General features: G+C 45.5%; 1 protein-coding gene and 1 long non-coding RNA gene across 5 annotated transcripts; one reads left to right on the plus strand and one right to left on the minus strand.

Annotated features, from left to right (window-relative positions):
* Window positions 1-2,009: 2,009 nt before the first annotated feature.
* On the minus strand, window positions 2,010-6,003 carry LOC116371761 (uncharacterized). 2 transcript variants are annotated; one of them, XR_004209006.1, is made up of 4 exons: window positions 5,533-6,003; window positions 4,774-4,914; window positions 4,123-4,176; window positions 2,010-2,979 (listed from the first exon to the last, which is right to left on the minus strand). It is a non-coding gene; the product is annotated as an uncharacterized LOC116371761 (long non-coding RNA). The 2 variants fall into 2 exon arrangements; XR_004209005.1 differs by having other exon boundaries at window positions 5,541-5,998.
* Window positions 6,004-6,764: 761 nt separating this feature from the next.
* On the plus strand, window positions 6,765-48,940 carry glrx3 (glutaredoxin 3). 3 transcript variants are annotated; one of them, XM_031820747.1, is made up of 11 exons: window positions 6,769-6,941; window positions 8,006-8,114; window positions 18,563-18,637; window positions 27,062-27,266; window positions 35,502-35,674; window positions 40,325-40,386; window positions 40,685-40,742; window positions 45,918-45,970; window positions 47,104-47,143; window positions 47,261-47,353; window positions 48,739-48,940. In XM_031820747.1, exons 1-11 carry the CDS (start codon window positions 6,877-6,879, stop codon window positions 48,787-48,789), a joined length of 984 nt encoding a protein of 327 aa, XP_031676607.1. In that variant the 5' UTR covers window positions 6,769-6,876; the 3' UTR covers window positions 48,790-48,940. The 3 variants fall into 3 exon arrangements, with proteins under 3 accessions (XP_031676609.1, XP_031676607.1, XP_031676608.1); XM_031820749.1 differs by lacking the exons at window positions 47,104-47,143; window positions 47,261-47,353; window positions 48,739-48,940 and adding an exon at window positions 46,057-46,307 and having other exon boundaries at window positions 6,765-6,941; window positions 45,918-46,020; XM_031820748.1 differs by lacking the exons at window positions 6,769-6,941; window positions 8,006-8,114; window positions 18,563-18,637 and adding an exon at window positions 19,343-19,394.
* The last annotated feature ends 22,587 nt before the right edge of the window (window positions 48,941-71,527 follow it).

Consider the following 71,527-nt stretch of genomic DNA (forward strand, 5'->3'; position numbering starts at 1 on the left):
TTGATGACTGACTGACAATGACTTCGTATCATATGGAGGTGGACTGGAAACTATCAGAAAGTTCTAGAAGGATAGGATACAGAGAGAGCATTCTAACATTCTAGCAGGATAGGATACAGAGAGAGCATGCTAACATTCTAGAAGGATAGGATACAGAGAGAGCATGCTAAGGTTCTAGAAGGATAGGATACAGAGAGAGCATGCTAACATTCTAGAAGGATAGGATACAGAGAGAGCATGCTAACATTCTAGCAGGATAGGATACAGAGAGAGCATGCTAACATTCTAGCAGGATAGGATACAGAGAGAGCATGCTAACGTTCTAGCAGGATAGGATACAGAGTGAGGCAGCTAACATTCTAGAAGGATAGGATACAGAGAGAGCATGCTAACATTCTAGAAGGATAGGATACAGAGAGAGCATGCTAACGTTCTAGAAGGATAGGATACAGAGAGAGCATGCTAACGTTCTAGCAGGATAGGATACAGAGAGAGCATGCTAACATTCTAGAAGGATAGGATACAGAGAGAGCATGCTAACATTCTAGAAGGATAGGATACAGAGAGAGCATGCTAACGTTCTAGCAGGATAGGATACAGAGAGAGCATGCTAACATTCTAGAAGGATAGGATACAGAGAGAGCATACTAACGTTCTAGAAGGATAGGATACAGAGAGAGCATGCTAACGTTCTAGCAGGATAGGATACAGAGAGAGCATGCTAACGTTCTAGAAGGATAGGATACAGAGAGAGCATACTAACGTTCTAGCAGGATAGGATACAGAGAGAGCATGCTAACATTCTAGAAGGATAGGATACAGAGAGAGCATGCTAACGTTCTAGAAGGATAGGATACAGAGAGAGCATGCTAACATTCTAGAAGGATAGGATACAGAGAGAGCATGCTAACGTTCTAGCAGGATAGGATACAGAGAGAGCATGCTAACATTCTAGAAGGATAGGATACAGAGAGAGCATGCTAAGGTTCTAGAAGGATAGGATACAGAGAGAGCATGCTAACATTCTAGAAGGATAGGATACAGAGAGAGCATGCTAACATTCTAGAAGGATAGGATACAGAGAGAGCATGCTAACATTCTAGAAGGATAGGATACAGAGAGAGCATGCTAACGTTCTAGCAGGATAGGATACAGAGAGAGCATGCTAACATTCTAGAAGGATAGGATACAGAGAAAGCATGCTAACATTCTAGAAGGATAGGATACAGAGAGAGGCAGCTAACATTCTAGAAGGATAGGATACAGAGAGAGCATGCTAATGTTCTAGAAGGATAGGATACAGAGAGAGCATACTAACGTTCTAGCAGGATAGGATACAGAGAGAGCATGCTAACGTTCTAGCAGGATAGGATACAGAGAGCATGCTAACATTCTAGAAGGATAGGGTACGGACTATGCTAACATACTAGAAGGATAGGATACAGAGAGAGCATGCCAACATTCTAGCAGGATAGGATACAGAGAGAGCATGCTAACATTCTAGAAGGATAGGATACAGAGAGAGCATGCTAACATTCTAGAAGGATAGGATACAGAGAGAGCATGCTAACGTTCTAGAAGGATAGGATACAGAGAGAGCATGCTAACATTCTAGAAGGATAGGGTACGGACTATGCTAACATTCTAGGAGGCAGGGGAGTTTGAAAAATACTAGAATAGAGAAGTGGCCTGAAAATGTGTGATGTAGTTGAACTCCATGGATAAGAATGGGGATGTTAGCTACAGTAGAAGCTGCCTCCTGACATTAGACACGTGAACCAAACCCAGCTAGCAGTAATATGGAATAAAACTCAAACAAGAGAGACTCAAATTAAAACAGAATAAATGCTGTTCACATATGATTCACTAGTAAACATACCAGACTGCCGAAGGGTAAAGATGCACAATGTACAGCAGGCAGCAGGAGCCCGTGAATAGATGCCATCTGGAAATAAGCTTCATATAAAACACTTTTTATGAATAACAAAAACACATCCTAATTGTCCACACATTGTTCATCAAATCATACTTTATTGAAAGTTGTTTTTCCTTGTACTAAAAATAAACTATTACATTGAGTCATAACCTGAAATTTAACAGCATCAACTATAAAACTCACTGCTTGGCAAGGTGGAAACTGGCTTCAAATCATTCTAAGACGACAAAAAAAACAAATCTAGTGGGAAACAGACAAATCATTGTCAAAACGGCTCTACATTTCAAGTGTAGATCAAACTATTGAAAATTGGCTGAAAACGTTCATGAGATTACAACACAATTCAGGATACTATCCAAAATTAAATGATTAGCACAAATATTGGTTACAAACTTCTTATTTTATATTCAGCCAATTACATTTTTAGAAAAATATATAAAATATTTATTTCACAAAAATATATTTGCAGATAGGATTATCCATTTCAAAAAAGGTTAACAATTATATAACTTTAAAAAGTTAACTTATCAATATTACTATTTACATGTATATTTTCTGGCAGCTTTAGAAAGCAGTCTTGATACTGGGACAATAAGTATTTTATTTAATTTAATACATCCATTGACTTTAAATGAGTATCCACATTACAGTGTAAAGTTGCAGTATTAATTGTGGCTTGATGGCTCCTTCCTTATGGTTGTGTGTTGACTACACTGTAGTGGTTATCTTTCCATTCAAACAGAATGTTAGTAAGACGGTATGAAATCATCATGTCTACTGTCTGGTTAGTAGCCATTTTCCCCATACCCAGTGTTAGGTAGTGTAAACATGCGAGGTTATACATGAAGCAGTACAGTGCTTGTGGTTAACAACAGCTAGAAAAGGCACACTGATATAACGGTTCACAGACACATACACAATGGCTTGATCAAGCACTCAATCAATCGATCATTCTCTTCATCCTCAAGGATCCTTCAGTTCTTCAAACGATCTCTGATCATGACGATAACCGATCAATACCCCATGATGTGGTTAATGTGGCCCTGAGAAGAGACTCATTATGTGACACAGGTAATCTTTACAGAATAAACAGTTTACATGATGGTAGCATTCCAAATGGCACCCTCTCCACTATATAGTGCACTATGTGGGGAATAGGGTAGTGCACTATATAGGGAATAGGGTAGTGCACTATATAGGGAACAGGGTAGTGCACTATATAGGGAACAGGGTAGTGCACTATATAGGGAACAGGGTAGTGCACTATATAGGGAACAGGGTAGTGCACTATATAGGGAATAGGGTAGTGCACTATATAGGGAACAGGGTAGTGCACTAAATAGGGAACAGGGTAGTGCACTATATAGGGAATAGGGTGCCATTTGGGACTGAACCCATGTCATGTTCATATATCAGTCCCTCCAGCATTCTGATGGGATTTTTGCAGAGTAAACGGCTTGACTTTGCTGCGGCAATCCTGACATTTTGCATGGCAATATGCTATGATTTAGTCCAATTTGTCAGGAAACTGAGCCGACGAGGGGGGGGGGGGGGGGGGGGGGGGGTAAGATTTGTTGATGTGTGGCTTCATTTAAACATATTATGCAGTAAATGTACTCTGATTGGTTGAAATTGCAAGCCCTATTTTTGTACTGCGGGCGATGGGCCTGGTTTATGTGACAACATTGCGATGATTTGACTGTTGCACGTGGAAAGAGTGCAGTGATTGGTCAAAAATGTACAAGCCCCCGCATAATACGCAGGGAATTATTGATTTAGCAATAAATAAATAAATAAAAATAATTGCAGAAACCTGGAGGGACTGATTAACCCGTTTAACATGAGAAAGTCCAGAACATCGACTCGGCCCAAGGTGAGCATGAAGAGTAAAGGGCTCCATGGTCAATATGGTAGGTTCTATAGCCCGAGGGACAGCCCTTCTAAAATAGGCATCTTTTATTATGTTGATTTTATAGGTGCAACAAATGTCCCCAAAGTAAGAGACATAATATCCCATAATAGTTATAAGGAATGTTTGACTATATGTGCTATAGCTGTTAAATCCCGATTTCCACTCGAGACATTTAGTTTTGGTGTACAAAATGCTGGGTTTAGGCCTAGACACTGACATATGATATCAGTCACTACTGGGATATGTTCAGGCAAAACATCAGGACACTACTTACGGGCTCCCCTGCCAGGCACCGATTACAACATTGGCTGCCTTGGACTGCATAGACCTGTACAAGAGACAACACGAGCCTGGAGGGTTACTACGGCAATAATTACACTCGATTATTTAATGGTTTGTCATATTGTAGTTCTGCAATAAAACATTTTTGAGGATAACCACTGCATATAAGACAAGACTATTCAAATTATACAAATTATGACAGAAGGACAAATCCACAGTGGAGTGAAAAGATATACAAAAATAAATGCCAACAGTGTGGCACTAAGCCACATTCCTTGGGTAAGGATGAGATGCAATTTCCCAAACAGTTATTGCTTCCTTGACATCACCAGCATTGAGGAAAAAAAACTATCCTAAAGATAGCCAAGGCTACACCTTATAGAGATACAGATATTGAGGAAGCATGTTGTCATGGATACGCCTAGTGTCCCTTACTGCTTGACCTATGAACCTTTATTACGACTCCAGCGTCATCATCATTCAAGAAGGAAAACATGGACCGTAAAAACACTCCTGCAATGCATGTGGGAGGCCAAATCCTTTCAAATATAGGCCTAGACTGGAGCAACAAAAGTATCCAAAATAGTTGAATATGCCCCCAAAAAATATATATATTCCAAAATAATTGAATAGGCATATCTACCATGTTAGAAGCTGGGTGGTTGATGCCGACACCGCTGTTTGGGACACCCTGCTGTTGCATGCTGGCATCCATGGCACCGTCAGTCACCATCCCGCCATGTTCAACCTGGACGCAGACTCCCACTCCGTTGCACAGTCGTTTCTGAGGATTCAAACAATGCAGCATAGTTGTGTAACGTGACAGGTAATGATCGATCCAGTTAGCTAAGTGGTTATAGGCATGCGTGCACTTAGCTAATGTACTAAGAGAACGTTTCTTCATGAGAGACTGTGTAGCACGTATTCATAGTGACACGTGCTTCTACATTTTGTAAACACGTTAGTTCCCTATGAGTTAGCTTAGCTTAGCTAGCTCCCATACAACCAAATATCCATTAGCTTGTTTACACTAGTAGCAATCACAAATGCATGCACACGTGATAACCAATAAATCACTATTAACTGATTTAGCCTAAAAATAGCAACAAGCCAACTGGACAGCTATTTCAATAGCTAGAATGGTGTTAGCTAAACTATAGAAATACACCAATAGCAATAATGTTTCCACTAAAGCAAAAGGTTACTGTTTAACATTGGAAACCCGACGTTGAATTGCATTGAATTCTTCGCCGGACAGAAATTAGCTCTTGAATCAGGGAAGTTTCCTCTCACCGCCTCTCTACAATCCACAATGTTGTTGAATAGAATTGTATTTCATCGTTCAATGCAATTCAACGTCGGGTTTCAAGGCTATAAACTAGTTTTTAATAAGGACGGTTACCGTCATACCGCTTGGCAATCTTTCCGGGTTTGAAGGTCTCCTTCGTGGCGTCTCTTCTTCTGGAGGGGTGTCATATATTCCATGGTTGTGGAAGATTATTACACCTAGTTTTAGTATCTATCGACTGACTTTAATAACACAATGTCAAAAGGTAACAGTAACGTTAGATATCTGGCAAGCAAACATATACAACACGTCCAGTGTCGCTAACTAGTTCAATACTAACGAGGTCTTTTCAGAAACGTCCGGCTGCGATATCACAAATCAATGAAATTGTAACTAGAGAAGTGGCTACAAAACGGTTCAATCTCTGGCTTCCTTGTTAGCTGGTTCACTATTTCACTTTCAGTTCGCTTTTCTACCGCCAAGGACACGACAACCGTCCTCTTGATTTCTCTGCTTCTGACTCTTCAAAGTGTCGTCCCCGTTTCCAAGTAGCGGGGGGCCTTTCTGGACAGCACTTTTTCACAGTGGCTGATGTAAAAAGCGCTTTATTAAATACGATTGATTTGATTTATTTGTGGAATATGAGGACAAATTACCCCCCCCCCCCCCCCCCCCCCGCTACCAAATGCATGCTCAACACATTTTATCCATTATAATTATAACAAATATTGTGCAATTAAACAATAACATTTTTGTATTTTACATGTTGGGTTATTCATTTTAGTTCATAGATCAGTCATAAACCGACTCTGTGTAGGTAGTTATGTCTCGTTCCATCCATATAGTTGCTAGAATATACTGACTACCATTAGCTTGTTTACACTGAGCTGCACTGGGGTCGGAACAAAGTCATCGTTACATTCACTTTGGAGCCAGGTGAGATATGGTTCGGGAAAATGTACCTCCATGCATGGGATGTGATATGCCACTGTAGTCCTCATGTTGGAGTACAGGGACATATCCCACCCCCTGCATGGAGGTACGTTTTCAGACTCATATCTAGCGCAGGGTTTCACTGTGTTTTTCATATTAACCGTGATATTGCGTTCCGACCCCCCCCCCCCCCCCCCCGTTCAGCTCAGCGTTAACAAGCATAAACAGTAAGGTTTGTATCAGCTGGAAATCCACATAGAACACAATTACTCGGTGAGCGATTACACACGTCTGAAAGAACAGTAAGGTTTGTATCAGCTGGAAATCCACATAGAACACAATCACTCGGTGAGCGATTACACAGGTCTGAAAGAACAGTAAGGTTTGTGTCTTCTTGGAAATCCACATAGAACACAATCACTCGGTGAGCGATTACACACGTCTGAAAGAACAGTAAGGTTTGTATCAGCTGGAAATCCACATAGAACACAATCACTCGGTGAGCGATTACACACGTCTGAAAACATGGCGACTTTAGTGGAGGCAACATCCTCGCAGCAGTTTGAGGACTTGCTATCAAAGGCTGGCAAGTATGTGTATCATTTCATAACATGACATTGAAGCCATTAGCCATTGAATGATTTTCATTCAAATAGGCCCCGTGTGATATTTAGCTTACTGTGATAGCTACTTTTCTGTTATATCGAAAGCTAGCGTTAGCTAGCGTGATGTAGCATCCCCATGTTAGAGGGAATGATAACTAGCTAATGTTGTCTATCTGCTCCAAATGAAAATGCAACTATCTAGCTAGCTATTTTAGCGGATATTTGCTTTGGCATGCTAGCTAATAACATACATGTTTATTGTACATGGTGTAAATGTAATTGATCATTGTAATACATGCTGATGTGTGTCACCTGATATAAACAGTCAGGCTCTTGTGTCTTGAACTCATGTGGGTTTCTTGTCACGATATGGCAGGGCTAGCTTTTCTATTAGGCAGACATTATATTCTATGCCTGATAATGTAACGTTAGGTTTAGCCCTTATATGAAAGGGAGAGATTAACCCCCCTTTATCAGACATGACTACTGTTATCCTACATCACATCAGGTGCCTGCCCATTTCAGAATTAGGTTGCTAACTAGGTCCATTCAGTTATTGTGCTTTTGAAATCCATCATTTACAAGTAGGCTATAAAAATAATGTTTAATTCCAGAAGACCTGTTGTGATCCAGTGTCCTAGTCATGGGATGTTCAGTTGGTCAGTGATCTCGGGCATGATCATCCTTGTATGGGAAGTAAGAATTAAAGGATGTCATTTAGCTCGGCCTATTGATGGTAGACAGTAGCTGGCACGTGTGCATGAATGCCCTACATCTTTAGCATGTGAATCTGTGGGTCACTATAAAGTTGTGCTATTTTAGACCTATTGCTATGCTGAGATCTGACCCCTGTCTCTTCCTTGAGCCTCACCGGTGCACTAAAGGTGTAGGACATGCATGTACACGTGCCATCTACTGTCTACCATCAATAGGCCGAGCTAACTGACATCCGTTCTTTCTTACTTGCCATACAACGATGATCATGCCCGAGATCACTGACCAACTCAACATCACCGTTCCAATCTAATGGGACTTCTCTGTTCCACCAGGTTCTTGACGGTGGTCCACTTCCAGGCAGCATGGGCCCCTCAGTGCAGTCAGATGAACGATGTGATGGGAGAGCTGGCAAAGGAGAACAAACACACCATGTTTGTCAAGGTACATACTATACCTTGTGATGGAGGTTACATGATGCCTGATACACATACTATACCTTGTGTTGGAGGTTACATGATGCCTGATACACATACTATACCTTGTGATGGAGGTTACACGATGCCTGATACACATACTATACCTTGTGATGGATGTTACATGTAGTGATGTTAAATTGGATACCGGAGCTTCGAGGCATGAGTCGAAATCGCTAAGCAGCTAACTTTGAAGCACAGTGTGTCGAGGTGTGTATCACTTTTTTTCAGAAGTGCATCATCAATATCTGAAGCATCGTTTGATCACTTTTTTATTTTATTGAACCTTTATTTAACCTTTATTTAACCTTTATTTAACCTTTATTTAACCAGGCAAGTCAGTTAAGAACAAATTCTTATTTTCAATGACGGCCTAGGAACAGTGGGTTAACTGCCTGTTCAGGGGCAGAACGACAGATTTGTACCTTGTCAGCTCGGGGATTTGAACTTGCAACCTTCCGGTTACTAGTCCAACGCTCTAACCACTAGGCTACCCTGCCGCCTCTACACTCTAACCACTAGGCTACCCTGCCGCCTCTACACTCTAACCACTAGGCTACCCTGCCGCCTCTACGCTCTAACCACTAGGCTACCCTGCCGCCTCTACACTCTAACCACTAGGCTACCCTGCCTCCTCTACACTCTAACCACTAGGCTACCCTGCCGCCTCTACGCTCTAACCACTAGGCTACCCTGCCGCCTCTACGCTCTAACCACTAGGCTACCCTGCCGCCTCTACGCTCTAACCACTAGGCTACCCTGAGCCTCTACACTCTAACCACTAGGCTACCCTGCCGCCCACTTGCTTTTTCAAACCGTGTGTTTTCTTCTATTCAAAGCTGCTTTCAAACACACTGACCTCTATTGGACACCGTACTTACAAATATAGTTTCAGCTGACCCGGTAATGTAGCAGGTAGAGTAGGGAACTATGGGGACAGTCAGGTAATTGAATGTTGTGAGATCGAATCCCGTTAGAAAGCACACTTTTTTTAAAAAGATTTTTAAAATGTGAAACCACACTTTCTGTTTCACTGTTAAATTGTTTAATTCAGTATAGTATAAGCTTCTGTCTTAAGCATCCTAAATAATGCCATAGACAAACATGAACAACATCACTCCTGCCCAGAACCACCTGTTCTCTACTCTCCGCCATTTTGTTCCTCTCCATCGCCCACGCCCTTTCAATGTGTAGATAATGAAGCATATGATTTTTCCATTGTCTTAACAATGGAGTATTGCTTGATTTCCAGGTTTGAAATATACGTTTTTCCAAAATAGTTAATGAGAAGAGTATAGTACAACCCATCGGGCATCTCACTGCCCCCTAATCTGACATGTCTTGAAATATGCAGACAGACGAATTAAAAGTACATTTACATTGTAATAGTTCTGACAGCCAACTTCCTGTCTCCGCCCATCACTTTATGACATCATAACATTCCCAGAAGGATTATTGAGTCATTCATTAGTGTTACACTTAAAGACATGACTCTGCAGTTGTGCTGTAGAATTTATGAATTTTTGTCTCTGGTATAATGAATTCTGTACATTTTTAGTTTGTACTGAATTTAAGCATACAAGTTATTTTGTGAGTTATGTTCCAAAATTCCCTCCAACATCAGTTATTTTTAAGTCTTGGTTCTGGCTGTGGCAGTCATGACACATTCAACACGTTGAGCATCTCCAGGCCTCCATCATACAAGCCACTGATGCGCCATTGGAACATCACATTTAAAAAAGAGTCTAATAAATAAGTGTGATATTACATCGTCACAATAAATCCAGGATTTATTTTTGATTCAGGTCTAAAGAAACATGATGATATGAAGGAAAACGTATTTCAGAAGAACAGAATATGAGTTGGTCTACTGTGGCTGTGATCTGATTCTGCTCCGTGCCAAAGTTAGCCAGTTCATTTATCAGACAATATATATTTATAAGTCCTGTGCTATTATTTTATATTATATGATTTAATAGTAAGAAGAATATAATTGACGTTATCTGAATACATTAAGACGGATGTGTTTCCCGTTATGGAGCGAGTGGACATAGGAAGTGGCTATAACTAGTAGAAAGAGGAGGAAGTGGCTATAACTAGTAGATAGAGGAGGAAGTGGCTATAACTAGTAGAAAGAGGAGGAAGTGGCTATAACTAGTAGAAAGAGGAGGACGTGGCTATAACTAGTAGAAAGAGGAGGACGTGGCTATAACTAGTAGAAAGAGGAGGAAGTGGCTATAACTAGTAGAAAGAGGAGGAAGTGGCTATAACTAGTAGAAAGAGGAGGAAGTGGCTATAACTAGTAGAAAGAGGAGGAAGTGGCTATAACTAGTAGAAAGAGGAGGAAGTGGCTATAACTAGTAGATAGAGGAGGAAGTGGCTATAACTAGTAGAAAGAGGAGGAAGTGGCTATAACTAGTAGAAAGAGGAGGAAGTGGCTATAACTAGTAAGAAGAGGAGGAAGTGGCTATAACTAGTAGAAAGTGGAGGAAGTGGCTATAACTAGTAGAAAGAGGAGGAAGTGGCTATAACTAGTAGAAAGAGGAGGAAGTTGCTATAACTAGTAGAAAAGAGGAGGAAGTGGCTATAACTAGTAGAAAGAGGAGGAAGTGGCTTAGACTAGTAGAGAGAGGAGAAGTGGCTATAACTAGTAGAAAGAGGAGGAAGTGGCTATAACTAGTAGAAAGAGGAGGAAGTGGCTATAACTAGTAGAAAGAGGAGGAAGTGGCTATAACTAGTAGAAAGAGGAGGAAGTGGCTATAAACTAGTAGAAAGAGGAGGAAGTGGCTAAGAACTAGTAGAAAGAGGAGGAAGTGGCTATAACTAGTAGATAGAGGAGGAAGTGGCTATAACTAGTAGAAGAAGGAGGAAGTGGCTATAACTAGTAGAAAGAGGAGGAAGTGGCTATAACTAGTAGAAAGAGGAGGAAGTGGCTATAACTAGTAGAAAGAGGAGGAAGTGGCCTATAACTAGTAGAAAGAGAGGAAGTGGCTATAACTAGTAGAAAGAGGAGGAAGTGGCTATAACTAGTAAGAAAGAGGAGGAAGTGGCTATAACTAGTAGAAAGAGAGGAAGTGGCTATAACTAGTAGAAAGAAGAGGAAGTGGCTATAACTAGTAGAAGAAGAGGAAGTGGCTATAACTAGTAGAAAGAGGAGGAAGTGGCTATAACTAGTAGAAAGAAGAGGAAGTGGCTATAACTAGTAGAAAGAGGAGGAAGTGGCTATAACTAGTAGAAAGAGGAGGAAGTGGCTATAACTAGTAGAAAGAGGAGGAGGAAGTGGCTATAACTAGTAGAAAGAGGAGGAAGTGGCTATAACTAGTAGAAAGAGGAGGAAGTGGCTATAACTAGTAGAAAGAGGAGGAAGTGGCTATAACTAGTAGAAAGAGGAGGAAGTGGCTATAACTAGTAGAAAGAGGAGGAAGTGGCTATAACTAGTAGAAAGAGAGGAAGTGGCTATAACTAGTAGAAAGAGGAGGAAGTGGCTATAACTAGTAGAAAGAGGAGGAAGTGGCTATAACTAGTAGAAAGAGGAGGAAGTGGCTATAACTAGTAGAAAGAGGAGGAAGTGGCTATAACTAGTAGAAAGAGGAGGAAGTGGCTATAACTAGTAGAAAGAGGAGGAAGTGGCTATAACTAGTAGAAAGAGGAGGAAGGGAAGCGCTACTAAGGTACACAATAGTACATTATGGTAGATAGAAGGTGCTCTTTGGTAAAAGGGGTAAATTACTCATCAAAAACAAAGGAGGACCAAGGCGCTCTTCATATGATTCATTAAAATGCCTTTATTTGTATGGCATGTTCAATAGGAACAACTTCTTTTTATTTTATTTTTTACTTTGGAAGTGGCTATTTAAAAAAATAAATAGGAAGTGGCTTTGTTGAGTGTAGAAGTGACCATTTGGAACAGGCCCTAAACACTAGATTTAGAGTCATTCAGCAGTTGTAGTTGTGAATGATACACACTTTAGATCGTCTTAGAAATCAAAACATACATAGGCTGCATGATGGGACAGTAGACTATTGATGAGTTGAGAACGTTGAGGGAAAAAGCTTGTGTTCTTGTTCCTCGCCTCAGGCTGCACAGCTGTTCTCTTATCAAGTGGTCATATTTTCACCCACCAGACTGTTCTCAATTTAATCTGGTCTTTACTAATATGGCAAATGACTTTCGATTTAGAATGGCCCATTATCAAGGGGCAGGGAGCAGGAGCAGGGGACAGGGGGCAGGGGACAGGGGGCAGGGGACAGGGGGCAGGAACAGGGGGCAGGGGGCAGGAACAGGGGGCAGGAACAGGGGGCAGGAACAGGAGCAGGGGACAGGAACAGGGGGCAGGAACAGGGGACAGGAACAGGGGGCAGGGGGCAGGATCAGGGGGCAGGAACAGGAGCAGGGGACAGGAACAGGGGGCAGGAACAGGGGGCAGGAACAGGGGGCAGGGGGCAGGAACAGGGGGCAGGAACAGGAGCAGGGGACAGGAACAGGGGGCAGGAACAGGAGCAGGGGACAGGAACAGGGGGCAGGAACAGGGGGCAGGGGGCAGGAACAGGGGGCAGGAACAGGGGACAGGAACAGGGGGCAGGAACAGGGGGCAGGGACAGGGGGCAGGGACAGGGGGTAGGAACAGGGGGTAGGAACAGGGGGCAGGAACAGGGGGCAGGGGGCAGGAACAGGGGGCAGGGGGTAGGAGCAGGGGGCAGGAACAGGGGGCAGGAACAGGGGGCAGGAACAGGGGGCAGGAACAGGGGACAGGAACAGGGGGCAGGAACAGGGGGCAGGAACAGGGGGCAGGATCAGGGGGCAGGAACAGGGGACAGGAGCAGGGGGCAGGAACAGGGGGCAGGAACAGGGGACAGGAACAGGGACGTGAACAGGGGGCAGGAACAGGAACAGGGGGCAGGAACAGGGAACAGGGGGCAGGAACAGGGAACAGGAACAGGGAACAGGAACAGGCAACAGGGGGCAGGAACAGGGAACAGGAACAGGGAACAGGAACAGGGAACAGGGAGAAATACATGTTATCTGTATGTACTCTAATAGTGAATGGAAACCGCCAGCTTTCCCACCAGTCCGTTTTGTCTGATACTTGGGTTTTAAAGCGGAGCATAATATGAGCAGCTGAGAAATACATATAACAACACTTATTTCACTCCACTGTTTGCATGTTGTCGCTGCCCAACAAGTGATATTCCACCCAAACTCTATAAGCAACGGGCTCTCCAACCTTGTTCCTGCAGCTACCCAGTGATATTCTACCCAAACTCTATAAGCCACGGGCTCTCCAACCTTGTTCCTGCAGCTACCCAGTGATATTCTACCCAAACTCTATATGCCACGGGCTCTCCAACCTTGTTCCTGCAGCTACCCAGTGATATTCTACCCAAACTCTATAAGCCACGGGCTCTCCAACCTTGTTCCTGCAGCTACCCAGTGATATTCTACCCAAACTCTGTAAGCCACGGGCTCTCCAACCTTGTTCCTGCAGCTACCCAGTGATATTCTACCCAAACTCTATAAGCCACGGGCTCTCCAACCTTGTTCCTGCATCTACCCAGTGATATTCTACCCAAACTCTGTAAGCCACGGGCTCTCCAACCTTGTTCCTGCAGCTACCCAGTGATATTCCACCCACTCTGTAAGCCACGGGCTCTCCAACCTTGTTCCTGCAGCTACCCAGTGATATTCTACCCAAACTCTATAAGCCACGGGCTCTCCAACCTTGTTCCTGCAGCTACCCAGTGATTCAATTCTGGAAACAAGTAAAAATCTGTTCGCAAGGAAACACTTTTCACCAACCTGTTGACAGCCCGTCTGTGCGCTCTGGGAAGGATTAAAGGCGAGAGAGGAGGACATGGAAACGCACGGTGGTGAGATATTGATATTCTGTAGAGCTAAAGGTAATATGTCACCCAATTAATTATGGAAGAATAAATCAAACGTTCCCTATTACTAAACTATTCAAATACAAATTCACTAATTGTAGGCTAACTGTAAGCCGTCCTGCACGATCAATGAACCAACAGCATCGCTGAGGGTGAGGGTTTGGGTGAGGGTTAGGGTTAGTGTATGGGTTAGGGCTAGGGTTAGGGTGAGGGTGAGGGTTAGGGTTAGTGTATGGGTTAGGGCTAGGGTTAGGGTGAGGGTGAGGGTTTGGGTGAGGGTTAGGGTTAGGGTTAGTGTATGGGTTAGGGTTAGGGTGAGGGTGAGGGTTTGGGTGAGGGTTAGGGTTAGTGTATGGGTTAGGGTTAGGGTGAGTGTTTGGGTGAGGGTTAGGGTTTGTGTATGGGTTAGGGTGAGGGCTAGGGTTAGGGTGAGGGTATGTGTATGGGTTAGGGTGAGGGTGAGGGTTTGGGTGAGGGTTAGGGTTTGTGTATGGGTTAGGGTTAGGGTGAGGGTGAGGGTGAGGGTTTGGGTGAGGGTTAGGGTTAGTGTATGGGTTAGGGTTAGGGTGAGGGTGAGGGTTTGGGTGAGGGTTAGGGTTAGTGTATGGTTAGGGCTAGGGTGAGGGTGAGGGTTAGGGTTAGTGTATGGGTTAGGGCTAGGGTGAGGGTGAGTGTTTGGGTGAGGGTTAGGGTTTGTGTATGGGTTAGGGTGAGGGCTAGGGTTAGGGTGAGGGTTTGTGTATGGGTTAGGGTGAGGGTGAGGGTTTGGGTGAGGGTTAGGGTTTGTGTATGGGTTAGGGCTAGGGTTAGGGTGAGGGTGAGGGTTTGGGTGAGGGTTAGGGTTAGTGTATGGGTTAGGGCTAGGGTTAGGGTGAGGGTTAGGGTTTGTGTATGGGTTAGGGTGAGGGCTAGGGTGAGGGTGAGGGTTAGTGTATGGGCTAGGGTTAGGGTGAGGGTGAGGGTTTGGGTGAGGGTTAGGGTTAGTGTATGGGTTAGGGCTAGGGTGAGGGTGAGGGTGAGGGTTAGTGTATGGGTTAGGGCTAGGGTTTGTTTTACACTGTTTCAACCTGCTCAAATTGATCATCACAGTGAGGTGAGTTTTAAAAGTAAGATAGGCCTTCTGTTTTAATAAAAAGTGTTGGATGTGATTTTAGATTGCATTTGCATTGATATCTGAGTGATTAGAGGGACAGTAGGGCCATTAGGACCTGATGGAGGGACAATAGAGCCCTGAGTACCAGGCCATTAGGACCTGATGGAGGGACAATAGAGCCCTGAGTACCAGGCCATTAGGACCTGATGGAGGGACAATAGAGCCCTGAGTACCAGGCCATTAGGACCTGATGCGACAATAGAGCCCTGAGTACCAGGCCATTAGGACCTGATGGGGGAACAATAGAGCCCTGAGTACCAGGCCATTAGGACCTGATGGAGGGACAATAGAGCCCTGAGTACCAGGCCATTAGGACCTGATGGAGGGACAATAGAGCCCTGAGTACCAGGCCATTAGGACCTGATGCGACAATAGAGCCCTGAGTACCAGGCCATTAGGACCTGATGGGGGAACAATAGAGCCCTGAGTACCAGGCCATTAGGACCTGATGGAGGGACAATAGAGCCCTGAGTACCAGGCCATTAAGACCTGATGGAGGAACAATAGAGCCCTGAGTACCAGGCCATTAGGACCTGATGGATGAACAATAGAGCCCTGAGTACCAGGCCATTAGGACCTGATGGATGAACAATAGAGCCCTGAGTACCAGGCCATTAGGACCTGATGGAGGGACAGTAGAGCCCTGAGTACCAGGCCATTAGGACCTGATGGAGGGACAATAGAGCCCTGAGTACCAGGCCATTAGGACCTGATGCGACAATAGAGCCCTGAGTACCAGGCCATTAGGACCTGATGGAGGGACAATAGAGCCCTGAGTACCAGGCCATTAGGACCTGATGGAGGGACAGTAGAGCCCTGAGTACCAGGCCATTAGGACCTGATGGAGGGACAATAGAGCCCTGAGTACCAGGCCATTAGGACCTGATGCGAAAATAGAGCCCTGAGTACCAGGCCATTAGGACCTGATGGAGGGACAATAGAGCCCTGAGTACCAGGCCATTAGGACCTGATGGAGGGACAGTAGAGCCCTGAGTACCAGGCCATTAGGACCTGATGGTAGTTGGCAAGTTGGGTACAACCAAAGCATGTGCAGAGTTATTTTATATCCTGAGATTTTAGAGTATTCTGAAGAGATGTAGAATTACATTCATAGTCCACTGCTTTTGACCAGAGCCCACAGGTGCAATGTTGTACACTAACTATATAAGGGAATATGGTGTCATTTTAAATCCCATGCTATTTGTCACATGTTTATTTGTCACATACACGTTTAGCAGATGTTATTGCGGGTGTAGCGAAATGCTTGTGTTTCTAGCTCCCAACAGTGCAGGAATATCTAACAAGTAATATCTAACAATTTCACAACATTACACAGAAGTAAAGGAATGGAATTAAGAATATATAAATGTTTAGACGAGCAGTAGATTGATATTTGATCCTACATATTGTACACTGTAAAACAGCTATTTTCTTAATTTGTGTTTCAAGTTATTTTTTCTCTTCCAAATTATGAACAATATTCCTACATATTCCAATAGGAGTCTGCAGTTCCCGTACCAGCCTAGCTTGTCTCTAACCAGTCAATAGCACTGTTCTTACCCGTGTCACATGGAAACAAGCATTTTACTATAAATGTTTAGTGTCTATGTGTTTCCATTCTCATAGCAGTATTTCACTGCGTTGATGTAGGTTGTGTTCATATGGCCTATAAGTGTCTGTCAGCCATAATGCCTCATGGGATCAGGAACACCAACAGCAGAGTTCTGCTGCTCCAGGCAGGAAATAAGGGACGTCTGTAATCGCCTGTCTGTAATGGCTGGCTGCGACAACCTGGGTCAGTGATTTATGGATTACAATATGTGCTCGCTAAATATGATTGAACAATCTCTCTGGGTCAATTTGTGCATCAATGTTTGAATTCACAAACTTCAAAAGCCCTGTTTGTGTGGTGCTCCAGTGTAGCTTCAAAAGCCCTGTTTGTGTGGTGCTCCGGTGTAACTTCAAAAAGCCCTGTTTGTGTGGTGCTCCAGTGTAACTTCAAAAAGCCCTGTTTGTGTGATGCTCCAGTGTAACTTCAAAAAGCCCTGTTTGTGTGGTGCTCCGGTGTAACTTCAAAAAGCCCTGTTTGTGTGATGCTCCAGTGTAGCTTCAAAAAGCCCTGTTTGTGTGGTGCTCCGGTGTAGGACGGTAAGCTTGACCTTTTTTAAAAGTTAAACCCTGTTGATATCAGAAACATCAGTGTGTTTCCTCACATGTAGCCTATTGTTTTTGAATTGACTTGAACATGTGAGAAATATTTATATATATTTAATGATTTTAAAGTAAATGAAAACTTGGAACTATTTTTATTCCTCTGTTAGTTTTTATTCCTCTGTTAGTTTGAGGTGTGTGTGGTCACACCAGTTCCTGTAATTTGATCCTGGTGGATTACCACTGTCAAGAACAAAGGAACCATCCATCACCAATCATAGATCACAGCACCCCGAGCAGAGCAGGAGATGGTGCTGTTCTGCTCTCTCATTTGTCTTGCTTGTTAGACATATCAAAGTGGTGAATGTGTCCTTTATTTTCTCCCTGAAGGGTGATGCCTGCTGGCTAAATAAACCTAGTGTTGAGGGGAAACTCAGTAGGGTGCAGTGGGGTTCTTCATGTGTGGATGCAGACATTGTTTGATGGCTTGGAAAGGGAACAAAGAGGGGTATCAACATTTATGTGGATGATCCCTCATTCACTCCATCTCTTTCTCCCTTCCTCTTCCCTTACTTTGTCCTCTCTCTCCCTCCATCACTTCCTCTCTCCTTCCCTCCTCTCTCTCCCTCCATCCCTTCCTCTCTCCTTCCCTCCTCTCTCCCTCCATCCCTTCCTCCCTCCTTCCCTCCTCTCTCCCTCCATCCCTTCCTCTCTCCTTCCCTCCTCTCTCCCTCATCCCTTCCTCTCTCTCCCTCCATCCCTTCCTCTCTCCTTCCCTCCTCTCTCTCCCTCCATCCCTTCCTCTCTCCTTCCCTCCTCTCTCCCTCCATCCCTTCCTCTCTCCTTCACTTCTCTCTCTACCTTCCTCCCTCTTTCCCTCCATCCCTTCCTCCCTCCTTCCCTCCTCTCTCCCTCCATCCCTTCCTCTCTCCTTCACTTCTCTCTATCTTCCTCCCTCCTTCCCTCCTCTTTCCCTCCATCCCTTCCTCCCTCCTTCCCTCCTCTCTCCCCCCATCCCTTCCTCCCTCCTCTCTCTCACCCTTCCTCCCTCCTACCCTCCTCTCTCTCCCTCCATCCCTTCCTCCCTCCTCTCTCTCACCCTTCCTCCCTCCTCTCTCTCCCTCCATCCCTTCCTCTCTCTCTCCCTCCACCCCTTCCTCCCTCCTCTCTCTCCCTCCTCTCTCTCTCCCTCCACCCCTTCCTCCCTCCTACCCTCCTCTGTCTTACAGCTGGAGGCAGAAGCAGTGCCAGAGGTATCAGAGAAATATGAGATTACCTCAGTCCCGACCTTCCTCTTCTTTAAGGTGAGTCTTATTACCTCAGTCCCGACCTTCCTCTTCTTTAAGGTGAGTCTTATTACCTCAGTCCCGATCCTTCCTCTTCTTTAAGGCGAGTCTTTTTACCTCAGTCCCGACCTTCCTCTTCTTTAAGGTGAGTCTTATTACCTCAGTCCCGACCTTCCTCTTCTTTAAGGTGAGTCTTATTACCTCAGTCCCGACCTTCCTCTTCTTTAAGGCGAGTCTTATTACCTCAGTCCCGACCTTCCTCTTCTTTAAGGCGAGTCTTATTACCTCAGTCCCAACCTTCCACTTCTTTAAGGCGAGTCTTATTACCTCAGTCCCGACCTTCCTCTTCTTTAAGGCGAGTCTTATTACCTCAGTCCCGACCTTCCTCTTCTTTAAGGCGAGTCTTATTACCTCAGTCCCGACCTTCCACTTCTTTAAGGTGAGTCTTATTACCTCAGTCCCGACCTTCCTCTTCTTTAAGGTGAGTCTTATTACCTCAGTCCCGACCTTCCTCTTCTTTAAGGCGAGTCTTATTACCTCAGTCCAGACCTTCCACTTCTTTAAGGCGAGTCTTATTACCTCAGTCCCGACCTTCCTCTTCTTTAAGGCGAGTCTTATTACCTCAGTCCCGACCTTCCTCTTCTTTAAGGTGAGTCTTATTACCTCAGTCCCGACCTTCCTCTTCTTTAAGGCGAGTCTTATTACCTCAGTCCCGACCTTCCTCTTCTTTAAGGTGAGTCTTATTACCTCAGTCCCGACCTTCCTCTTCTTTAAGGTGAGTCAAGTAGTGTAAAAAACTAAGTTCCACTACTAGGCCAAAAGTATTCTTTGATTCGGCTATTTCAGCCACACCCGTTGCTGACAGGTGTATAAAATCAAGCACACAGCCATGCAATCTCCATAGACAAACATTGGCAGTAGAATGGCCATACTGAAGAGCTCAGTGACTTTCAATGTGGCACCGTCATAGGATGTCACCTTTCCAACAAGTCAGTTGGTCACATTTCTGCCCTGCTAGAGCCGCCCCGGTCAACTGTAAGTGCTGTTATTGAGATATAGAAACGTCTAGGAGCAACAACGGCTCAGCCGTGAAGTGGTAGGCCACACAAGCTCACAGAACGGGACCGTCGAGTGCTGTAACGCGTAAAAATGGTCTGTCCTCAGTTGAAACACTCACTACAGAGTTTAATACTGCTTCTGGAGGCAATGTCAGCACAATATCTGTTCGTCGGGAGCTTCATGAAATGGGTTTCCGTGGTTGAGCAGCCGCACACAAGCCTAAGATCACCATGCGCAACGCCAAGCGTCGGCTGGAGTGATGTAAAGCTCGCCGCCATTGGACTCTGGAGCAGTGGAAACGTGTTCTCTGGAGGGATGAATCACGCTTCACCATCTGGCAGTCTGACAGACAAATCTGGGTTTGGCGGATGCCCGGAGAACGCTACCTGCCCCAATGCATAGTGCCAACTGTAAAGTCTGGTGGAGGAGGAATTAATGGTCTGTTTTTCATAGTTTGGGCCAGTCCAAGTGAAGGGAAATCTTAACCATACAGCATACAATAACATTCTAGATGATTCTGTGCTTCAACTTTATGGCAACAGTTTGGGGAAGGCCCCTTTCCTGGTTCAGCATGATAACAATGCCCCCGTGCACAAAGCGAGGTCCATACAGAAATGGTTTGTCGAGATCGGTGTGGAAGAACTTGACTGGCCTGCACAGAGCCCTGACCTCAACCCCATCAAACACCTTTGGGATGAATTGGAACACCGACTGCAAGCCAGGCCTAATCACCCAACATCAGTGCCCGACCTCACTGATACTCTTGTGGCTGAATGGAAGCACGTCCCCGCAGTAATGTTCCAACATCTAGTGGAAAGCCTTCCCAGAAGAGTGGAGGCTGTTATAGCAGCAATGTTCCAACATCTAGTGGAAAGCCTTCCCAGAAGAGTGGAGGGGGTTCCAGCAGCAAAGAGGGGGGGACCAACTCCATATTATGGCCATGAACATACCTTTGGTCATGTATTTTGTGTGTATAACCTCAGCAAAAAAAGAAACGTCCCTTTTTCAGGATCCTGTCTTTCAAAGATAATTAGTCAAAATCCAAATAACTTCACAGATCTTCATTGTAAAGGGTTTGAACACTTTCCCATGCTTGTTCAATGAACCATAAACAATTAATGAACATGCACCTGTGGGATGGTCGTTTAGACACGAACAGCTTACAGACGGTAGGCAATTAAGGTCACAGTTATGAAAACTTAGGACACTAAAGAGGCCTTTCTACTGACTCTGAAAGATGCCCAAGGTCCCTGCGTGAATGTGCCTTAGGCATGCTGCAAGGAGGCATGAGGACTGCAGATGTGGCCAGGGCAATAAATTGCAATGTCCGTACTGTGAGAAGCTTAAGACAGCGCTACAGAGAGACAGGACGGACAGCTGATCGTCCTCGCAGTGGCAGACCACGTGTAACAACACCTGCACAGAATCGGTACATCCGAACATCACACCTGCGGGACAGGTACAGAATGGCAACAACAACTGCCCGAGTTACACCAGGAACACACCATCCCTCCATCAGTGCTCAGACTGTCCTCAATAGGCTGACAGAGGATGGACTGAGGGCTTGTAGGCCTGTTGTAAGGCAGGTCCTCACCAAACCCACCCTCGTTGGACCAGACGTGACTGGCAAAAAGCGCTCTTCACTGACGAGTCGCGGTTTTGTCTCACCAGGGGTGATGGTTGGATTCGCGTTTATCGTCGAAGGAATGAGCATTACACCGAGGCCTGTACTCTGGAGCGAGATCGATTTGGAGGTGGAGGGTCCGTCATGGTCTGGGGCGGTGTGTCACAGCATCATCGGACTGAGCTTGTTGTCATTGCAGGCAATCTCAACGCTATGCGTTACAGGGAAGACATCCTCCTCCCTCATGTGGTACCCTTCCTGCGGGCTCATCCTGACATGACCCTCCAGCATGACAATGCCACCAGCCATACTGCTCGTTCTGTGTGTGATTTCCTGCAAGACAGGAATGTCAGTGTTCTGCCATGGCCAGCGAAGAGCCCAGATCTGAATCCCATTGAGTACGTCTGGGACCTGTTGGATCGGAGGGTGAGGGCTAGGGCCATTCCCCCCCAGAAATGTACGGGAACTTGCAGGTGCCTTGGTGGAAGAGTGGGGTAACATCTCACTGCAAGAACTGGCAAATCTGGTGCAGTCCATGAGGAGGAGATTCACTGGAGTACTTAATGCAGCTGGTGGCCACCAGATACTGACTGTTACTTTTGATTTTGACCCCCCTATGTTCAGGGACACAGTATTCAATTTCTGTTAGTCACATGTCTGTGGAACTTGTTCAGTTTATGTCTGTTGCTGAATCTTGTTATGTTCATACAAATATTTACACTTTAAGTTTGCTGAAAATAATATGGAGTCATGTAGTAACCAAAAAAATGGTAAACAAATCTACAAATATTTGAGATTATTCAAAGTAGCCTCCCTTTGCCTTGATGACAGCTTTGCGCACTCTTGGCATTCTCTCAACCAGCTTCACGTGGAAGGCTTTTCCAACAGTCTTGAAGGAGTTCCCACATATTCTGATCACTTGTTTTACTGAAGTTGCGAGACATTGCAAGCCAAGAAATTGTGAGCAACATTATTCCGTTGCGAGCTACAACTTTTGATTGCTGATAGAGAACCGTGCACTAGGCCTGTCTGCCCTCTCGCTCTGCCCTCTCGCTCCGTCCCTCACTAGCTCGCTATGAAAGATGCCAGTGTTTTTTGTGTTCTTTTGTGTTCTCCATTCCAAAAATGCTGGATCTTAGGAGTCGATTCCTGGCGGAATTGAATCTTGACACCCCCTGAAATAGGAGTCGACATGCAAGGAGTCAAGGAATCAACTTATTTTGGGGTCGACTCTTCACCGCCACGTTGTTAACAGTTGGACTAATAGCAGAGAAAGACCAGCAGGTCTGTATGACAATACATTGAGAAGGTGAATTATTTTGTACCTTTATTTAACTAGGCGGGTGAAAATAAGAACAAATTCTTATTTTCAATGACGGCCTAGGAACAGTGGGTTAACTGCCTGTTCAGGGGCAGAACGACAGATTTGTACCTTGTCAGCTCGGGGATTTGAATTTCAACCTTCCGGTTACTAGTCCAACGCTCTAACCACTAGGCTACCCTGCCGCCCCAGGGTAGAAGGAAATGAGAAGGAAATGCAGACTTTGTGAGGTGGAATTGAGGTTCAGTAATAGTAGAGCAGGTAGAATGTTTCACCGTCTGAACGGGACTCACCGTGAGACCCAGGTCTGAAAGGGACTCACCGTGAGACCCAAACCGCTGCTGGCAGCACAGCTGCATTTTTTTGTACAGTATGGTAAGTAACATGCTGCCCTTGGGATGCCTCTATCAGCCTCCAAGGCTGCTGGTAAGTGCCTGTCTGTTAGGAGAGGTAACACACACTGGGTATCAGTATCATTAGGAGAATAAAAGTTTATAGCTTCTCCACAGTTAGTACCATAACCTAGTTTATATAGCTTCTCCACAGTTAGTACCATAACCTAGTTTATAGCTTCTCCACAGTTAGTACCATAATAACCTAGTTTATAGCTTCTCCACAGTTAGTACCATAATAACCTAGTTTATATAGCTTCTCCACAGTTAGTACTATAATAACCTAGTTTATAGCTTCTCCACAGTTAGTACCATAATAACCTAGTTTATATAGCTTCTCCACAGTTAGTACTATAATAACCTAGTTTATAGCTTCTCCACAGTTAGTACCATCAGGCCTTCTGTAAGGCCTTCACTGATGATTTAACATGCCAAACATTCAACTGGGAGAGGACTCCTGTCCTTGAATCTCTTTCTCTCTCTCTCGCTCTCTTTTTCTCGACCTCTCTCCCTTTCTTGGATCTCTCTCTCCCTTTCTTGGATCTCTCTCTCTCTTTCTTGGATCTCTCTCTCCCTTTCTTGGATCCCTCTCTCTCTTTCTCTTTTTGTCGGCCTCTCTCCCTGTCTTGGATCTCTCTCTCTCTTTCTCTTTTTGTCGGCCTCTCTCCCTGTCTTGGATCTCTCTCTCTCTTTCTCTCTCTTTTTGTCGGCCTCTCTCCCTGTCTTGGATCTCTCTCTCTCTTTCTCTTTTGTCGGCCTCTCTCCCTGTCTTGGATCTCTCTCTCCCTGTCTTGGATCTCTCTCTCCCTGTCTTGGATCTCTCTCTCCCTTTCTTGGATCTCTCTCTCTCTTTCTCTTTTTGTCGGCCTCTCTCCCTTTCTTGGATCTCTCTCTCCCTGTCTTGGATCTCTCTCTCCCTGTCTTGGATCTCTCTCCCTGTCTTGGATCTCTCTCTCAACCTGTCTTGGATCTCTCTCCCTGTCTTGGATCTCTCTCTCAACCTGTCTTGGATCTCTCTCTCAACCTGTCTTGGATCTCTCTCTCAACCTGTCTTGGATCTCTCTCTCTCCCTGTCTTGGATCTCTCTCTCAACCTGTCTTGGATCTCTCTCTCCCTGTCTTGGATCTCTCTCTCCCTGTCTTGGATCTCTCTCTCCCTGTCTTGGATCTCTCTCTTCCTGTCTTGGATCTCTCTCTCTCTTTCTCTTTTGTCGGCCTCTCTCCCTTTCTTGGATCTCTCTCTCCCTGTCTTGGATCTCTCTCTCCCTGTCTTGGATCTCTCTCTTTTTGTCGGCCTCTCTCCCTTTCTTGGATCTCTCTCTCCCTGTCTTGGATCTCTCTCTCCCTTTCTTGGATCTCTCTCTCCCTTTCTTGGATCTCTCTTTCTCTTTTTGTCGGCCTCTCTCCCTTTCTTGGATCTCTCTCTCCCTGTCTTGGATCTCTCTCTCCCTGTCTTGGATCTCTCTCTCCCTGTCTTGGATCTCTCTCTCCCTGTCTTGGATCTCTCTCTCCCTGTCTTGGATCTCTCTCTCCCTTTCTTGGATCTCTCTCTCTCTTTCTCTTTTTGTCGGCCTCTCTCCCTTTCTTGGATCTCTCTCTCCCTGTCTTGGATCTCTCTCTCCCTGTCTTGGATCTCTCTCTCCCTGTCTTGGATCTCTCTCTCCCTGTCTTGGATCTCTCTCTCCCTTTCTTGGATCTCTCTCTCTCTTTCTCTTTTTGTCGGCCTCTCTCCCTTTCTTGGATCTCTCTCTCCCTTTCTTGGATCTCTCTCTCCCTGTCTTGGATCTCTCTCTCTCCCTGTCTTGGATCTCTCTCTCTCCCTGTCTTGGATCTCTCTCTCTCCCTGTCTTGGATCTCTCTCTCCCTGTCTTGGATCTCTTTCTCCCTGTCTTGGATCTCTTTCTCCCTGTCTTGGATCTCTCTCTCTCCCTGTCTTGGATCTCTCTCTCTCCCTGTCTTGGATCTCTCTCTCTCCCTGTCTTGGATCTCTCTCTCTCTCCCTGTCTTGGATCTCTCTCTCTCTCCCTGTCTTGGATCTCTCTCTCTCTCCCTGTCTTGGATCTCTCTCTCTCTCCCTGTCTTGGATCTCTCTCTCTCTCCCTGTCTTGGATCTCTCTCTCTCTCCCTGTCTTGGATCTCTCTCTCTCTCCCTGTCTTGGATCTCTCTCTCTCTCCCTGTCTTGGATCTCTCTCTCTCTCCCTGTCTTGGATCTCTCTCTCTCTCCCTGTCTTGGATCTCTCTCTCTCTCCCTGTCTTGGATCTCTCTCTCTCTCCTGTCTTGGATCTCTCTCTCTCTCCCTGTCTTGGATCTCTCTCTCTCTCTCTCTCTCCCTGTCTTGGATCTCTCTTTCTCTCTCTCTCTCTCTCTCCCTGTCTTGGATCTCTCTCTCTCTCCCTGTCTTGGATCTCTCGCTCTCTCCCTGTCTTGGATCTCTCGCTCTCTCCCTGTCTTGGATCTCTCTCAACCCTCCCTGTCTTGGATCTCTCTCAACCCTCCCTGTCTTGGATCTCTCTCAACCCTCCCTGTCTTGGATCTCTCAACCCTCCCTGTCTTGGATCTCTCTCAACCCTCCCTGTCTTGGATCTCTCTCAACCCTCCCTGTCTTGGATCTCTCTCAACCCTCCCTGTCTTGGATCTCTCTCTCTCCCTGTCTTGGATCTCTCTCTCTCCCTGTCTTGGATCTCTCTCTCCCTGTCTTGGATCTCTCTCTCTCTCCCTGTCTTGGATCTCTCGCTCTCTCCCTGTCTTGGATCTCTCGCTCTCTCCCTGTCTTGCATCTCTCTCTCTCCCTGTCTTGCATCTCTCTCTCTCCCTGTCTTGGATCTCTCTCTCTCTCCCTGTCTTGGATCTCTCTCTCTCTCCCTGTCTTGGATCTCTCTCTCTCTCCCTGTCTTGGATCTCTCGCTCTCTCCCTGTCTTGGATCTCTCGCTCTCTCCCTGTCTTGGATCTCTCGCTCTCTCCCTGTCTTGCATCTCTCTCTCTCCCTGTCTTGCATCTCTCTCTCTCCCTGTCTTGCATCTCTCTCTCTCCCTGTCTTGGATCTCTCTCTCTCTCCCTGTCTTGGATCTCTCTCTCTCTCCCTGTCTTGGATCTCTCTCTCTCTCCCTGTCTTGGATCTCTCTCTCTCTCCCTGTCTTGGATCTCTCTCTCTCTCTCCCTGTCTTGGATCTCTCTCTCTCTCCCTGTCTTGGATCTCTCTCTCAACCCCCTGTCTTGGATCTCTCTCTCTCAACCCTCCCTGTCTTGGATCTCTCTCTCTCTCCCTGTCTTGGATCTCTCTCAACCCTCCCTGTCTTGGATCTCTCAACCCTCCCTGTCTGGATCTCTCTCTCTCTCCCTGTCTTGGATCTCTCTCTCTCTCCCTGTCTTGGATCTCTCTCAACCCTCCCTGTCTTGGATCTCTCTCAACCCTCCCTGTCTTGGATCTCTCTCAACCCTCCCTGTCTTGGATCTCTCTCAACCCTCCCTGTCTTGGATCTCTCTCAACCCTCCCTGTCTTGGATCTCTCTCTCTCTCCCTGTCTTGGATCTCTCTCTCTCTCCCTGTCTTGGATCTCTCTCTCTCTCCCTGTCTTGGATCTCTCTCTCTCTCCCTGTCTTGGATCTCTCTCTCTCTCCCTGTCTTGGATCTCTCTCTCTCTCCCTGTCTTGGATCTCTCTCTCTCTCCCTGTCTTGGATCTCTCTCTCTCTCCCTGTCTTGGATCTCTCTCAACCCTCCCTGTCTTGGATCTCTCTCTCTCTCTCTCCCTGTCTTGGATCTCTCTCTCTCTCCCTGTCTTGGATCTCTCTCTCTCCCCCTGTCTTGGATCTCTCTCTCTCCCCCTGTCTTGGATCTCTCTCTCTCCCCCTGTCTTGGATCTCTCTCTCTCCCCCTGTCTTGGATCTCTCTCTCCCTCCCTGTCTTGGATCTCTCTCTCTCTCCCTGTCTTGGATCTCTCTCAACCCTCCTGTAGAATAATACAAACATGCAAAGAAAAAGAAAAAGCATCAGGTTAAAATATGAATGTTATTTTCCTTTCTCCCCCATCCTCTGGTGGGTCTCAGGGTGGCCAGAAGATTGACAGGCTGGACGGAGCTCATGCCCCAGAGCTGACCAATAAGGTCCAGAGGCTGTCTGTCAGCTCGGGGGGGCTGGGCGGGCCAGGGGCGGAGCCCCCTAAAGAGGACCTTAATGAGCGTCTGAAGAGACTGATCAACGCAGCACCCTGCATGCTCTTCATGAAGGGCTCCCCCCAGGAACCCCGCTGCGGTAAAGAGAGAGAGAATGTGGGGGTGTGGTCTTCATGAACAGGCTCCCGCTGTGGAAAACACAGGGGCCAGGCCTGGTAATTAGAGAGAGACAGGGGATTGGTGGTGGTGGTGGTGGAGGAGAGGCAGGCCTGGTGGTGGAGGAGGCAGGCCTGGTGGTGGTGGTGGAGGAGGAGAGGCAGGCCTGGTGGTGGTGGAGGAGGAGGAGAGGCAGGCCTGGTGGTGGTGGTGGAGGAGGAGAGGCAGGCCTGGTGGTGGTGGTGGAGGAGGAGAGGCAGGCCTGGTGGTGGTGGTGGAGGAGGAGAGGCAGGCCTGGTGGTGGTGGTGGAGGAGGAGAGGCAGGCCTGGTGGTGGTGGTGGTGGTGGAGGAGGAGAGGCAGGCCTGGTGGTGGTGGAGGAGGAGGAGAGGCAGGCCTGGTGGTGGAGGAGGAGGACAGGCAGGCCTGGTGGTGGTGGTGGAGGAGGAGGAGAGGCAGGCCTGGTGGTGGAGGAGGAGGAGAGGCAGGCCTGGTGGTGGTGGAGGAGGAGAGGCAGGCCTGGTGGTGGTGGTGGTGGAGGAGGAGAGGCAGGCCTGGTGGAGGAGGAGGAGAGGCAGGCCGGTGGTGGTGGTGGAGGAGGAGGAGAGGTAGGCCTGGTGCTGGTGGTGGTGGAGGAGGAGAGGCAGGCCTGGTGGTGGTGGAGGAGAGGCAGGCCTGGTGGTGGTGGTCGTGGAGGAGGAGAGGCAGGCCTGGTGGTGGTGGAGGAGAGGCAGGCCTGGTGGTGGTGGAGGAGAGGCAGGCCTGGTGGTGGTGGAGGAGAGGCAGGCCTGGTGGTGGAGGAGGACATTAAACTGTAAGGGGTTGAGGTTCCCAACCACACCACTGATTATCAGTATCAGTATTAGTATCAGTATTAGTATCAGTATTAGTATCAGTATCAGTATTAGTATCAGTATCAGTATCAGTATTAGTATCAGTATTAGTATCAGTATTAGTATCAGTATCAGTATTAGTATCAGTATTAGTATCAGTATTAGGTTCAAGGCAGTTTTAGTTTAAAATCTAAACCCATAAGAGTTATTTTTCATCTCATCCTGAAATGTATCTCTAAATATTGTTCATCTTTATAAAGAAGCCCGGTTGTAGTGTTTGTGACCTGTAGTTTAATCTAATCCCCACCAAGCCACGTGAGGCTGTGACTACGACCTCGCTGGTTCTTTAAAGAAGCCCTCTAAACCTGAATGTAAAGGTTACACACTCATACACCATGTAAAACACATGCTCCTAACACATTACATGCTCTTTGTGTGTGTGTGTGTGTGTGTGTGTCTGTGTGTGTGTCTGTCTGAGTGTGTGTGTGTGTCTGTCTGAGTGTGTCTGTCTGAGTGTGTGTCTGTGTGTGTGTGTGTGTGTGTCTGTCTGAGTGTGTGTGTGTCTGTCTGAGTGTGTGTGTGTCTGTCTGAGTGTGTGTGTGTCTGTGTGTGTGTGTGTCTGTGTGTGTGTGTGTGTGTGTGTGTGTGTGTGTGTGTGTGTGTGTGTGTGTCTGTCTTGAGTGTGTGTGTGTCTGTCTGAGTGTGTGTGTGTGTGTCTGTCTGAGTGAGTGAGTGAGTGTGTGTGTGTGTGTCTCTGAGTGTGTGTGTGTGTGCATAATAACTTTCCTTGAAATAAGAAATCAGCTTTTTTATGTTCCTTTTTCCTGGAGCTGTATGGTCTGTCTGCGGTGCGCGACCCCCCCCTGACCCTTTAGGAGAAGGAGAGAGGGGCAGCAACCCCTCGCCAATCAATCGTGCGTGTCTGGGTCTAGGATAGAGAGCCTCTAGCCAGAGAAAGCAGCTGGGTCTGGTGTAGTAGAAACAAGTTAATATAGTGGCATGTAGCTGAATAACCATTAGTTAGGGGCCTCTAGCTGTTTTATAATGAATTCCCCCATGAATGAATGAAGTATCAGAATGAGAGTTTCACTGCAGGCTCTACATGCAGGCAACATATCACCCCTCCCCTCCTCTACTCCTGTTCCCTCTTTCTGTTCCCTTCTCTTTTTCTCTGCCTTTCTCGCTTTCTTTCTTGATCGCTCGCTCGCTCACTCTCCTCTCCCTCTCGTTCTCCTCTCTCTCCCTCTCGTTCTCCTCTCCCTCTCTTTCTTCTCTCCCTCTCGTTCTCCTCTCTCTCCCTCTCGTTCTCCTCTCCCTCTCTTTCTTCTCTCCCTCTCGTTCTCCTCTCTCTCCCTCTCTTTCTCCTCTCTCCCTCTTTCTCCTCTCTCCCTCTCTTTCTCCTCTCTCCCTCTCTCCCTCTCTTTCTCCTCTCTCCCTCTTTCTCCCTCTCTTTCTCCTCTCTCCCTCTTTCTCCTCTCCCTCTTTCTCCTCTCTTTCTCCTCTTTCTCTCTCTTTCTCCTCTTTCTCCTCTCTCCCTCTTTCGCCTCTCCTCTTTCTCCTCTCTTTCTCCTCTTTCTCTCTCTTTCTCCTCTTTCTCCTCTCTCCCTCTTTCTCCTCTCTCTCTCTTTCTCCTCTCTCTCTCTTTCTCCTCTCTCTCTCTTTCTCCTCTCTCTCTCTTTCTCCTCTCTCTCTCCTCTCTTTCTCCTCTTTCTCCTCTCTTTCTCCTCTCTCTCCCTCTTTCTCCTCTCTCCCTCTCTCTCCCTCTTTCTCCTCTCTTTCTCCTTTCTCCTCTCTTTCTCCCCTCTCCCTCTTTCTCCTCTCTCCCTCTTTCTCCTCTCTCTCCCTCTTTCTCCTCTCTTTCTCCTCTCATTCTCCTCTTTCTCCTCTCTTTCTCCTCTCTCTCCCTCTTTCTCCTCTCTCCCTCTCTCTCCCTCTTTCTCCTCTCTTTCTCCTTTCTCCTCTCTTTCTCCTCTCTCCCTCCTTCTCCTCTCTCCCTCTTTCTCCTCTCTCCCTCTTTCTCCTCTCTTTCTCCTCTCTTTCTCCTCTTTCTCCTCTCTTTCTCCTCTCTCTCTCTTTCTCTTCTCTTTCTCCTCTCTCCCTCTTTCTCCTCTCTCTCCTCTCTTTCTCCTCTCTTTCTCCTCTCTCTCTCTTTCTCTCTCTTTCTCCTCTCTCCCTCTTTCTCCTCTCTCTCTCTTTCTCCTCTCTCCCTCTTTCTCCTCTCTCTCCTCTCTTTCTCCTCTCTCTCCGTCTTTCTCCTCTCTTTCTCCTCTCTCCCTCTTTCTCCTCTCTTTCTCCTCTTTCTCCTCTCTTTCTCCTCTTTCTCCTCTCTTTCTCCTCTCTCTCCTCTTTCTCCTCTCTCTCCCTCTTTCTCCTCTCTCTCCCTCTTTCTCCTCTCTCCCTCTCTCTCCCTCTTTCTCCTTTCTCCTCTCTTTCTCCTCTCTCCCTCTTTCTCCTCTCTCCCTCTTTCTCCTCTCTCTCCCTCTTTCTCCTCTCTTTCTCCTCTTTCTCCTCTCTTTCTCCTCTCTCTCTCTTTCTCCTCTCTTTCTCCTCTCTCCCTCTTTCTCCCCTCTCTCCTCTCTTTCTCCTCTCTTTCTCCTCTCTCTCTTTCTCCTCTCTTTCTCCTCTCTCTCTCTTTCTCCTCTCTCTCTCTTTCTCCTCTCTCCCTCTTTCTCCTCTCTCTCTCTTTCTCCTCTCTCTCTCTTTCTCCTCTCTCTTCCCTCTTTCTCCTCTCTCTCCCTCTTTCTCCTCTCTCTCCCTCTTTCTCTTTCTCCTCTCTTTCTCCTCTGTCTCCTCTCTCCCTCTTTCTCCTCTCTCCCTCTTTCTCCCTCTTTCTCCTCTCTCATTCTTTCTCCTCTTTCTCCCTCTTTCTCCTCTCATTCTTTCTCCTCTATCCCTCTTTCTCCTCTCTCTCCTCTCTCTCCCTCTTTCTCCTCTTTCTCCCTCTTTCTCCTCTCTCCCTCTTTCTCCCTCTTTCTCCTCTCTCCTCTCTTTCTCCTCTCTTTCTCCTCTCTTTCTCCTCTCTTTCTCCTCTCTCCCTCTTTCTCCTCTCTCTCCTCTCTTTCTCCTCTCTCTCCTCTTTTCTCCTCTCTCTCCCTCTTTCTCCTCTCTCCCTCTTTCTCCTCTCTTTCTCCTCTCTCCTCTTTCTCCTCTCTCCCTCTTTCTCCTATCTCTCCCTCTTTCTCCTCTCTCCCTCTTTCTCCTCTCTCCCTCTTTCTCCTCTCTCCCTCTTTCTCCCTCTTTCTCCTCTCTCATTCTTTCTCCTCTTTCTCCCTCTTTCTCCTCTCATTCTTTTTCTCCTCTCATTCTTTCTCCTCTCTCCCTCTTTCTCCTCTATCCCTCTTTCTCCCTCTTTCTCCTCTCTCTCCCTCTTTCTCCTCTCTCTCCCTCTTTCTCCTCTTTCTCCCTCTTTCTCCTCTCTCATTCTTTCTCCTCTTTCTCCCTCTTTCTCCTCTCATTCTTTCTCCCTCTTTCTCCTCTCTCCCTCTTTCTCCTCTATCCCTCTTTCTCCCTCTTTCTCCTCTCTCACTCTCTTTCTCTTTCTCCCTCTTTCTCCTCTCTCATTCTTTCTCTCTCTCATTCTCTCCCTCCATCCTCGTTTCCATCTGTCTATTCCCTTCTGTCACAGTCTCTTCTCAAACACTGACTCACACTCATGTATCAAGGACAACACACATACCTGCCTCATATTTAAACAGTGGTCCTGTCCATGCCAATGTGGACCCATGTCAGTAGTAAGATACAGGGCCTTTGGAAAGTATTTAGACCCCTTGACTTTTCCCACATGTTGTTATGTTACATTACAGCCTTATTCTAAAATTGACAATTTTTTTGTCTCATTTCCTCATTAATCTACACACAATACCCCACAATGACATCACAATACCCCACAATGACATCACAATACCCCACAATGACAAAGCAAAAACAGGTTTAGAAATGTTTGCAAATGTATTAAAACATAGAAAAACGGATCATATTTACAGAGAGGAGAGGAAGGGGGAGGAGAGGAGAGGAGAGGAGAGGAGAGGAAGGGGGAGGAGAGGAGAGGAGAGGAGAGGAAGGGGGAGGAGAGGAGAGGAGAGGAGAGGAGAGGAGAGGAGAGGAGAGGAGAGGAGAGGAAGGGGGAGGAGAGGAGAGGAGAGGAGAGGAGAGGAAGGGGGAGGAGAGGAGAGGAGAGGAGAGGAGAGGAGAGGAAGGGGGAGGAAAGTGGAGGAGAGGAGAGGAGAGGAAGGGGGAGGAAAGTGTAGGAGAGGAGAGGAGAGGAGAGGAAGGGGGAGGAGAGGAGAGGAGAGGAGAGGAAGGGGGAGGAAAGTGGAGGAGAGGAGAGGAGAGGAGAGGAAGGGGGAGGAAAGTGTAGGAGAGGAGAGGAGAGGAAGGGGGAGGAAAGTGGAGGAGAGGAAGGGGGAGGAAAGTGGAGGAGAGGAGAGGAGAGGAAGGGGAGGAAAGTGGAGGAGAGGAGAGGAGAGGAAGGAGAGGAGAGGAAGGGGGAGGAAAGTGGAGGAGAGGAGAGGAAGGGGGAGGAAAGTGGAGGAGAGGAGAGGAAGGGAGAGGAGAGGAGAGGAGAGGAAGGGGGAGGGGGAGGAAAGTGGAGGAGAGGAGAGGAAGGGAGAGGAAAGTGGAGGAGAGGGGAGGAAAGTGGAGGAGAGGAAGGGGGAGGAAAGTGGAGGAGAGGAGAGGAGAGGAGAGGAAGGGGGAGGAAAGTGTAGGAGAGGAGAGGAGAGGAAGGGGGAGGAGAGGAGAGGAGAGGAGAGGAAGGGAGAGGAAAGTGGAGGAGAGGAGAGGAGAGGAAGGGGGAGGAGAGGAGAGGAGAGGAAGGGGGAGGAAAGTGGAGGAGAGGAGAGGAGAGGAAGGAGAGGAGAGGAAGGGGGAGGAAAGTAGAGGAGAGGAGAGGAAGGGGGAGGAAAGTGGAGGAGAGGAGAGGAAGGGGGAGGAAAGTGGAGGAGAGGAGAGGAGAGGAAGGGGGAGGGGGAGGAAAGTGGAGGAGAGGAGAGGAAGGGAGAGGAAAGTGGAGGAGAGGAGAGGAAAGTGGAGGAGAGGAAGGGGGAGGAAAGTGGAGGAGAGGGGAGGAAAGTGTAGGAGAGGAGGGGAGAGGAAGGGGGAGGAAAGTGTAGGAGAGGAGAGGAGAGGAGAGGAAGGGGGAGGAAAGTGGAGGAGAGGAGAGGAGAGGAAGGGGGAGGAAAGTGGAGGAGAGGAGAGGAGAGGAAGGGGAGGAAAGTGGAGGAGAGGAAGGGGGAGGAAAGTGGAGGAGAGGAGAGGAAGGGGGAGTCACTAAGTATTCAGACCCTTTACTCAGTACTTTGTTGAAGCACTTTTGGCAGCAATTACAGCATCAAGTCTTCTTGGGTATGACGCAACAAGCTTGGCACGCCTGTATTTGGGGAGTTTCTCACATTCTTCTCTGCAGATCCTCTCAAGCTCTGTCAGGTTGGATGGGGAGCATCGCTGCACAGCTAATCTCAGGTCTTTCCAGAGATGTTCAATCGGGTTCAAGTCCAGGCTCTGGCTGGGCCACTCAAGGACAATCAGAGACTTGTCCCGAAGCCACTCCTGCGTTGTCTTGGCTGTGTGCTTAGGGTCATTGTTCTGTTGGAAGGTGAACCTTCACCCCAGTCTGAGGTCCTGAGTGCTCTGGAGCAGGTTTTTATGAAGGATCTCTCTGTACTTTGCTCCGTTCATCTTTCCCTTGATCCTGACTAGTCTCCCAGTTCCTGCCGCTGAAAAACATCCCCACAGCATTATGTTGCCACCACCATGCTTCACCGTAGGGATGGTGGCAGGTTTCCTCCAGATGTGATGCTTGGCTTTCAGGCCAAATAGTTCAATCTTGGTTTCTTCACACCAGAGATTCTTGTTTCTCATGGTCTGAGAGTCTTTAGGTGCCTTTTGGCAAACTAAATTTATTTATATTGCCCTTCGTACATCAGCTGATATCTCAATGTGCTGTACAGAAACCCAGCCTAAAACCCCAAACAGCAAGCAATGCAGGTGTAGAAGCACGGTGGCTAGGAAAAACTCCCATGAAAGGCCAAAACCTAGGAAGAAACCTAGAGAGGAACCAGGCTATGTGGGGTGGCCAGTCCTCTTCTGGCTGTGCCGGGTAGAGATTATAACAGAACATGGCCAAGATGTTCAAAAGTTCATAAATGACCAGCATGGTCGAATAATAATAAGGCAGAACAGTTGAAACTGGAGCAGCAGCACGGCCAGGTGGACTGGGGACAGCAAGGAGTCATCATGTCAGGTAGTCCTGAGGCAAGGTCCTAGGGCACAGATCCTCCGAGAGAAAGAAAGAGAGAGAGAATTAGAGAACGCACACTTAAATTCACACAGGACACCGAATAGGACAGGAGAAGTACTCCAGATATAACAAACTGACCGTAGCCCCCCGACACATGAACTACTGCAGCATAAATACTGGAGGCTGAGACAAATACTTGTTCTCCCCACTGTATGTATCTATATACACACTTTGTATTACTTAAAATGAATGTGATGATACCAGGCTAGAGTTTGGGACCATCTTTATTTTAGCTTTTATCTTCATGTCTTGTTCATGTGTTTCCAAATGGCCCTTTTTATATGAGGGTAACAAACATGCTGCTGACCAAACTCATCTGCAATTATGTCCTGACTTAATATCCTGACTCTGTTCCTGATAACATGCAATAACATTGAACTAACAACCTGATTTAATATCCTGACTCTGTTCCTGTTAACATACAATAACATTGAACTAACAACCTGATTTAATATCCTGACTCTGTTCCTGTTAACATACAATAACATTGAACTAACAACCTGATTTAATATCCTGACTCTGTTCCTGTTAACATACAATAACATTTGTCATTATGAGGTATTGTGATGTCATTATGAGGTATTGTGATGTCATTATGAGGTATTGTGATGTCATTATGGGGTATTAACATACCATAACATTGAACTAACATCTCGTTGATTTATCCTCAGTCGTCAGATTGTAGTTCTATTGAAGGACCATGCCATCCAGTATAACAGCCGTGACTTATACTAGGTTTACAAACACACTGTGTTCTCCCCATCACCCAGGTTTCAGTCGTCAGATTGTAGTTCTATTGAAGGACCATGCTATCCAGTATAACAGCCGTGACTTATACTAGGTTTACAAACACACTGTGTTCTCCCCATCACCCAGGTTTCAGTCGTCAGATTGTAGTTCTATTGAAGGACCATGCTATCCAGTATAACAGCCGTGACTTATACTAGGTTTACAAACACACTGTGTTCTCCCCATCACCCAGGTTTCAGTCGTCAGATAGTGGCGCTTTTCAAGGACCATGCTATCCAGTATAACAGCCGTGTCTTATACTAGGTTTACAAACACACTGTGTTCTCCTCATCACCCAGGTTTCAGTCGTCAGATAGTGGCGCTTTTCAAGGACCATGCTATCCAGTTCAGCAGTTTTGACATCCTGTCAGACGAGGAAGTGAGAGGGGGGCTGAAGACCTTCTCCAACTGGCCCACCTACCCTCAGGTTTACGTTAACGGAGAACTCGTAGGGGGACTGGACATTGTCAAGGTGAGTCATGTTAAACACACATTTTTCTTTTCCAGAGAACTGAGGCGAGCGAGCGAAAAACAAAACAAACATGGACAACAACAACAAAAATGATAAATGTAACCCTTGTAAAAAAAACAAAACTAAATAACCTTGATATAACACCTAGAGACCTCACCAAGAGATTTGAGCGAGTGACCGAGACCAGGGTTTGAGTCCTGGTCAGGATACCCTTCTAATGAACTACATTGGTTTAGCACTATTGACAGCATGGGGCGGCAGGGTAACCTAGTGGTTAGAGCGTTGGACTAGTAACCGGAAGGTTGCAAGTTCAAATCCCAGAGCTGACAAGGTACAAATCTGTCGTTCTGCCCCTGAACAAGGCACTGTTCCTAGACCAGTTAACCCACTGTTCCTAGACCAGTTAACCCACTGTTCCTAGACCAGTTAACCCACTGTTCCTAGACCAGTTAACCCACTGTTCCTAGACCAGTTAACCCCACTGTTCCTAGACCAGTTAACCCACTGTTCCTAGACCAGTTAACCCACTGTTCCTAGACCAGTTAACCCACTGTTCCTAGACCAGTTAACCCCACTGTTCCTAGACCAGTTAACCCACTGTTCCTAGACCAGTTAACCCACTGTTCCTAGACCAGTTAACCCACTGTTCCTAGACCAGTTAACCCCACTGTTCCTAGACCAGTTAACCCACTGTTCCTAGACCAGTTAAACCCACTGTACAAATCTGTCGTTCTACCCCTGAACAAGGCACTGTTCCTAGACCAGTTAACCCACTGTTCCTAGACCAGTTAACCCACTGTTCCTAGACCAGTTAACCCACTGTTCCTAGACCAGTTAACCCACTGTTCCTAGACCAGTTAACCCACTGTTCCTAGACCAGTTAACCCACTGTTCCTAGACCAGTTAACCCACTGTTCCTAGACCAGTTAACCCACTGTTCCTAGACCAGTTAACCCACTGTTCCTAGACCAGTTAACCCACTGTTCCTAGACCAGTTAACCCACTGTTCCTAGACCAGTTAACCCACTGTTCCTAGACCAGTTAACCCACTGTTCCTAGACCAGTTAACCCACTGTTCCTAGACCAGTTAACCCACTGTTCCTAGACCAGTTAACCCACTGTTCCTAGACCAGTTAACCCACTGTTCCTAGACCAGTTAACCCCACTGTTCCTAGACCAGTTAACCCACTGTTCCTAGACCAGTTAACCCACTGTTCCTAGACCAGTTAACCCACTGTTCCTAGACCAGTTAACCCACTGTTCCTAGACCAGTTAACCCACTGTTCCTAGACCAGTTAACCCACTGTTCCTAGACCAGTTAACCCACTGTTCCTAGACCAGTTAACCCCACTGTTCCTAGACCAGTTAACCCACTGTTCCTAGACCAGTTAACCCACTGTTCCTAGACCAGTTAACCCACTGTTCCTAGACCAGTTAACCCACTGTTCCTAGACCAGTTAACCCACTGTTCCTAGACCAGTTAACCCACTGTTCCTAGACCAGTTAACCCACTAACCTGTTCCTAGACCAGTTAACCCACTGTTCCTAGACCAGTTAACCCACTGTTCCTAGACCAGTTAACCCACTGTTCCTAGACCAGTTAACCCACTGTTCCTAGACCAGTTAACCCACTGTTCCTAGACCAGTTAACCCCACTGTTCCTAGACCAGTTAACCCCACTGTTCCTAGACCAGTTAACCCACTGTTCCTAGACCAGTTAACCCACTGTTCCGAGACCAGTTAACCCACTGTTCCGAGACCAGTTAACACACTGTTCCTAGACCAGTTAACACCACTGTTCCTAGACCAGTTAACCCACTGTTCCTAGACCAGTTAACCCACTGTTCCTAGACCAGTTAACCCACTGTTCCTAGACCAGTTAACCCACTGTTCCTAGACCAGTTAACCCCACTGTTCCTAGACCAGTTAACCCACTGTTCCTAGACCAGTTAACCCCACTGTTCCTAGACCAGTTAACCCACTGTTCCTAGACCAGTTAACCCACTGTTCCTAGACCAGTTAACCCCACTGTTCCTAGACCAGTTAACCCCACTGTTCCTAGACCAGTTAACCCCACTGTTCCTAGACCAGTTAACCCACTGTTCCTAGACCAGTTAACCCACTGTTCCGAGACCAGTTAACCCACTGTTCCGAGACCAGTTAACCCACTGTTCCTAGACCAGTTAACCCACTGTTCCTAGACCAGTTAACCCACTGTTCCTAGACCAGTTAACCCACTGTTCCTAGACCAGTTAAAAATGTCCCAGCCCAGTTCGAGGGCATTGTTCTGTCATTCATCATAATGGGTGTTCTATGTATAGCATTCTATTAAAGTCATCAGGGACTGAATAGAAGCTGAAACAGATCAACACAGTTGACAGGGGTCTTTACTGTGTTGATCTGCTTCAGCTTCTATTCAGTTTGAATTCTACATTTAACACAATCTAGCATGCACAATCTATTTAGACAGCTGACGCGAGCACAAATCACATCATAATTGTCTTCAGGAAATGTACTTCTCGAGTCATATTTTTCTTCCATTTTTAGATGTGTTCACTGCAGGCTTGACTAGCAGCGATTAAGTTGCAGAGTCTCATTTAAATACCCAGATCAACCTGAGGTATCTACCAAACAAGTTTTACAGCAACATAATCCGAAAGGGAGGCTACTAAAATTATTTTTCTGTTACTGTTCGACTCACAAAATATAATTTAAATTCCCAGGATTTGATTCACCGCGATCAACTACCGAATCCCAACTACTACAACGGCAAAGTGAATCATTCCATTTGTAATAAATAAAAAATCTATTTAAAAAATTGGGGGGGACTGAGCAGTTCTGGACTGGTTCCGACCAATATTTCTATGTAGATGTTCCATAAAAAAATCTGCAATTTCCAGCTACAGTTGTCATTTATAACATTAACAATGTCTACACTGTATTTCGGATCAATTTGATTTATTTTAATGGACAAAAATGTGCTTTTCTTTAAAAAAACAAGGACATTTCTAAGTGACCACAAACTTTTGAATGGTAGTGTGATTCAGACTGTAGGTGTGTGTGTTAGTGTGATTCAGACTGTAGGTGTGTGTGTTAGTGTGATTCAGACTGTAGGTGTGTGTGTTAGTGTGATTCAGACTGTAGGTGTGTGTGTTAGTGTGATTCAGACTGTAGGTGTATGTGTTAGTGTGATTCAGACTGTAGGTGTGTGTGTTAGTGTGATTCAGACTGTAGGTGTGTGTGTTAGTGTGATTCAGACTGTAGGTGTGTGTGTGTGCTAGTGTGATTCAGACTGTAGGTGTGTGTGTTTTAGTGTGATTCAGACTGTAGGTGTGTGTTTTTGTGTGATTCAGACTGTAGGTGTGTGTGTGTGCTAGTGTGATTCAGACTGTAGGTGTGTGTGTGTGTGCTAGTGTGATTCAGACTGTAGGTGTGTGTGTGTGCTAGTGTGATTCAGACTGTAGGTGTGTGTGTGTGTGCTAGTGTGATTCAGACTGTAGGTGTGTGTGTGTGCTAGTGTGATTCAGACTGTAGGTGTGTGTGTTTTAGTGTGATTCAGACTGTAGGTGTGTGTTTTTGTGTGATTCAGACTGTAGGTGTGTGTGTTAGTGTGATTCAGACTGTAGGTGTGTGTGTTAGTGTGATTCAGACTGTAGGTGTGTGTGTTAGTGTGATTCAGACTGTAGGTGTGTGTGTTAGTGTGATTCAGACTGTAGGTGTGTGTGTTAGTGTGATTCAGACTGTAGGTGTGTGTTAGTGTGATTCAGACTGTAGGTGTGTGTTTTTGTGTGATTCAGACTGTAGGTGTGTGTGTTAGTGTGATTCAGACTGTAGGTAGGTGTGTGTGTGTGCTAGTGTGATTCAGACTGTAGGTGTGTGTGTGTGCTAGTGTGATTCAGACTGTAGGTGTGTGTGTTTTAGTGTGATTCAGACTGTAGGTGTGTGTTTTTGTGTGATTCAGACTGTAGGTGTGTGTGTGTGCTAGTGTGATTCAGACTGTAGGTGTGTGTGTGTGTGCTAGTGTGATTCAGACTGTAGGTGTGTGTGTGTGTGCTAGTGTGATTCAGACTGTAGGTGTGTGTGTGTGCTAGTGTGATTCAGACTGTAGGTGTGTGTGTGTGCTAGTGTGATTCAGACTGTAGGTGTGTGTTAGTGTGATTCAGACTGTAGGTGTGTGTGTTTTAGTGTGATTCAGACTGTAGGTGTGTGTTTTTGTGTGATTCAGACTGTAGGTGTGTGTGTTAGTGTGATTCAGACTGTAGGTGTGTGTGTTAGTGTGATTCAGACTGTAGGTGTGTGTGTTAGTGTGATTCAGACTGTAGGTGTGTGTGTTAGTGTGATTCAGACTGTAGGTGTGTGTGTTAGTGTGATTCAGACTGTAGGTGTGTGTTTTTGTGTGATTCAGACTGTAGGTGTGTGTGTTAGTGTGATTCAGACTGTAGGTGTGTGTGTTAGTGTGATTCAGACTGTAGGTGTGTGTTTTTGTGTGATTCAGACTGTAGGTGTGTGTGTGTGCTAGTGTGATTCAGACTGTAGGTGTGTGTGTTAGTGTGATTCAGACTGTAGGTGTGTGTTAGTGTGTAGGTACAGTAGAACAAAGGGCCTCTGCAGTGACCCAGTGACCCATCTCAGTGTTGATACCTGTTGTAGGAACTAGCGGAATCTGGAGAGCTGGAGAACACCTGTCCCAAGGCTGTCACACTGGAGCACAGGTATAACACACCTTTATACACACACACACACACACACACACACACACACACACACACACACACACACACACACACACACACAGGTAAAACACACCTTTATATACACACACACACACACACACACACACAGGTAAAACACACCTTTATACACACACACTCTCTCTCTCACTCACTCACTCACTCACTCACTCACTCACTCACTCACTCACTCACTCACTCACTCACTCTCTCTCACACACACACGTGGAAGATGGCACATTGTATTGTGTGACTTATGGACTGTCCTTATAACCTCCAGGTTGAAGTCGACCATCAACAGGAGTCCAGTCATGCTGTTCATGAAGGGCAATAAAGAGGTACGTAGGTGTCACTATATAATAGGACAATAGAGAGGTACGTAGGTGTCACTATATAACAGGGCAATAGAGAGGTACGTAGGTGTCACTATATAACAGGACAATGAAGAGGTACGTAGGTGTCACTATATAACAGGACAATAGAGAGGTGTCACTATATAACAGGACAATAAAGAGGTGTCACTATATAACAGGACAATAAAGAGGTATGTAGGTGTCACTATATAACAGGACAATAAAGAGGTACGTAGGTGTCACTATATAACAGGACAATAAAGAGGTACGTAGGTGTCACTATATAACAGGACAATAGAGAGGTACGTAGGTGTCACTATATAACAGGACAATAAAGAGGTACGTAGGTGTCACTATATAACAGGACAATAAAGAGGTGTCACTATATAACAGGACAATAGAGAGGTGTCACTATATAACAGGACAATAAAGAGGTGTCACTATATAACAGGACAATAGAGAGGTGTCACTATATAACAGGACAATAAAGAGGTGTCACTATATAACAGGACAATAGAGAGGTGTCACTATATAACAGGACAATGAAGAGGTACGTAGGTGTCACTATATAACAGGACATTAAAGAGGTACGTAGGTGTCACTATATAACAGGACAATAGAGGTACGTAGGTGTCACTATATAACAGGACAATAGAGGTACGTAGGTGTCACTATATAACAGGACAATGAAGAGGTGTCACTATATAACAGGACATTAAAGAGGTACGTAGGTGTCACTATATAACAGGACAATAAAGGTACGTAGGTGTCACTATATAACAGGACAATAGAGAGGTACGTAGGTGTCACTATATAACAGGACAATAAAGAGGTGTCACTATATAACAGGGCAATGGAGAGGTGTCACTATATAACAGGACAATAAAGAGGTGTCACTATATAACAGGACAATAGAGAGGTGTCACTATATAACAGGACAATAGAGAGGTGTCACTATATAACAGGGCAATATAGGTACGTAGGTGTCACTATATAACAGGACATTAAAGAGGTACGTAGGTGTCACTATATAACAGGACAATAGAGGTATGTAGGTGTCACTATATAACAGGACAATAGAGGTAGGTAGGTGTCACTATATAACAGGAAAATGAAGAGGTGTCACTATATAACAGGACATTAAAGAGGTACGTAGGTGTCACTATATAACAGGACAATAAAGAGGTACGTAGGTGTCACTATATAACAGGACAATAAAGAGGTACGTAGGTGTCACTATATAACAGGACAATAAAGAGGTACGTAGGTGTCACTATATAACAGGACAATAGAGAGGTACGTAGGTGTCACTATATAACAGGACAATAAAGAGGTACGTAGGTGTCACTATATAACAGGACAATAAAGAGGTGTCACTATATAACAGGACAATAGAGAGGTGTCACTATATAACAGGACAATAAAGAGGTGTCACTATATAACAGGACAATAGAGAGGTGTCACTATATAACAGGACAATAAAGAGGTGTCACTATATAACAGGACAATAGAGAGGTGTCACTATATAACAGGACAATGAAGAGGTACGTAGGTGTCACTATATAACAGGACATTAAAGAGGTACGTAGGTGTCACTATATAACAGGACAATAGAGAGGTACGTAGGTGTCACTGTATGTTCTAATATAATCCAGTACATTACTTCAAGAGGTACCAGTTGGCCTATATAATACTATTCTAATATAACTCCAGTACATTACTTCAAGAGGTACCAGTTGGCCCATATACTACTATATACTACTATTCTAATATAATATATAGTATATAATATAGTACAGTTGGCCCATATAATTGGTATTGCATACATGTCAACAGAATTGAGGCTAATCTGAAATCAATAATGTTCTGCACCTCACAGAGCAGTGGGATTCCCCCCCCCCCTCTCTCACACACACACACACACACACACACACACACACACAGACACTAATGGTTCAGGAGTACCCCCCCCAGACACACACACACACACACACACACACACACACACACACACACACACACACACACACACACACACTAATGGTTCAGGAGTACCCCCCCCAATAAGCATTTCTCAACGGCTGGCCATGCCTTCCGCCTGGCTACTTCAACCTCGGCCAACAGCTCCGCCCCCCCCGCAGCTCCTCGCCCAAGCCTCTCCAGGTTCTCCTTTACCCAAATCCAGATAGCAGATGTTCTGAAAGAGCTGCAAAACCTGGACCCGTACAAATCAGCTGGGCTTGACAATCTGGACCCTCTATTTCTGAAACTATCTGCCACCATTGTCGCAACCCCTATTACCAGCCTGTTCAACCTCTCTTTCATCTCGTCTGAGATCCCCAAGGATTGGAAAGCTGCCGCAGTCATCCCCCTCTTCAAAGGGGGAGACACCCTGGACCCAAACTGTTACAGACCTATATCCATCCTGCCCTGCCTATCTAAGGTCTTCGAAAGCCAAGTCAACAAACAGGTCACTGACCATCTCGAATCCCACCGTACCTTCTCCGCTGTGCAATCTGGTTTCCGAGCCGGTCACGGGTGCACCTCAGCCACACTCAAGGTACTAAACGACATCATAACCGCCATCGATAAAAGACAGTACTGTGCAGCCGTCTTCATCGACCTTGCCAAGGCTTTCGACTCTGTCAATCACCATATTCTTATCGGCAGACTCAGTAGCCTCGGTTTTTCGGATGACTGCCTTGCCTGGTTCACCAATTACTTTGCAGACAGAGTTCAGTGTGTCAAATCGGAGGGCATGCTGTCCGGTCCTCTGGCAGTCTCTATGGGGGTGCCACAGGGTTCAATTCTCGGGCCGACTCTTTTCTCTGTGTATATCAATGATGTTGCTCTTGCTGCGGGCGATTCCCTGATCCACCTCTACGCAGACGACACCATTCTATATACTTTCGGCCCGTCTTTGGACACTGTGCTATCTAACCTCCAAACAAGCTTCAATGCCATACAACACTCCTTCCGTGGCCTCCAACTGCTCTTAAACGCTAGTAAAACCAAATGCATGCTTTTCAACCGGTCGCTGCCTGCACCTGCATGCCCGACTAGCATCACCACCCTGGATGGTTCCGACCTAGAATATGTGGACGTCTATAAGTACCTAGGTGTCTGGCTAGACTGCAAACTCTCCTTCCAGACTCATATCAAACATCTCCAATCGAAAATCAAATCAAGAGTCGGCTTTCTATTCCGCAACAAAGCCTCCTTCACTCAAGCCGCCAAGCTTACCCTAGTAAAACTGACTATCCTACCGATCCTCGACTTCGGCGATGTCATCTACAAAATGGCTTCCAACACTCTACTCAGCAAACTGGATGCAGTCTATCACAGTGCCATCCGTTTTGTCACTAAAGCACCTTATACCACCCACCACTGCGACTTGTATGCTCTAGTCGGCTGGCCCTCGCTACATATTCGTCGCCAGACCCACTGGCTACAGGTCATCTACAAGTCTATGCTAGGTAAAGCTCCGCCTTATCTCAGCTCACTGGTCACGATGGCAACACCCATCCGTAGCACGCGCTCCAGCAGGTGTATCTCACTGATCATCCCTAAAGCCAACACCTCATTTGGCCGCCTTTCGTTCCAGTACTCTGCTGCCTGTGACTGGAACGAATTGCAAAAATCGCTGAAGTTGGAGACTTTTATCTCCCTCACCAACTTCAAACATCAGCTATCTGAGCAGCTAACCGATCGCTGCAGCTGTACATAGTCTATTGGTAAATAGCCCACCCTTTTCACCTACCTCATCCCCATACTGTTTTTATTTATTTACTTTTCTGCTCTTCTGCACACCAATATCTCTACCTGTACATGACCATCTGATCTTTTATCACTCCAGTGTTAATCTGCAAAATTGTAATTATTTGCCTACCTCCTCATGCCTTTTGCACACATTGTATATAGACCCCCCCTTTGTTTTCTACTGTGTTATTGACTTGTTAATTGTTTACTCCATGTGTAACTCTTTGTTGTATGCTCACACTGCTACGCTTTATCTTGGCCAGGTCGCAGTTGCAAATGAGAACTTGTTCTCAACTAGCCTACCTGGTTAAATAAAGGTGTTCTCAACTAGCCTACCTGGTTAAATAAAGGTGTTCTCAACTAGCCTACCTGGTTAAATAAAGGTGTTCTCAACTAGCCTACCTGGTTAAATAAAGGTGTTCTCAACTAGCCTACCTGGTTAAATAAAGGTGTTCTCAACTAGCCTACCTGGTTAAATAAAGGTGTTCTCAACTAGCCTCCCTGGTTAAATAAAGGTGTTCTCAACTAGCCTACCTGGTTAAATAAAGGTGAAATAAAAATAAATAAATAAAAAAGACACACACACACACACACAGACACTAATGGTTCAGGAGTACCCCCCCCCCCCCTCCTACCTCTTCATATTGATTGCTGATCTGAGCAGATGAAGAGATATCTTCAGAGTAGTTTAAACCAGGTCCCCTGTGAATCCCGTCTCTCCCTTTTCACTCGCTGGGGTTCTATTTGTAGATACGGATCTTTATTTCGTTTTCCCTCCATTTCTTAAAAGACCGTTTCTAAGTGGGGTCCTGTGAAACCAATAGTAAGTTGAAACTTGCTCAATGAAAGCTTGAGTTTGGTTTCATTCTGGAGGGAAGAGGTCCTAACTCCTCCTGCTTCAGAGTAGTGCTTTTTATTAATGTGAATTATTTATTTAACTGGGCAAGTCGGTTAAGAACAAATTCTTATTTATACACTGACGGCCTAGGAACAGTGCCTTGTTCAGAATGACATATTTTTAGCTCGGGGATTCGATCCGGCAACCTTTCGGGTTACTGGCCCAACGCTCTAACCACTAGGCCGCCACTTAAAACCATTATCTTGAAAGCATGTCTCCTACTCACTCAGAAAGCACCATTTTTATATTAGCTATTTGAAAAGATCTTTGTCTTAAAAAAGAAAAACCTATTTGAAGACCAGAAACATTACTTCCTGTGATTTTGTTCTGCAATAAAATGGTTTTGTGTGGACTCACCTGTTGAAGGATCTGAGTTGAGTTAATATGTTGATTATAAAGTGTATATTCTTTGTTAAGATGTGGGTATGATTAAGTTATCTATACGGGTATGATTAAGTTATCTGTTTGGTTTCTAAAGTCTGTTTTTCTTCCTGTATCTGCAGCAAGCCAAATGTGGATTCAGTCTTCAGATACTGGAGATAATGAACAGCTCGGGGTAAGATAACACCACTATATCACGATACTGGAGATAATGAACAGGGTGAGGTAACACCACTATATCACGATAATGAACAGGGTGAGGTAACACCACTATATCACGATACTGGAGATAATGAACAGGGTGAGGTAACACCACTATATCACGATACTGGAGATAATGAACAGGGTGAGGTAACACCACTATATCACGATACTGGAGATAATGAACAGGGTGAGGTAACACCACTATATCACGATACTGGAGATAATGAACAGGGTGAGGTAACACCACTATATCACGATACTGGAGATAATGAACAGGGTGAGGTAACACCACTATATCACGATACCGGAGATAATGAACAAGGTGAGGTAACACCACTATATCACGATACTGGAGATAATGAACAGGGTGAGGTAACACCACTATATCACGATACTGGAGATAATGAACAGGGTGAGGTAACACCACTATATCACGATACTGGAGATAATGAACAGGGTGAGAACACCACTATATCACGATACTGGAGATAATGAACAGCTCAGGGTGAGGTAACACCACTATATCATGATAATGAACAGCTCAGGGTGAGGTAACACCACTATATCACGATACTGGAGATAATGAACAGGGTGAGGTAACACCACTATATCACGATACCGGAGATAATGAGCAGGGTGAGGTAACACCACTATATCACGATACCGGAGATAATGAACAGGGTGAGGTAACACCACTATATCACGATACTGGAGATAATGAACAGGGTGAGGTAACACCACTATATCACGATACTGGAGATAATGAACAGGGTGAGGTAACACCACTATATCACGATACTGGAGATAATGAACAGGGTGAGAACACCACTATATCACGATACTGGAGATAATGAACAGCTCAGGGTGAGGTAACACCACTATATCATGATAATGAACAGCTCAGGGTGAGGTAACACCACTATATCACGATACTGGAGATAATGAACAGGGTGAGGTAACACCACTATATCACGATACTGGAGATAATGAACAGCTCAGGGTGAGGTAACACCACTATCATGATCATGAACAGCTCAGTTCATTATATCTTGCCTGTGTTTATAATATGATGGTTAATATCTTGTCTGTGTTTCCTGTTTACAGGGTGGAATATAGCACCTTTGATATCCTGGAAGATGAAGAGGTAAAAGAGGCTGTATCTGTCTATGACATTTGCAAAACCATTATGATGAAACCTAAAGATGTTTTTCTGCATGTTAACATGATTTTCTGCATTTATCTTCCAATCACCAATGTCCAGGTTAGACAGGGTCTAAAGACATACTCAAACTGGCCAACGTACCCTCAGCTATACGTCAATGGGGAGCTCATTGGCGGGCTGGACATTGTGAAGGTGAGAATTGACTTTTGTTTTACACCTCAGACCATAATTGCACTTATTATTACCTCCACTTAGTTCTGGACTAGTCTTGATATGTCTATAAACCATTTACAATTGAGATAGTCCATTTAAAATAGCTTTTTAGTCCTAAACTAGGCTGAATCTGGTGTCTGGGGGAAACCAACTCTTATAGGATCAGCCAGGCATATGTCACAGTGTCACAGACAGAGGCAACAGCAGTACCACAGACTCTCCACCAGGTGTCACTAAAGCACCGTGTTCTGTTTTCTTAGCCTGCTTAATGTCGTCATGCCATGTACAGTCAGACAGGCAGCATGGAAGGGGGGGGGGGGGAGGTCATCCTCGGTAGTAAAAAAAGCACAGAGGAAAAGATTGGTGTAATGTCAATACCAAGGTTTCTTAGTGAACTACATTAAACCATGCTACGGGAAGGTTACACAACATTGAGATAGTAAAGTCCCCAGTGTGCGTCTAACAGTAATCCTCTGTTAGATATGCCTACTTATTTCACCAAGGGCCTTGCTTTGCATAAACTAGGCCTGAGGTCCGGGTGGGTTTAAAGCAGCGTATTGCCCAGCAGTGCCTAGTGATTGATGTCAGCTGGAGTTCAGTTTTAGTAGATCACCTGTCAATCACTGTTCTTTATAAGGACTGCATTGTGATAACATGTGACTGAGTTTAATGAGACAGGAGTTCTCTGTGTATCTATACATAGTTTCATGAGACAGGAGTTCTCTGTGTATCTATACATAGTTAGTTTAATGAGACAGGAGTTCTCTGTGTATCTATACATAGTTAGTTTAATGAGACAGGAGTTCTCTGTGTATCTATACATAGTTTCATTAGACTGGAGTTCTCTGTGTATCTATACATAGTTTAATGAGACAGGAGTTCTCTGTGTATCTATACATAGTTTCATTAGACAGGAGTTCTCTGTGTATCTATACATAGTTTCATGAGACAGGAGTTCTCTGTGTATCTATACATAGTTAGGTTAATGAGACAGGAGTTCTCTGTGTATCTATACATAGTTAGTTTAATGAGACAGGAGTTCTCTGTGTATCTATACATAGTTTAATGAGACAGGAGTTCTCTGTGTATCTATACATAGTTTCATTAGACAGGAGTTCTCTGTGTATCTATACATAGTTTCATTAGACAGGAGTTCTCTGTGTATCTATACATAGGTTAATGAGACAGGAGTTCTCTGTGTATCTATTCATTGTTAGTTTCATGAGACTGGAGTTCTCTGTGTATCCTTTCATAGTTATTGTGCATCAATAGAATGTGTTTCTGATGCTGTTGGAAGGTTACATGACAGGTCCAGTAGGTATGAAGATCAGACCTGTATTGACATGTGTTCTGTGTTTTTACAGGAACTTAAAGACAGTGGAGACCTTTCTTCTGTCCTGAGGGGTGAATGCTAGATTCCTGTAGTACTGTTACTGTGATGGGAATGAGCTATGGACTACTGCACTCTTCCTTCCCCTCTCTACCCTCTCTACCCTCCTCTTCCTCTCTCTATCCTCCCCTTCCCCTCTTCTCTTCCCCTCTCTACCCTCCTCTTCCTCTCTCTACCCTCCTCTTCCTCTCTCTACCCTCTTCTTCCCCTCTCTACCCTCTTCTTCCCCTCTCTACCCTCTTCTTCCTCTCTCTACCCTCTTCTTCCTCTCTCTACCCTCTTCTTCCTCTCTCTACCCTCTTCTTCCCCTCTCTACCCTCTTCTTCCCCTCTCTACCCTCTTCTTCCCCTCTCTACCCTCTTCTTCCTCTCTCTACCCTCTTCTTCCTCTCTAACCTCTTCCTCTCTCTACCCTCTTCTTCCTCTCTCTACCCTCCTCTTCCTCTCTCTACCCTCTTCTTCCCCTCTCTACCCTCTTCTTCCCCTCTCTACCCTCTTCTTCCTCTCTCTACCCTCTTCTTCCTCTCTCTACCCTCTTCTTCCCCTCTCTACCCTCTTCTTCCCCTCTCTACCCTCTTCTTCCCCTCTCTACCCTCTTCTTCCCCTCTCTACCCTCTTCTTCCTCTCTCTACCCTCTTCTTCCTCTCTAACCTCTTCCTCTCTCTACCCTCTTCTTCCTCTCTCTACCCTCTTCTTCCTCTCTCTACCCTCTTCTTCCTCTCTCTACCCTCTTCTTCCTCTCTCTACCCTCTTCTTCCCCTCTCTACCCTCTTCTTCCCCTCTCTACCCTCTTCTTCCTCTCTCTACCCTCTTCTACTCTTCTTCCTCTCTACCCTCTTCTTCCTCTCTCTACCCTCTTCTTCCTCTCTCTACCCTCTTCTTCCTCTCTCTACCCTCTTCTTCCTCTCTCTACCCTCTTCTTCCTCTCTCTACCCTCTTCTTCCTCTCTCTACCCTCTTCTTCCTCTCTCTACCCTCTTCTTCCTCTCTCTACCCTCTTCTCTACCCTCTTCCCTCTTCTCTCCCCCTCTCTGAAATACATTATATTATCCATCCATTGATGTTTCTGAACATAGCACAGGTGTCCAAATGAACCTGATTGATCAAACTGCATTCTGCTACCAGCTGCAAATATAATAAATGATGATGCTGCCTGACTGGTTTCCTTATTTGTCTTTTGAACCTTAAAGAACACAGCAGTCAGAGCAAAGAACTAGAACCTTAGAGAACACAGCAGTCAGAGCAAAGAACTAGAACCTTAGAACACAGCAGTCAGAGCAAATAACTAGAACCTTAGAACACTGCAGTCAGAGCAAAGAACTAGAACCTTAGAGAACACAGCAGTCAGAGCAAAAAACTAGAACCTTAGAGAACACAGCAGTCAGAGCAAAGAACTAGAACCTTAGAGAACACAGCAGTCAGAGCAAAGAATTAGAACCTTAGAGAACACAGCAGTCAGAGCAAAAAACTAGAAGCTTAGAACACAGCAGCTAGAGCAAAGAACAGCAGTCAGAGCAAAGAACTAGAACCTTAGAACACAGCAGCTAGAGCAAAGAACAGCAGTCAGAGCAAAGAACTAGAACCTTAGAACACAGCAGCTAGAGCAAAGAACAGCAGTCAGAGCAAAGAACTAGAACCTTAGAACACAGCAGCTAGAGCAAAGAACTAGAACCTTAGAACACAGCAGCTAGAGCAAAGAACAGCAGTCAGAGCAAAGAACTCTAGAACCTTAGAACACAGCAGTCAGAGCAAATACATAGAAGTGGCCTCCCCATTCAAGTCAATGATGACATAATGAGTAGACTGGCAGCCATTCCACAGGTCGTTGGACCCCTCCTCTCCATAGAGATGGACGTGGTCCACAGGTCGTTGGACCCCTCCCTCCATAGAGATGGACGTGGTCCACAGGTCATTGGACCCCTCCCTCCATAGAGATGGACGTGGTGCACAGGTCGTTGGACCCCTCCCCACCCTCCATAGAGATGGACGTGGTGCACAGGTCATTGGACCCCTCCCTCCATAGAGATGGACGTGGTCCACAGGTCATTGGACCCCTCCCTCCATAGAGATGGACGTGGTGCACAGGTCATTGGACCCCTCCCCTCCCTCCATAGAGATGGACGTGGTGCACAGGTCATTGGACCCCTCCCTCCATAGAGATGGACGTGGTCCACAGGTCATTGGACCCCTCCCTCCATAGAGATGGACGTGGTGCACAGGTCATTGGACCCCTCCCTCCCTCCATAGAGATGGACGTGGTGCACAGGTCATTGGACCCCTCCCTCCATAGAGATGGACGTGGTGCACAGGTCATTGGACCCCTCCCTCCCTCCATAGAGATGGATGTGGTGCACAGGTCATTGGACCCCTCCCTCCATAGAGATGGACGTGGTGCACAGGTCATTGGACCCCTCCCTCCATAGAGATGGACGTGGTGCACAGGTCATTGGACCCCTCCCTCCATAGAGATGGACGTGGTGCACAGGTCATTGGACCCCTCCCTCCATAGAGATGGACGTGGTGCACAGGTCATTGGACCCCTCCCTCCATAGAGATGGACGTGGTGCACAGGTCATTGGACCCCTCCCTCCATAGAGATGGACGTGGTGCACAGGTCATTGGACCCCTCCCTCCATAGAGATGGACGTGGTGCACAGGTCATTGGACCCCTCCCTCCATAGAGATGAACGTGGTCCACAGGTCATTGGACCCCTCCCCTCCCTCCATATAGATGGACGTGGTGCACAGGTCATTGGACCCCTCCCTCCATAGAGATGAACGTGGTGCACAGGTCATTGGACCCCTCCCCTCCCTCCATAGAGATGGACGTGGTGCACAGGTCATTGGACCCCTCCCCTCCCTCCATAGAGATGGATGTGGTGCACAGGTCATTGGACCCCCTCCCTCCATAGAGATGGACGTGGTCCACAGGTCATTGGACCCCTCCCCTCCCTCCATAGAGATGGACGTGGTGCACAGGTCATTGGACCCCTCCCTCCATAGAGATGGACGTGGTGCACAGGTCATTGGACCCCTCCCCTCCCTCCATAGAGATGGACGTGGTCCACAGGTCATTGGGACCCCTCCCTCCATAGAGATGAACGTGGTGCACAGGTCATTGGACCCCTCCCCTCCCTCCATAGAGATGGACGTGGTCCACAGGTCATTGGACCCCTCCCTCCATAGAGATGGACGTGGTCCACAGGTCATTGGACCCCTCTCCTCCCTCCATAGAGATGGACGTGGTCCACAGGTCATTGGACCCCTCCCCTCCCTCCATAGAAATGGGCGTGGTGCACAGGTCATTGGACCCCTCCCCTCCCTCCATAGAGATGGACGTGGTGCACAGGTCATTGGACCCCTCCCCTCCCTCCATAGAAATGGACGTGGTGCACTCAGAATGTTCCCCCAGTACTGGAAGGCGGGGCCTGAGTGACAACGTTTGTGAACCCCTGCTATAGATTGTGTTTATCGTTTTCTTACATTTACATGGTTACAGTGCATTCAGAAAGTATTCAGACCATCGCAGCGCCAGCTGTGCCTCCAGAGACTCTGGGTTCGCGCCCAGGCTCTGTCGCAGCCGGCCGCAACCGGGAGGTCCATGGGGCGACGCACAATTGGCCTAGCATCGTCCGGGTTAGGGAGGGTTTGGCTGGTAGGGATATCCTTGTCTCATCGCACACTAGCGACTCCTGTGGCGGGCCGGGCACAGTGCACACTGACCAGGTCGCTAGGGTCACGGTGTTTCCTCTGACACATTGGTGCGGCTGGCTTCCGGGTTGGATGCGCGCTGTGTTAAGAAGCAGTGCGGCTTGGTTGGGTTGTGGAGGACGCATGGCTTTCGACCTTCGTCTCTCCTGAGCCCGTATGGGAGTTGTAGCGATGAGACGAGATAGTAGCTACTAATAATTGGATACCATGAAATTGGGGAGGAAAAGGGGGGTAAAATAAAAAACATTTAAAAAAAGAATTCAGACTATTTCCACATGTTATGTTACATCCTTATTCTAAAATAGTTTTTATATTTTTTAATTCTCATCAATATACACACAATACCCCATAATGACATCACAATACCCCATAATGACATCACAATACCCCATAATGACATCACAATACCCCATAATGACAAAGTAAAAACAGTTGTAGAAATAAAGATACCTTTTAAGTATTCAGACCCTTCGCTATGAGACTTGAAACTGAGCTCCGGTGCATCCTGTTTCCATTAATCATCCCTGAGATGTTTCTACAACTTGATTGGAGTCCACCTGTGGTAAATTCAATTGATTGGACATGATTTGGAAAGGCACACACCTGTCTATATAAGGTCCCACAGTTGACAGTGTGTGTCAGAGCAAAAACCAAGCTATGTGGTCAAAGGAAATGTCCGTAGAGCTCCGAGACAGGATTGTGTCAAGGAACAGATCTGGGGAAGGGTACCAAAATGTGTCTGCAGCATTGAAGGTCTCCAAGAACACAGTGGCCTCCATCATTCTTAAATGGAAGAAGTTTGGGACCACAAAGACTCTTCCTAGAGCTGGCTGCCTGGTCAAACTGAGCAATCAGGGGAGAAGGGCCTTGGTCAGGGAGGTGACCCAGAACCCAATGATCACTCTGACAGAGCTCCTCTGTGGAGATGGGAGAGCCTTCCAGAAGGCCAACCTTCTCTGCAGCACTCAGCCAATCAGGCATTTATGATAGTGACCAGACAGAAGCCACTCCTCAGTAAAAAGCCCACATGAAGTTTCCACAGAGGAGAAATGAGTAGCCCTGTGCTACCATCTCGACAACCAGATGTTCTCGGACTAGGAGAGAAAAGGTAGTCAGATGAAGAGAGAGCAGCTGGAGTAGCAGTGTTCTCTGGGGTGATCCATGTCTCCGTCGGGGCCAAAATGTCTAGGGACTGAAGGGCAGCATAGGCTGAGATGAACTCTGTGTTCTTGACTGCAGAACGGCAGTTAAACTCTGCCAGAGACCTAGACTTCCTCCGTCGCTTACAGCTGCTGCTGAGAAACCAGGGGAGACTGAAGAACGAATTACCTAACAGAGGTGAAGACCACACCTCCCTGCACTAATTGCTGACTACCTAGGAGAGGTGAAACCACTCCCCCTCCAATACACTCACTAATTACCAACACATGTCACAAATTGCCCCGCCCCTTGATCCTGGTTGATGTGTCAACAACTATCTGCAAGTTATGAGCAGTCAGCAGTTCACACACCAAGTAGACCACTGGGTAGACAGGCAGCACTTAAAGTAGATGGACCTAGCTATCAAAAAGACAGTACTAGACCACAACAGATACAGACATCACTTCTGGAGTAGATGGACCTAGCTATCAAAAAGACAGTACTAGACCACAACAGATACAGACATCACTTCTGGAGTAGATGGACCTAGCTATCAAAAAGACAGTACTAGACCACAACAGATACAGACATCACTTCTGGAGATATCAGGAGTCCTCTAGCTATAGAATGATAGTTGACCACTGGGAAGACAGGCAGTAGATGGACCTAGCTATCAAAAAGACAGTACTAGACCACAACAGATACAGACATCCCTTCTGGAGATATCAGGAGTCCTCTAGCTATAGAATGATTCAGTGTGGATCAATAAGAAATTCAGCAGGTACATCCCCCGGATCAGTCTTCCCTGTTATCTCACAGAAGCATTTATTTAACCTTTCTTTATTTAAACCTTTATTTATTCAACCTTTATTTATTCAACCTTTATTTATTCAACCTTTATTTATTCAACCTTTATTTATTCAACCTTTATTTATTCAACCTTTATTTATTCAACCTTTATTTATTCAACCTTTATTTATTCAACCTTTATTTATTCAACCTTTATTTATTCAACCTTTTATTTTATTTAACCTTTATTTATTCAACCTTTATTTATTCAACCTTTATTTATTCAACCTTTATTTATTCAACCTTTATTTATTCAACCTTTATTTATTCAACCTTTATTTATTCAACCTTTCTTTATTTAAACCTTTATTTATTCAACCTTTATTTATTCAACCTTTATTTATTCAACCTTTATTTATTTAACCCTTATTTATTTAACCCTTATTTATTTAACCCTTATTTATTCAACCTTTATTTATTCAACCTTTATTTATTCAACCTTTATTTATTCAACCTTTTATTTTATTTAACCTTTATTTATTCAACCTTTATTTATTCAACCTTTATTTATTCAACCTTTTATTTTATTTAACCTTTATTTATTCAACCTTTATTTATTTAACCTTTATTTATTTAACCCTTATTTATTTAACCCTTATTTATTTAAGCATGCACAATCACTTAATACAGAAGAGATGGTATTACATGTACCTCAGTCAGACCTCCCTACAACGCCTGGGCATGCTCCTGATGAGGTGGCGGATGGTCTCCTGAGGGATCTCCTCCCAGACCTGGACTAAAGCATCCGCCAACTCCTGGACAGTCTGTGGTGCAACGTGAGGTTGGTGGATGGAGCGAGACATGATGCCCCAGATGTGGTCAATTGGATTCAGGTCGAGGGAACGGGTGGGCCAGTCCATAGCATCAATGCCTTCCTCTTGCAGGAACTGCTGACACACTCCAGCCACATGAGGTCTAGCATTGTCTTGCATTAGGAGGAACCCAGGGCCAACCGCACCAGTATATGGTCTCACAAGGGGTCTGAGGATCTCATCTCGGTACCAAATGGCAGTCAGGCTACCTCTCTCGAGCACATGGAGGGCTGTGCAGCCCCCCAAAGAAATGCCACCCCACACCATGACTGACCCACCGCCAAACCGGTCATGCTGGAGGATGTTGCAGGCAGCAGAACGTTCTCCACGGCGTCTCCAGACTGTCACGTCTGTCACATGTGCTCAGTGGGAACCTGCTTTCATCTGTGAAGGGCACAGGGTCCAGTGGCGAATTTGCCAATCTTGTTGTTCTCTGGCAAATGCCAAACGTCCTTCACCTGTGGACGTCGGGCCCTCATACCATCCTCATGGAGTCTGTTTCTGACCGTTTGAGCAGACACATGCACATTTGTGGCCTGCTGGAGGTCATTTTGCAGGGCTCTGGCAGTGCTCCTCCTGCTCCTCCCTGCACAAAGGCGGAGGTAGCGGTCCTGCCGCTGGGTTGTTGCCCTCCTACGGCCTCCTCCAGGTCTCCTGATGTACTGGCCTGTCTCCTGGTAGCGCCTCCATGCTCTGGACACTACGCTGACAGACACAGCAAACCTTCTTGCCACAGCTCGCATTGATGTGCCAACCTGGATGAGCTACACTACCTGAGCCACTTGTGTGGGTTGTAGACTCCGTCTCATGCTACCACTAGAGTGAAAGCACCGCCAGCATTCAAAAGTGACCAAAACATCCGCCAGGAAGCATATGAACTGAGAAGTGGTCTGTGGTTACCACCTGCAGAACCACTCCTTTATTGGGGGTGTCTTGCTAATTGCCTATAATTTCCACCTGTTGTCTATTCCATTTGCACAACAACATGTGAACTTTATTGTCAATCCGCTTCCTAAGTGGACAGTTTGATTTGACACTGTGTTGTTTAACTGTTCCCTTTATCTTTTTGAGCAGTGTATATTATAATGCAGATCTGTTCCACATCTTTGCATGCATTTTTCATTGTTTGTTTAGATTGGTTTTTAGGACGGAATCTTGTACGGAATGATGGAATACTGTTGTTAAATCCTAAATTGCAGTGCAGAGCCATGTTTAAAATATATCAATTCATAAAGATGTCATGAGCTCAAATAGCTTTCTAGACAGGAAGTAACATTTGGGAGAGCAGAGAGGTTTCATAGAGAGAGAGAGAGAGAGAGAGAGAGGCTTCCTTCCTTCCTAGACAGGAAGTAACATTTGGGAGATCAGAGAGGTTTCGTAGAGAGAGAGAGAGAGAGAGAGAGGCTTCCTTCCTTCCTAGACAGGAAGTAAAATTTGGGAGATAATAGACGTTTTGTGTCAGTACTGTGTGTGTGTAGCCTCCAGAAATAAATGCCCATCCTTTAGGCTACTGTTGGATAAGTGCTCTCATTACCAGTTGTGATTCAGCTATTCAGGTTTATGCTCATTACATTGAACCATTTTTCCATGCAGAATATGTTCCGAGAGTCAAGACATGATTGGTCTTTAGAATAGAACGCTCTCCCCTCCAGAGAAGCTCTATCACCCTGTCTGTCTGCAGCCGGTGCTATAAATATGCATCTGTCTGTTTCCTCAGAGCTGGCGGTGATGATGTCGTGGTGTCAATATATTCAGACTCCCTCCAGGGTTTTTATATCATCCCAAATCGTGAGGATGAGCTCTGGAGACCACTGTAAAAAAACAAATGTTCCACCCCTACTTTGACTTGTGGGATATTGGTTTATTAAGATGCATTGCGAATGATTACATTAACAGATGTTTTATCGGACTATTTAGCAATATGAGCATGATACATTTCATGACATAGGCCTAGCCATAGAAATATCATGACATAGGCCTAGCCATAGAAATATCATGACATAGGCCTAGCCATAGAAATATCATGACATAGGCCTAGCCATAGAAATATCATGACATAGGCCTAGCCATAGAACTATCATGACATAGGCCCAGCCATAGAAATATCATGACATAGGCCCAGCCATAGAAATATCATGACATAGGCCCAGCCATAGAAATATCATGACATAGGCCCAGCCATTGAAATATCATTTATTCAAAAAAAAATATGTAATTGGCCCTTTATTTTATCAGGGTTTCATACTGAGACCAAGGTCTCTTTTACAAATGAGCCCTGAGGGACAGAGCATACACACATCAATGTAAATACAAAATGCAAGTATAAAGAACATAAGGACCTCGATCATCTTTCTGAATGCACCAGGAGGCGCCAGAACATCACATTCATCAGTAATAAGGACCTCGATCATCTTTCCGAATTCACCAAGAGGCGCCAGAACATCACATTCATCAGTAATAAGGACCTCGATCATATTTCTGAATTCACCAAGAGGCGCCAGAACATCCCATTCAACAGTAATAAGGACCTCGATCATCTTTCTGAATTCACCAAGAGGCGCCAGAACATCACATTCATCAGTAATAAGGACCTCGATCATCTTTCTGAATTCACCAAGAGGCGCCAGAACATCACATTCATCAGTAATAAGGACCTCGATCATCTTTCTGAATTCACCAAGAGGCGCCAGAACATCACATTCATCCGTAATAAGGACCTCGACATCTTTCTGAATTCACCAAGAGGCGCCAGAACATCCCATTCAACAGTAATAAGGACCTCGATCATCTTTCTGAATTCACCAAGAGGCGCCAGAACATCACATTCATCAGTAATAAGGACCTCGATCATCTTTCTGAATTCACCAAGAAGCGCCAGAACATCACATTTCAGAACATTTTAAAAATAGTTCTACAAATAAGGTACAAGAAAATTAATATCTGATTTACCGAACTCAGTAGAGGCATTTCCAGAGTGTGATGACTCTAAAGCGATGTCTAAAGTGTAGTAATGATGTTAGGTTCACAGTGGGACTTTTTGTAAAAAGAGCTTTATACATTAAAACATAGCAATGCATCAACTTACGTGACATCAAAGAGGTCTAACCAACATTCTGGTAGAGAACGCAGGGAACGCAGTACTAAACCTGTCACCCGTAATAAAGCGCAGTGCACTATGAGCTCAGGATCTCCACATCCAGCTTCTTCACCTGCGGGATCGTCTGACACCAGCCACCCGGATAACTGATGTAACTGACGAGTATTTATGTCTGAAATAAAGCCCTTTTTGTCCGGATAAAACTAATTTTGATTGGCCATAGTCTAGGACCGATAGGAACGTCGACCGAATAACCTGCGTTCTACTATTTAGAGAGAGGCTGGACCTATTTCTGTTAAAAGAAGCCCATTTTTATTCTCAGCGTCTTCACTAAGCCTCTCATCGTTCCAGATGCCCAGACATTTGTTAGCAGGGACACGATCATTATGGACACCATCTGAAGTACATATGCTGAAATCAGAGTTATTTTTATGCACTCTAGAGAACAACATATACTTAGTTTTACCTGCATTCAAAAACAAATTTTAGGTCGATAAAGTGTTTCTGTAATACAACGAAGGCAGACAGTAGTTCAGATAGAGCCTGGTCAACCGTGGGCACAATAGTATCATCGGCATACAAGTACAGGTTACATTGTTTACAGGTTACAGGTTACAGGTTACAAGTCCATATTGTTAATGTAAACACTCAAATGTACAGGACCCAGACCTGACCCCTGTGGGATACCTTTAGTAATGTCCAGGAAACCTGATTTAACACCAATGTACAGGACTCAGACCTGACCCCTGTGGGATACCTTTAGTAATGTCCAGGAAACCTGATTTAACACCAATGTACAGGACCCAGACCTGACCCCTGTGGGATACCTTTAGTAATGTTCAGGAAACCTGATTTAACACCAATGTACAGGACCCAGAACTGACCCCTGCAGGATACCTTTAATAATGTCCAGGAAACCTGATTTAACACCATCAGTAGATACACATTGAGTTCTATCTGTCAAGTCATTTCTAAACCAGTTACATGCAGCCTGGTCTAGGCCAAATGAAGAAAAGTCTCTGAATTAGCAGTGAGGGATCAACAGTGTTGAAAGCCTTTGACAGGTCAATGAAGATGGGCAGCACAATGTTGCCTTTTATCCATACATTTATAACTAGGGATGCAGCAGAGATAGTGCTATGACCTAGTCTAAAACCTGACTGATTTACATTTACAATACATTTCAAAGATAAGAAAGATCTTAGCTGAGAATCTATGAAGATTTTTTTATATTTTAGCGAGGCAAGAAAGAAATAGGGAGATGAAATATTTAGGTCACAAGGTTCACCACCTTGGGCCGCCTTCCAAACCTTAGTACCAGATATCTGGATAGTACCAGATAGTACCAGATATCTGGATAGTACCACATAGTACCAGATATCTGGATAGTACCAGATAGTACCAGGTATCTGGATAGTACCAGATAGTACCAGATATCTGGATAGTACCAGATATCTGGATAGTACCAGATATCTGGATAGTAGCAGATAGTACCAGATATCTGGATAGTACCAGATAGTACAAGATATCCTCAGGTAAAAAAATATGGGTTAATGATTCAGAAATCGGGGCTGAGGCAAAACGGATCAAGCATATCCTCCCCAGTGGATTTGTTTTAAAACACAAATCTTAATCAAGGCATGTAGCACATCACAGATAGTAAATTGTTGAAATGAAAACAAAGATTCACTAGAAGTTGATGGGTTAACCGTTGAGTCAGCTGAGAGGCTGGCAGTGGGAAGACCGGTAGATGGACTGACCAGGATCAATTACACCACCGCTTCTCTCAAACAAAACGCCTGCCACGATACAATTATCATTAAAAACATCACTTATTTCATTCTTCTCAGTTATGGTGCCAGAGTCAGACAGAACTTGCTCAGGAAGGAAAGAAGAGGAATTTATACGTTTCAGTGCATTTACTGTTTTTCCAACATTTAGAAGGATCAGAGATGGAGCTTAAAAAATTTAAAATATCTTGATTTGGATTTTCCTAATCAAGATAGTACATCTGTTTCTCAATTGTCAGAAAGATTGCCAGTCCTATTACAGAGTCAGTTTTCCTTGCTTTGGCCGAGGCCTGATTCCTCATCTGAATGAGCTCAGATTGCCAGTCCTATTACAGAATCAGTTTTCCTTCTTTTAATGAACGTAACCCAAGACTGTCTGATGACTACAGAGGGCTAGATAAAGGGAAGGGAATCGAGGTGATGAGGTCCAGGTGTGTGTGATGACTGATGACTACAGAGGGCTAGATAGAGGGAAGGGAATCGAGGTGATGAGGTCCAGGTGTGTGTGATGACTGATGACTACAGAGGGCCAGATAGAGGGAAGGGAATCGAGGTGATGAGGTCCAGGTGTGTGTGATGACTGATGACTACAGAGGGAAGGGAATCGAGGTGATGAGGTCCAGGTGTGTGTGATGACTGATGACTACAGAGGGCCAGATAAAGGGAAGGGAATCGAGGTGATGAGGTCCAGGTGTGTGTGATGACTGATGACTACAGAGGGAAGGGAATCGAGGTGATGAGATCCAGGTGTGTGTGATGACTGATGACTACAGAGGGCCAGATAGAGGGAAGGGAATCGAGGTGATGAGATCCAGGTGTGTGTGATGACTGATGACTACAGAGGGAAGGGAATCGAGGTGATGAGATCCAGGTGTGTGTGATGACTGATGACTACAGAGGGCCAGATAGAGGGAAGGGAATGGAGGTGATGAGATCCAGGTGTGTGTAATGATGGTTCCAGGACCTGTGGTTAGTAGACCAGTGACGTGGAGACCTGGAGAGGGAGAGCAGCAGGAGGCGTGACAGTAGTGAAAATGACCCCAAAATGACCCTTCAGTTTCGATCTTCAAAGGGATCCCCTAGTGTAGAGGATGACGATGGTCTCTCCTGTCGTGGAAATTCAGCACTGAGAGAAACTTGGTCTTGGTCATTTCTTCAAAACAATCATCTTTATTTAATATCGATTCATTATTGCAATAATGAGACCGTAGGCCCACCAGTCTTGACTGAATGTTAGGCTGAGAGTCTAGCCTTTACAGACGATGCAGTTTTTATATAGCTGATACCTAAGATTGCTTAGTCAGTCACTTCTAAACTTCCCATAAGCCACATTGGTTATCTACACAGGATGGTCTTTTACCTAGTTTCCCAGATGCCAGGAAGATGAGACAATGAGGCATTGTTCTTAACTCTTCCAGGCTCTCTCTATCTCGAGTCACACACACACACACACACCACATCTTGTCTATAGAATGCTAGCTTTTAGGTTTTTATCACCAACACAAATCAATTGTCAGCTTCAAGCTCTCTCTAGTAGAACCCATGTCCTCAACACAGAGACTAGCTGCAGGGTGCCAGAGTGGAGACCATAAAACACAGCATTAGCAGGACAGAAATATCTTTCTGTTCGTTAAGTAAAAGGTCCCTTTCATCTCCCTGTTGTAATGGTGTGGTAACTCTCTCTCTCTCTCTCTCTAGTCTCTCTCTCTCTAGTCTCTATCTCTCTGTCTCTAGTGTCTCTCTCTCTACTCTCTCTCTCTCTGTCTCTAGTCTCTCTCTCTGTTTCTAGTCTCTCTCTAGTCTCTCTCTCTAGTCTATGTCATATTATATATATACAGTGTTTTAACAATGTACAAATGGTTAAAGGACACAAGATAAAATAAATAAGCATAAATATGGGTTGTATTTACAATAGTGTGTGTTCTTCACTGGTTGCCCTTTTCTCATGGCAACAGGTCACAAATCTTGCTGCTGTGATGGCACACTGTGGAATTTCACCCAGTAGATATGGGAGGTTTTCAAAATTGGATTTGTTTTCGGATTCTTTGTGAATCTGTGTAATCTGAGGAAAATATGTCTCTCTAATATGGTCATACATTGGGCAGGAGGTTAGGAAGTGCAGCTCAGTTTCCACCTCATTTTGTGGGCAGTGAGCACATAGCCTGTCTTCTCTTGAGAGCCATGTCTGCCTACGGCGGCCTTTCTCAATAGCAAGGCTATGCTCACTGAGTCTGTACATAGTCAAGGCTTTCCTTAATTTTGGGTCAGTCACAGTGGTCAGGTATTCTGCCGCTGTGTACTCTCTGTGTAGGGCCAAATAGCATTCTAGTTTGCTCTGTTTTTTTGTTAATTCTTTCCAATGTGTCAAGTAATTATCTTTTTGTTTTATCATGATTTGGTTGGGTCTAATTGTGTTGCTGTCCTGGGGCTCTGTAGGGTGTGTTTGTGTTTGTGAACAGAGCCCCAGTACCAGCTTGCTTAGGGGACTCTTCTCCAGGTTCATCTCTCTTTAGGTGATGGCTTTGTTATGGAAGGTTTGGGAATCGCTTCCTTTTAGGTGGTTATAGAATTTAACGGCTCTTTTCTGGATTTTGATAATTAGTGGGTATCGGCCTAATTCTGCTCTGCATGCATTATTTGGTGTTCTACGTTGTACACGGAGGATATTTTTGCAGAATTCTGCGTGCAGTCTCAATTTGGTGTTTGTCCCATTTTGTGAAGTCTTGGTTGGTGAGTGGACCCCAGACCTCACAACCATAAAGGGCAATGGGCTCTATGACTGATTCAAGTATTTTTAGCCAAATCCTAATTGGTATGTTGAAATTTATGTTCCTTTTGATGGCATAGAATGCCCTTCTTGCCTTGTCTCTCAGATCGTTCACAGCTTTGTGGAAGTTACCTGTGGCGCTGATGTTTAGGCCAAGGTATGTATAGTTTTTTTTGTGCTCTAGGGCAACAGTGTCTAGATGGAATTTGTATTTGTGGTCCTGGTGACTGGACCTTTTTTGGAACACCATTATTTTGGTCTTACTGAGATTTACTGTCAGTGCCCAGGTCTGTCAGAATCTGTGCAGAAGATCTAGGTGCTGCTGTAGGCCCTCCTTGGTTGGTGACAGAAGCACCAGATCATCGGCAAACAGCAGACATTTGACTTCGGATTCTAGTAGGGTGAGGCCGGGTGCTGCAGACTTTTCTAGTGCCCGCACCAATTCATTGATATATATGTTGAAGAGGGTGGGGCTTAAGCTGCATCCCTGTCCCACCCCACGACCCTGTGTGAAGAAATTTGTGTGTTTTTTGCCAATTTTAACCGCACACTTGTTGTTTGTGTACATGGATTTTATAATGTCGTGTTTTACCCCCAACACCACTTTCCATCAGTTTGTATAGCAGACCCTCATGCCAAATTGAGTCGAAGGCTTTTTTGAAATCAACAAAGCATGAGAAGACTTTGCCTTTGTTTTGGTTTGTTTGGTTGTCGATTAGGGTGTGCAGGGTGAATGGTCTGTTGTACGGTAATTTGGTAAAAAGCCAATTTGACATTTGCTCAGTACATTGTTTTCATTGAGGAAATGTACGAGTCTGCTGTTAATGATAATGCAGAGGATTTTCCCAAGGTTATTGTTGACGCATATTCCACGGTAGTTATTGGGGTCAAATTTGTCTCCACTTTTGTGGATTGGGGTGATCAGTCCTTTGTTCCAAATATTGGGGAAGATGCCAGAGCTAAGGATGATGTGAAAGAGTTTTAGTATAGCCAATTGGAATTTGTTGTCTGTATATTTGATCATTTCATTGAGGATACCATCAACACCACAGGCCTTTTTGGGTTGGAGGGTTTTTATTTTGTCCTGTAACTCTTTCAATGTAATTGGAGAATCCAGTGGGTTCTGGAATCCAGTGGGTTCTGGAATCCAGTGGGTTCTGGTCTTTAATAGTTGATTCTAAGATCTGTATTTGATCATGTGTATATTTTTGCTCTTTATTCTTTGTTATAGAGCCAAAAAGATTGGAGAAGTGGTTTACCCATACATCTCCATTTTGGATAGATAATTCTTTGTGTTGTTGTTTGTTTAGTGTTTTCCAATTTTCCCAGAAGTGGTTAGAGTCTATGGATTTCTGACATGCTGTTCCTTCTTTTTCCGTAGTGTATTTCTGTATTGTTTTAGTGATTCACCATAGTGAAGGCGTAGACTCACGTTTTCCGGGTCTCTATGTTTTTGGTTGGACAGGTTTCTCAATTTCTTTCTTAGATTTTTGCATTCTTCATCAAACCATTTGTCATTGTTGTTAATTTTCTTCGGTTTTCTATTTGAGATTTTTAGATTTGATAGGGAAGCTGAGAGGTCAAATATACTGTTGAGATTTTCTACTGCCAAGTTTACACGTTCACTATTACAGTGGAACGTTTTACCCAGGAAATTGTCTAAAAGGGATTGAATTTGTTGTTGCCTAATTGTTTTTTGGTAGGTTTCCAAACTGCATTCCTTCCATCTATAGCATTTCTTAACTCAGTTCCTTTGGCTTTGATGCCTCATGATTGAGTATTGCTCTGTTTAAGTAGACTGTGATTTTGCTGTGGTCTGATAGGGGTGTCAGGGGGCTGACTGTGAACGCTCTGAGAGACTCTGGGTTGAGGTCAGTGATAAAGTAGTCTACAGTACTACTGCCAAGAGATGAGCTATAGGTGTACCTACCATAGGAGTCCCCTCGAAGCCTACCATTGACTATGTACATACCCAGCGTGCGACAGAGCTGCAGGAGTTGTGACCCGTTTTTGTTGGTTATGTTGTCATAGTTGTGCCTAGGGGGGCATATGGGGGAGGGAATGCTGTCACCTCCAGGCAGGTGTTTGTCCCCCTGTGTGCTGAGGGTGTCAGGTTCCTGTCCGGTTCTGGCATTTAGGTCGCCACAGACTAGTGCATGTCCCTGGGCCTGGAAATGATTGATTTCCCCCTCCATGATGGAGAAGCTGTCTTCATTAAAATATGGGGATTCTAGTGGGGGGATATAGGTAGCACACAGGAGGACATTTTTCTCTGTTAGGATAATTTCCTTTTGAATTTCTAGCCAAATGTAGAATGTTCCTGTTTTGATTAATTTAATGGAGTGAGTTAGGTCTGCTCTATACCAAATTAGCATACCCCCTGAGTCCCTTCCCTGTTTCACACCTGGTAGTTTGGTGGATGGGACTACCAGCTCTCTGTAACCTAGAGGGCAACCAGTGGGTCCGTCTCCTCTATACCAGGTTTCTTGCAGGATGACAATGTCTGTGTTACCGATTTCTTTGGTGAAGTCCGGGTTCCTGCTCTTTATCTATTTATTTTATTTTACCTTTATTTAACCAGGTAGGCAAGTTGAGAACAAGTTCTCATTTACAATTGCGACCTGGCCAAGATAAAGCAAAGCAGTTCGACAGATAAAACGACACAGAGTTACACATGGAGTAAAAACAAACATACAGTCAATAATGCAGTATAAACAAGTCTATATACAATGTGAGCAAATGAGGTGAGAAGGGAGGTAAAGGCAAAAAAGGCCATGATGGCAAAGTAAATACAATATAGCAAGTAAAATACTGGAATGGTAGTTTTGCAATGGAAGAATGTGCAAAGTAGAAATAAAAATAATGGGGTGCAAAGGAGCAAAATAAATAAATAAATAAAAATTAAATACAGTTGGGAAAGAGGTAGTTGTTTGGGCTAAATTATAGGTGGGCTATGTACAGGTGCAGTAATCTGTGAGCTGCTCTGACAGTTGGTGCTTAAAGCTAGTGAGGGAGATAAGTGTTTCCAGTTTCAGAGATTTTTGTAGTTCGTTCCAGTCATTGGCAGCAGAGAACTGGAAGGAGAGGCGGCCAAAGAAAGAATTGGTTTTGGGGGTGACTAGAGAGATATACCTGCTGGAGCGTGTGCTACAGGTGGGAGATGCTATGGTGACCAGCGAGCTGAGATAAGGGGGGACTTTACCTAGCAGGGTCTTGTAGATGACATGGAGCCAGTGGGTTTGGCGACGAGTATGAAGCGAGGGCCAGCCAACGAGAGCGTACAGGTCGCAATGGTGGGTAGTATATGGGGCTTTGGTGATAAAACGGATTGCACTGTGATAGACTGCATCCAATTTGTTGAGTAGGGTATTGGAGGCTATTTTGTAAATGACATCGCCAAAGTCGAGGATTGGTAGGATGGTCAGTTTTACAAGGGTATGTTTGGCGGCATGAGTGAAGGATGCTTTGTTGCGAAATAGGAAGCCAATTCTAGATTTAACTTTGGATTGGAGATGTTTGATATGGGTCTGGAAGGAGAGTTTACAGTCTAACCAGACACCTAAGTATTTGTAGTTGTCCACGTATTCTAAGTCAGAGCCGTCCAGAGTAGTGATGTTGGACAGGCGGGTAGGTGCAGGTAGCGATCGGTTGAAGAGCATGCATTTAGTTTTACTTGTATTTAAGAGCAATTGGAGGCCACGGAAGGAGAGTTGTATGGCATTGAAGCTTGCCTGGAGGGTTGTTAACACAGTGTCCAAAGAAGGGCCGGAAGTATACAGAGTATACTCTGTATACTTTAGGCCAAAGGCAGATGACCTCAGGCCTTGGATATTCCAGGATGATATAGTGAAGGCTTTTTGTTCCATAGAGTGTCCAATATTGTTGGTCGTGGTTTGGCCTCAGGCCAGTAAGTGTGAGCAGAGCCTGCTGAGCATCTGGTACATGCCATTGGCTTGGGCGAGTGTGATAGTGGGGGTTGGGACTGTTTGCCCGCTCACTACCTGGGCGTATGAGTGGCTTCCATGTTGAGGCCCTCTTTGCGGGGGTGGGGTGCATGGGGTGGGCAGGAGTGGCATAGGTCTGATCTGAGGGGGCCTAAATGGGGTGTGGGCATGGTTGACGTGGGGGGGTGTTGATTGGTTGGGGTGGGGGTGTGGATGTGTCTGGGGGTGCTGTGGTCTGGATGTAATTCCTCTTGGCGTGGGTCCTCTATGTGTAGGTCCAGGGGGGGTCCTGCAGGTCTGGGAGGGTGTCTCGCTGGTCTGGGTGGGGTGTCTATTGATCTGTTGCTCCTGTGTGAAGTGTTGGGGATACGTTTGAGAGCGATGTCCTTTAGGGTTCGGGCAAAGGTGGGCACTGCTGCCTTGTAGAGGTGGACCTGGTCATAGAGGCTGTTCACGTTTTTTTTTCTTCTATATATTTCCCATTTGAGTCCATAAGTACAATCTGTGTCTTGTGTTTGTCCTCAGTGGGTGTGGGGGGGTTGTCAGAAGGGCTATCAGGGTGGCTGACAGGGGGGGGTGTTCAGAGGGGGTGAGAGCCTCTGGGCTTGGGGTTCTTCATTTGTCTGTTGTGCTGTGATGTCGACTCTATGGTCAGGGTCTGGTGTGGTGTGTGCTGTGGTGTCGAGACTTTTGTCGGGTGCTGAGGTGGGCTGTTCTGCTGGCTTCTCTGTGGGGGTGGCCACCTCTCTAGTGGGTTGCTCTCTGTCACACGCCGTCCCCCTCAACCTCTCCTCCGTCCCCCTCACCCTCTCCTCCATCCCCCTCAACCTCTCCTCCACCAGCTGTCTGATCCTCTCCTCTAGTGCTCTGTTCTTCTCCTGATCCTGCTCTTTCTCCTGTTGTAGTTGTCTCACCACAGTCCAGAGTGTAGATATGTCTCTCTCCACCTCCAGGATTCCGGGTCTGGTTAAGGGGGTGTTGTTGTGCTGGACTGTTGTCTGGGTCTGTGCTGACTGAAGTGTAATCACCTGCTGTTCCAGCTCCACCTGCCTTACTTCCAGCTGGGTGAATGTATCCTTCATTTCAATGAGGGAGTGGTAATCTGTGCTGGGAGGTTGACTCTCCGCTGGGGGTTGCTCGTCTGTGGGGTTACATAATGTAGAGGTCTGGTCTGATCCTCTCGGGGTGGGGGTATCTTTATCAAGGGAGAGCTTCTCCTGCTGGGCTAATTCTTTGATTAGGTGAAAGTCCAGCTGAAACTGTTTGGGGTTACCCTGTACCATTACTGTTACGGACTTATAGAGGTTTATATTAGCTGACTCAGAATCCTCGTTGTCAAGTATTCTGAGTTTCCACCCCTCATTAACCCCCCCTCTCTTAACAAAGGGGTAGTGTGCTAATATAGCACTGTCCAATGCCAGGGGATGGTTTGTGTGGAAGATAAGGTTGCTGATGTTCCCATTTTTGTAATAGTCAGCAAAAAGTGTCTCTTGATTTTCCAAAAGGAGTTTCATTTTGTAATCTTTTCTTGCCTTATCATTCTTTACATACACAGGGTACTGTATTTTAATTGCCTCTGAACAGCAGGAGGGAGCTTCTAATGCCTCTCCATTTGGTTGGGGTAGACTGTGTGACTCTCCTGCCATTGTTGGGCTAATGGGCTTTGACACCTCTCACTTGACACGTCAGTGCTAGTTGAAGCTGTATCAAGCTTGGCAGAATTATGTTAGAATTCAGTCCTTATAAAGTAATGTTGTGTTTTTTTCTTCTTGGCTTTTGGAAATAGAATATAGTTTCAGACTAAACATTACTCACTCAGTTCCAGGTTGGATGGTGTTTTCAGGTTTCTGTTGTTTTCCAGAGAATTTGCTGTATAGAGTAATAATCCTTGGTTGTAGTGAACCTTCCAGGTGATTCTGTAATTCCGTCCAACATCAGGTTGTAGGTTTTAAGTTTTGATTTGAAGTGGGGGTTATGTTGTAGAGGGTAGAATCCAGTATGTGTTCCTGACAAAAAATCCAAGTTTATCTAACTCCTAATCTATCTTTTTTAAAGAAAAGCTGAAAAATGCAGGAGCTCATCTGATCGTGACTTCTGCTCTGCTCTGCTCTCTCTCTCTAGTCTCTCTCTCTCTCTCTCTCTCTAGTCTCTCTCTCTCTAGTCTCTCTCTCTCTAGTCTCTCTCTCTCTCTCTCTCTCTAGTCTCTCTCTCTCTCTCTCTCTTTCTCTCTCGTCTCTCTCTCTCTTTCTCTCTCTCTCTCTAGTCTCTTTCTCTCTCCCTCTCTCTCTCTCTATCCCTAGACTCTCTCTATTCTCTATCTCTAGACTCTCTCTCTAGTCTCTCTCTCTAGTCTCTCCCTCTCTCTCTGGTCTCTCTCTAGTCTCTCTCTCTCTAGTCTCTCTCTCTCTAGTCTCTCTCTCTCTCTCTCTCTCTCTCTCTCTCTCTCTCTCTAGTCTCTCTCTAGTCTCTCTCTAGTCTCTCTCTCTCTCTCTAGTCTCTCTCTCTCTCTCTCTCTCTCTAGTCTCTCTGTCTCTCTCTCTCTCTCTCTAGTCTCTCTCTTTCTCTCGTTTCTCTCTCTCTCTCTAGTCTCTCTCTCTCTCTCTCTCTCTAGTCTCTCTCTCTCTAGTCTCTCTCTCTCGTCTCTCTCTCTCTCTCTCTCTCTCTCTAGTCTCTTTCTCTCTCTCTCTCTAGTCTCTCTCTTTCTCTCTCTCTCTCTCTAGACTCTCTCTCTAGACTCTCTCTCTAGTCTCTCCTCTCTCTCGGTCTCTCTCTAGTCTCTCTCTCTCTAGTCTCTCTCTCTCTCTAGTCTCTCTCTCTCTCTCTAGTCTCTCTCTCTCTCTCTAGTCTCTCTCTCTCTAGTCCTCTCTCTCTAGTCTCTCTCTTTCTCTCTCTCTAGTCTCTCTCTTTCTCCCTCTCTCTCTCCCTCTCTCTCTATCTCTAGACTCTCTCTATTCTCTATCTCTAGACTCTCTCTAGTCTCTCCCTCTCTCTCTAGTCTCTCTCTCTAGTCTCTCTCTCTAGTCTCTCTCTCTCTCTCTAATCTCTCTCTCTCTAGTCTCTCTCTCTCTCTAGTCTCTCTCTCTCTAGTCTGTCTCTCTCTCTCTCTAGTCTCTCTCTCTCTCTCTCTCTCTCTGGTCCCTTTCATCTCTCTGCTATAATGGTATGGTCCTTAACTGTAAGTTTACAGGGGAAACAACATTATGTGGAGTATCAGTAGTTTCTATTCATCCATTTTGTTCCATTATTCAGTGAAGAGGGAGTTGGAGAGTGAGGGAGAGAAAGGGATAGAGAGAGAGAATGTGAGTCTAGTGTTATGATGAAGTGTAACCAGACAGGAACCAACCAGGACTCTTTATTTCCTAGTACAGTACAAGACATACAGGCTACGCCTTGGCTTGAAGAATAGATGACTTGATATTGAAATATTTACAAAGAAATGAACAGTCAACTGCCCTCATTTTTAACGAGACCATATTTCTGACATCTATGGCTTTCCATCACCTTGGAATTAAAATTCCTTTCAGTCGTAAGAGGAATGCTGAGACGATACACTCTTTATAAATCCCCCTTGTTGCCTTATTGTGTAGAACTAATGGAAGGGATTTACTGTCATCAAGAAGAAAAAAAAACGATTCAATTTTTTTTCCCTCCAGCCAAAGATTTCTCTCTCGAATGCAAGAACCGTTTTAAAGTCTGTGTCTCCCTTTCGCACAATTTCAGTTTCCAAGTCTCTCCGGAGACCCGTAGTGAATTCAGTGCCTAAAAACCATTAAAATACTTTCGATTCCAAGTGGAAGGGACTTTTTCCAGCTGGATAGCTCTGGATTGATTGTATTTCTGAGGGTATTAGTATTGCTCTGATGCGCTGGCCAAGGTGGGCATGCCACACGCTGGCTGTCCCTGAAAACACTTCCAGAATCCCACAATGCAAATATATAGTGGTGATTAAAGCAGGCAAACCCACTCTATAGAGACAGGGGGGGGGGGGGGGGGGGGGGGGTGGAGGGAGGGGAGACTGAGACACACACAAGAAACAGAGAGAAAAACAAAGAGAGGCTAAGAGAGAATGACTAGAGAGAGAGAGAGAGCGAGAGATGGCTTGGGATCCTTTCATTTCTCCTGGAATCTCTCCGTTGTTGTTCATTCATCACACCCTACTTCATCCAGTCAAAAGGGATCGAGTCCCAAATGGCTAACTATTCCTTATATAATGCAGTGCACTACTTTTGATTAGGTCCTAAAGTAGTGCACTACACAGGGAATAGGTACATTTCTTGTTACTTTTTATCTATATATATTTATTTTTACTTTAGTTGATTTACTAAATATTTTCTTAACTATTTATTGAACTGCATTGTTAGTTAAGGGCTTGATAGTAAGCATTTCACAGTGAAGTCTATAACACCTTGTTGTATTGAGCGCATGTGACAATTAACATTAGATTTGAATAGGGTTCCATTTGGAATGGGGACAGGAACACTTCGACCACCAGGTGGCGCCAAAGACCAGGCAACCATCGATGGTAAAGGATTCTTCTATTGGTCGTTGTATGAACAGGAAGGGGGGCGCACTTGGCCTGTCAGATGTATGGTAATGGTTAATGGGTAACTGATATGAAGGTTGTTTTTAGAATGAGCCAGAGAACATACACGTGA

This window comes from Oncorhynchus kisutch, unplaced genomic scaffold (genome assembly GCF_002021735.2).
Source record: "Oncorhynchus kisutch isolate 150728-3 unplaced genomic scaffold, Okis_V2 scaffold3643, whole genome shotgun sequence".
Taxonomy (NCBI): Eukaryota; Metazoa; Chordata; class Actinopteri; order Salmoniformes; family Salmonidae; genus Oncorhynchus; species Oncorhynchus kisutch.

Excerpts from the sequence above, each read along its gene's own strand:
- glrx3 (XM_031820747.1), top strand. The coding sequence starts at position 6,877 with ATGGCGACTTTAGTGGAGGCAACATCCTCGCAGCAGTTTGAGGACTTG. Across the intron at positions 35,675-40,324 it reads GGGGACTGGACATTGTCAAG|GAACTAGCGGAATCTGGAGA; the intron begins GTGAGTCATGTT and ends TACCTGTTGTAG. Across the intron at positions 45,971-47,103 it reads GAGATAATGAACAGCTCGGG|GGTGGAATATAGCACCTTTG; the intron begins GTAAGATAACAC and ends TCCTGTTTACAG.